Here is a 72,089-nt window from a genome sequence, read left to right on the forward strand (position 1 = left end):
ATCCTCTGCTGAGTTTTCGCTTCTCCCTAACCAAGGCGGCACAGAAGTGGTTCTCAAACCTTCCTTCGGGAAGAATCAACCGTTTCGAGAACCTAGCTCATAAATTCATCGGACGTTTCTAGAGTGGTATCCAGATCAAGAAAACAAAGGAGACACTCTTTACTATCAAGCAAGGAAGGAATGAATCAATCCGGGAATACCTGAAAAGATTCAATAAAGTTACTATGGAAATAGGTAACTTGGATGATCAGGTGGCAAAAACGGCCCTTTTTACATGGTTAACCAACCAAAAGCTATTGGAGTATTTACTTCAAGACATGCCAACCAGTTATGCTGAAGTAGTACAACAGTGGCAAAAGCAGGTAGAGGTGGCCGAAATACTTGACGCCAGACAGGGAGATGGTGCGTGACAAGGGGAACCTAAGGCAACAACCAAAGAAGCAAAAGTCCCTGAAAGAAGTCAGAAGCAGAAGCGGCCTGATCCAAATCGGTATAGAAAGCCACATTCGACCTGGAGAAGGCGATCTCCAGACCAAGATGAGTACAGATTGTTAAATACTCCTCGATCGGAGATACTAATGCAGAAAAAGAATCAAGATATTTTAAGATGGCCATCCAAAATTGTTACAAAGACGGGAGAAAAGAACATGGAGAAATATTGCCGTTTCCACAAAGACTATGGGCACTACACCAATGAATGTAGGCACCTGAAGGCGGATATCGAAAGGCTAATCAATCAGGGACATCTCACAAACTTTCTGAAAGTCAAGGAGGATGAAAAGAGAACGACCAACGAAAAAAGGGGTCGTTCGCTAAGCAAGGAGCGTCGAGTTGAAGAGCCAAAGTCTAAAAAAGGAAAGGAAATGGCGGGACCTAGCAGGTCCCCAATTCTCACGATATTTGAGGGACCCGAACCTGAATCCTTACGAAGTTGAAAGCAAAATCGAAATTCGTAGGATCAGGAGCAGCTCAAAAAAGAAAGAAAACGGAAGAGGTGCATATCGCCTTCAGTGAAGAGGATGAGCGAGGCATTTGCATGCCTCATGACGATGCAATTGTCATCAAAGTAGAAGTCAGACGAAGAGAGGTGTACAGGGTCCTAATTGATACAGGATCTTCGGCTGATCTCTTATCTTATGAAGCTTTTGAGAAGCTGAATCTCGAAGAAGGGCTGATGAAACCCTCCTCAACACATCTCTACGGATTTGCTGGTTCGTCTGTCATTACCGAAGGATCAGTCCTGTTGGATCTTTCGGTAGGAAATTTCCCAAAAGAATCGACCATTCGAGCAAATTTCTTGGTGGTTCGGGATCTTCCTACTTATAACATGATCTTGGGGAGACCCTCATTAACAAAGCTGGGCGCTGTGGTCTCGCCAAAGCACATGAAGATAAAGTTTCCCACTGACACTGGAATCGGGCAAGTAGTTTCGGATCAAAAACTCTCCCGGCAGTGTTATGTGGCATACCTCAAAGATAAGGTAGGACCTAAAAAAGCCACGGCCTTACCTATTGAGGTAAGGGATGATCGGGATGAAGACACCACGCAGAGGCCCGAACCCGTGGAGAGATTGGAACGTATATGCTTGCAACCAAGAGATGAAGTGAAGTCTACTCATATCGGGTCCGAACAACCTGAGCCTTTCAAAGAAGAATTGACAACTTTCCTTCGGGAAAACATAGATGTGTTTGCCTGGTCAGCAAACGACATGCTAGCAATTGATCGAGCTGTGGCCGAACACCAACTATGGATTAATCCTGACTTCAAGCCTGTAATCCAGAGAAGACAAAACTTCTCGATTGAGAAGCACGAAGCTATCAGAGGGGAGGTTGAAAAGCTGGAGAAGTCTGGTTTTATCGAGCCCATTGAGTGTCTAACATGGTTGGCCACCGTGGTAATGGTAAAAAAGTCCAATGAAAAATGGAAAATGTGTACTGACTACACAGACCTCAACAAAGCTTGCCCGAAGGATTGTTATCCCCTACCACGGATAGATCTTTTGATTGATGCTATTGCCGGGTATGAAACGTTAAATTTCATGGACGCTTATTCCAGGTATAACCAAATCCTAATGAATAAGGAAGACAAAGAATTCACGGCATTCATGACCGATCGGGAGAGCTATTTCTATAAGGTCATGCCGTTCGGTTTGAAGAATGCAAGAGCTACATATCAGAGAGTTGTAAACAAGATTTTTGGCAATCTAATCGGGAAGAACATGGAAGCATATGTAGATGATATGCTGGTAAAAAGTCTCCTAAGGACAGCCACATTGAGGATCTTCGGGAAGTATTTTCCGTCTTGAGAAAACACTAGATGAGGTTGAATCCAGAAAAGTGTGCCTTCGGGGTATCGTCAGGGAAATTCTTGGGGTTTATGGTTTCCCAGAGAGGAATCGTGGAAAACCCCGCCAAGATACAAGCATTGATCGGCATGGATCCCCCAAAGACTGTTCAAGACATACAATGCTTGACCGGATTTGCTGCTTTGACCCGATTCATCTCACAGTCGGGGGAAAGATGTTTACCTTTTTTCAAAGCATTGAAGGACCTGAGAGGAAGTAAAGAGGCCTGTTGGACGGAGGAATGTCAAAAAGCATTCGATGAATTAAAAAGAAGACTCGGGCAGCCACCATTACTTTCTCGACCCGAAAAAGGCGAAACTTTACAAATATATCTAGCTACATCATAGTTGGCAGTAAGTGCAGTCCTTGTTTGGGAGAAAGAGAGAAAACAGTGGCCTATTTACTATGTAAGCCATGTACTCTTGGATCCCGAAACAAGATATTCAGCGATCGAGAAGCAGGCATTGGCCCTCATGATAGCAGCCCGAAAGTTAAGACCTTATTTCCAAGCTCATCCGATTGAGGTGCTAACCAATTTCCCCCTGAAGAAGGTACTTTTCAAACCAAATTTATTGGGAAGAATGGTAGCATGGTCAATCGAGTTAGGAGAATTACAGGTGAATTTCAAGCCCAGAACAGCTATAAGGGTGCAAACCTTGGCCGATTTCATAGTAGAATCCGTAATCCCGAGCGAAGGGGGAGAAGAACCTACCTTGTCCAGTATGTGGCACATTTATGTTGATGGTTCTAGCAATAAATTTGGTTCGGGGCAGGTGTTTTGTTAAAGAGTCTGGGAGGATTTTTTTATTCAATATGCTTTGAGATTCGAGTTCCAGGCAAGTAACAATGAAGCCGAGTATGAAGCTCTCATTACAGGGCTCAAATTAGCAAAGGCCTTAGTAGTGGCCGAAGCAACAATATATAGCGACTCCCAACTCATCGTCAATCAGGTAAAAGGGGAATATGGAGTAAAAGAACCACACCTACAGAAATACCAAGAGCTGATCCAAACCCTAAGAAAGGATTTCAAAGATATTCAAATTTGCCAAATACCTCGAAAGGAGAATTCGGTAGCGGACGAACTCTCAAGATTGGCGAACGCTAAAGAAAAAACATTAGAACCATCCGTGAGGAGTTAAGTTTCCCGAGTCGAAGGTCGAAATAATTTCATACATTGAAAGCGAAAGATGTTGGATGGATCCCATCATTGAATATATCTAGGATGATAAACACCCCGAAGATATGAAAGAGGCCCGATCAATCAAGGTTTGTGCGCGAGATTCACCATCCAATACGAAAGATTATATCGGCAATCCTTTGTGGGACCCCTACTTAGGTGTGTTGGACCAAAGGGGGCCAAAACAACATTAGCCGAGGTTCATGAAGGTATTTGCGGCGCACATATGGGTGGACGTGCTCTGGCACATAAAATCCTCCGTCTCGGATTATATTGGCCCAAGTTACAAGAAGATTCCTTAAAATACGTTTGGGCGTGCAACCAATGCCAGATACACTCGAACGTGCCCAAACAACCTGCTACAATCCTTACGTCAATTCTGAACCCTATTCCCTTCGCAATGTGGGGAATTGACTTAATGGGAAAATTTCCGCCAACAGCAAAGCAAAAAGAGTACTTGATCGTGGCGATCGATTATTTCACAAAGTGGGTAGAAGCAGTTCCATTGGTGTCAATCAAAGAAAAAACAAATGGAAAAATTAGTACGGGAGTCGATCATCTACAGATTCAAGATTCCTAAGGTACTAGTTACCAACCATGGAACTCAGTTAGACAATCCTCAGTTCGAACTCTTCTGCAATACCTACATGATTGATCACCGAATGTCATCAGTGGCATATCCTCAAAGTAACGGTCAAGTAGAAGTTACAAACCGAACGTTACTAGATGGAATTAGGAAAAGGCTGGAGACCAAAAAAGCCTTGTGGACTGAAGAACTCCAAAATGTCCTATGGGCATACCGAACAACAATCCGAACTCCCACTGGTGAAACTCCATTCAGGCAAACTTATGGTTCGGAAGCGTTAGCACCAATCGAGGTAATGGCGGGAACCATTCGGGAGCGATAATATAAAGAACAGGCGAACGAAAAAGGTATGTTAGACAGTCTCGAGTTATTAGATGAAGTTCGTGCGCAAGCAATAGCACGAACTCAACAATATCATCGAAGGATAGCCTCTCACTACAATGCTCGAGTCAAATGCCGTTAGTTTCGTGTAGGGGATTTGGTTTAGAGGAACACTCTTGCTTCAGACCCACGTCATCAGAGAAAACTAGACCCCACATGGGAAGGACCATATATGGTCATTAAACAAGTAGGTCCGGGAGCTTACAAGCTAAAGGATCTGGACACCGACAGCGCATTGGACCACTCATGGAACCCAAAGCATCTGAAGAAATATTTTTCTTGAAGTCAAGACAAAATTCCTTTTTGTTTTATCAATTTTGATCTATTTGGATCTATAATAACTTAATGCAGAATACTGGTTTTTTCATCCAAAGCTTTTGATTGGGGGCCATATATAGTAGATTACATTTAGAATCAAAAGGCTTCGGGTAATACAATATGAGACCTTCAAACATCCTGAAATATTCCCCGGAACTTTCGGGTAAAGGCATCGGGTAGCGCCGAATGGGTCCTTCGAAAGCCAAAAAAATCTTTAAGAAAAATTTTCTGGACTAAGGCATTGGGTGAGACCGAATGAGACCTTTAAAAATCATGAAAGTCCTAAAAAAAATTTGGGGGATCGGGTATATCGGATGTACACCGAATATAACTTTTGAATCCTTAGAAAGAATTTCTTAGGGCCTGTTTGGTAACATGAGTTTGGAGATTTCAAATATCTAGAGATTTCAAATCTATAGATTTTCAAATCTATGGAGTCATAATTTATAAAATTAAATGTTTGGTTGTGGAATGAAATATGTGGATTCATCCTAAAAAACTATTTGATCGACGTAATTTTTGTGAATGTGCAAATGTATAGCTTTTTTGAAATCTCTGGATTTCACCATTTACCCATAAATCTACAGATTCACGTTTTTAATGTATAAAGGTGAATTTCTAGATTTCATGAATCTAGAGATTTTTACAACCAAACAGGTATAATTCTCAGATTCATCAATCCAGAGATTTGAATCTGGAGTCATGTAACCAAACAGGCCCTTAGAGACTATTGTGAATCTGATGTTTCGGACTAACCAAACACTACTTACAAAAGCTTAGCGAGCGAATCAGAAACATTTCTATTCGACCGAGCTAAATTCCCGAAAGATAAAAGAATGTGTTATAATCAAACATTGGTTAAACACAAAAGGTCTTTTATTCATACAAAGGCTAGCAGAAGCCAAACTATACAACGTTCGGGATATACACAGTGTAGAAACCAAACTATACAACGTTCGGGATATACACAATGTTACAAAATCTTGGACAAGGAACATTTCAAATTGCAAAACTATGTTCAGGAGATTATACAATATCTTGGACAATGAACATTTCTACAAAGAAAGCAAGAATTCCACCAACAACTGGGAAGAGCAGCCCGAACCCACCGTCCAGCTTTTCCAGGATCCTTACCCTTTGAGTGATGAAGAAACTTCATCTCCGGTCACTGAGATAAGAAGGAGAAAAAAATTTGGCAAAGAAGTTTCAGGCTCGATCCCCTCTTGTTCTTTGGATCGTTGTGGAAGAAAGATTGATGCCTTCCGGATTGACATTTGGAGCGTCAACTTCTTCCTTGTTTTCAGCAATTTCCTCTGTTATGGAGTTGCAGGAGGTGAGTCATCAAGATACAGCGTGATGTCCGGATTAGGAGTCGGCAGATCTTCTACATCTTCGGCCCATTCGGGAGAAGGAAGCCCCAACTTCATGAAGACTTCGGGATGGCAGAGAAATTGATGAGGTGCCGTGTCAAAATTCGGATTTCTCCTCAAGATTGATTTGAACACCTCATTCTAGCCATCCCGATAAGCATGATCATTGAAAATATCCAACAAATTAAGAAAAGGCTTACTGCCTAAGTACTTACGGATGCAAACCTTCCAAGTTTCAGCAAGGATGCAATCAAGATCGGGAGGAAATATTTGCTTCCGTAGCTCTTCCACCTTGGCTTCGGAATTATTCAGTTCCCCCGAGAGATTAACTACCCTTCACTCGAAACCACAGATTTGACCATTGGCAACATCCAGGGCTTGAGAAAGATTTAAAATCTCAGTATTTCTTACCTTTACCTCATCCCAAAGCCTATTCCGAAGGCGTGCAATCTCCTGGTCCTTGGACAAATATTCTGCCCGAAGCCTAGAGAGTTCGGAATGCATCTTTCCAATCCTGTAAGCTGCCTCCGTCTGCTTGTGGAAGTTATCCACGGTACTCCTGTAACAAACAAATGATTTGCAAGATTTAGAAAAATATACAAAAAGCGAAGAGTAATCTCAAAGAAGAGACTCACATCACCAACGATTTTACAAAAACATCGTCAGGAACAGAGTCGAAAGCCTTGCTTTCGGCCGATGTTTGGGTAAGAGTGCACCACTCCAATGCCCGTCCAAAGCTGCCAGTGACACAGTCAGAACGCCGCAGTTTCCAAGGAGACCTGTAAATCTCCTCCGTTGAAGGAGGGGGAGGTCTTGGAACTGAAGAGGTCGCTTCGCCTTCTTCTCCAGACTTTGCTCGTGGAATGTGTTTCATGGACATTGTAGCAGAAACACCGGAGGGATCCATTAACCAGCAAGATGAAGTTTTGCATTGTGGTTTCTAGTTCAAGAAAACGGAAGAGCTTCGCACAACCAAAATGAAAACACAAGGAAAAAAAAGGGAAAGCCAAAGCGTTTAAATAGACGTTGAAACAAGATGGTGAGGTTTCAAGTTTTGGAAATCCAACGTCTCAAGTTTTTTGGAAATTCAATGGCAGCAATATAACGGCGGTTCAAGCTTCTAAATCAATGGTTAAGAACTAGCGACGATTGGAATACAGCAAATGATGAATGGTGGACATTAAGCAACTTTTCGAATTTCAAAAAAGAAAAAATAATGGGTTCGAACACAATGCATCTATCCACGTGGTAGAGAAGGTGCTAGTTATGAAGACGACGAACTCAAGTATGCAACTGTCAATCAGAGCATTAATGTAAAATCCGGCCTTACCCTAACCCTAACCCGGCCCGGATTTTATACTGTTGCAGGTCCGAAGACCCGAAGTGGTGGTAGAAGAGACCTGTGGGCCCTCTTAGTGGATGATTCGATGCTTGATACAGAACCTATGGACATTGACAATGATGCCCCTTACTTGAGCACATTGTCAGTGTTGAGTGAAAATCTGTGCATCAATGAAGATTGAATTAGTTGAAGCACTTCTTGGAACCCCGTGATCAATCTGAAGGTATTTCCTGAAACCAGACTTGTTGATTGACTTGTAGGAGAAAACCCCGCTTGATTTGACCCTGTATAGCCTCCCGAATCCACTCCTGAAGTTGCTGTCATGTCTTGGTCGACTGCTTGGTCGACTGACAGTCGACCAGCAGTAATGGAATCGGAAAATTTACTAAATCACTCCCCATTTTGCCCCTACTTTTTGGAACTCGTGAATGAGGACCTAAACTAATCATTTGCACTCCAGAGCTCGAGGTTGGACACTCTCTTGGGCTTTTTCTTGATGTTTGGGAAGATCTTTGACTCAAATCATTAGTGTTATACATTAATCATCAACTCAAGGTATGATTCCTTCTATTCTTCTTCTAATCTATTCATTTTCTATCAATCTATGATCTTGAGACCATGGTTGAAGTGCTGCAACCTTGCAAACACTTAACCATGAGTTTCCCCCCTTTCAATTCCTTGATCCTCCCCCACTCATGCTATGTTATGATTCCATTAAGATTACTTGCACTTCATTACCTTGATTCTTTTCAATATTAACCTATTCTTGATTCAAAACTGATATGTAAATGCATGTTAAGCTTAGAGTATTATAAAATTAAGTTTCTAACTTGATTCTTAACATTCACTTGATTGATTCCCATCATCCTTTACAATTTCAATCAATTCCAATTTGATTCTTGATAATTATCATATAGAACCTAAGATTTCGAATTGGGCATTTTTGATTGGACCGTTGGATCATCATGGAAATTAGTGTGTAGTATCCTCTTACTGTTATAAACAGGCCCTCCAAATTTCGTGTCGATCGGAGCACCGGAAGGTCAGTTTCGGACCAAGTTTCAATTCTGCCCTGAGGATAACAAGTCTTGGTCGACTGCTTGGTCGACTGAAAATCGACCAGCCAGTCCACCAAGATATGAGATCACCCCTGTACTCAGCCGAATTGATTCATTTGACCTCCGATTCGATTGCTTTCTTCTTTAATGCTACTTGTATGTTGTCTAGGGTACCAGCACTGATTTTTGGGACCATTCTTGGTGATCATTGAATTTATTTACAACTCGATTAAGGTAAGGACGGTTGTTAACTCAAGTATGTTAATTATATCAACATGCTTACATTATGAGAAATTAATGGTTATGTTCCTATATGTATTCCTTTACCATACATGACTATTATATGCTTTCTTATCAGTAGTAAAATGTTACCTATCATTTAGAATATCATGTTCAATTGTACTTTATGATTTTATAGATGATCAATCATGTTATGATGTGTCTTGTTTATATGATGAATCATTGATTTAATATGATATGATGAGATTGAGCTTGTGATTGACTACGTATGACTTGGGATTGGGAAGTGTCCTTTCGACACTTCTGTCCTTGGACATCGGAGGGAGTAGTATGGGATATTCTCCGAAGGTGTCCATCGACGCTTTCCCGGGTTGTTGGATGACATGCATAGGATTGTCTAGGTGTATGGTTAGGATTATCCTGTTGAGACCGAACGACCCGTGGTAGAGTATGGTTGATGGGCGCTCAAGACCGGAATCCACTCCGGGAGAGGACTTAAACCATATTGCGGATACCCGAAAGGGGCCATTTATTGGTAGGGTTGCAAATGGATAGACCTGGGTTCACAGGCTCTCAAGACCGATAACCAACCCGTGAGAGGACGTGAGAGCTTCCCGTTTACCATTTGTGGATGCCCAATAGGGTTGATGAGTCCGTAGTCCGAGTTGGTTGGTGCCATAGGATACGCTGATTCTAGTGTGAAGGATACGGAACCGAGTTGGTCGGTGCCATAGGGAAAGTATCCGGATCTGACATGATACGACTGAGTAGATGACTTGCATCGGGCTAGGCTTCGCCGCGACATGCACCAATACTTATACCAATGGTGATGTGAGAGAGCGGAGACTAAATCCCCAACCATGGCTTGATGAGGACCTTACCCAATTACCACGACAGACCCAAGATATCTTATGATTGAGGGGGAGTGACAAAAGACCCAAAGAAGTATGGTGCTATGGCTTAAAGCATGTCTACCTTAGAGACTAGCATACTTAAGATTAGAATCATATTTTCATCATTGTCTCATATCATATTGCATCATACTGTGACTTGTATAGAATGAACTGTGTATTATGAAACGACTTGCCTTGCTGAGTTCTTTTGAACTCATTCCTTTGTGCAATTTGTTAGATTATCCTGCAGGTATAGAAGATTTTGATGGCGCATCCTACGACCCGAGCTATGATCCCGCATACTACCCTTCGAGTGATGGCTACGCTGAGAGTCAGGATTGCTGTGTCGAGGAGGATTATGGTTGGTACCAGGGTTAGCCCCACCTTAGTGAGGGAGCGGCCACGTTGGGTTCACTTCATCCACACTTATGAAGAAGTAATCATTAGGATAGAAGAAACCTATGTGTAGGCCCCATTTCCCTGGATGACTGTAATCACTTGGATATTTTATCTCTGACTCTTATGGATTTATTCTTGGCACGGATTGTATTTAAGCTTAATTAACCACTTTTCCGCTATTGTTGAAGGAGTGACTTCTAATCACTCTTTCTCTTTGAGATTATCTCTATGTGAAGTTGATACTTGATATTTCCGCACTCTAATTAATTATCTTTTCTTATTCATTTGATCTATTTATTGCTTACTTTATACATTGATTATATTGTTCATGATTATGTTATCGTGTATGTGGGAGGCATGGCTGCTCGATCTGGATCTTCGGGCTGTGGATCACATCCAGGGTATGCCAGATAGAATACCGGCTGGGTGGATGTTGACAATTAATACCTGAGTGACGTTTGCGTTTCCCAATGAAGATAAATTCCAAGAAAAATTGAAGGGTCATCCGCGTTAACCGCTAGATGATAAAACGGACAAACCTTTCCTGAATGAGCAGTATCGTTCGACTACCAAAACTTCAAATATTTTGAATAAGGGGCAGTGGAAGAACAAAATAACACAACGATAAATCCAAAAGACTTTCAGTTTATGTTCGGATTGATGGAAGTATATTCAGTTAAACGAAAGTGCCGGAAAACTATGGAACACGGACAAACGACAGCAAGCAATAAGCTAAGAAAGATTTCATCTTAAAAGTCTAAGACCCGAAAGGGAGGGTCTACCCTTACAATATATATATATACTGATAAGGAATCTACAAATTGGCGGAAGAGTGCAGAACTTCATCATCGGCGGCTTCGGGAGTCTGTTCTTCAATATTTTCAGGGGGAACTTGAGCATTATTTGCCACGACCTCCCCCTCAGCAGGAACTTGAGGCTCATCGTCCAAAAACTACTCAATTTCGGAAGTGCTAGGATCAGCCGGAGGAGGATTGTTCTTCGTTGCAACCCAATCAAGGATAGGTTGATGAAGATCCTCAAAAGTCTCCTCATAAACCAGGTCCCTATACTCTTCAATCGGGAAGGTAGGGTCGACTGATAGGATGTTCTTCCATACTTCATTAACACCTTCCCGAAAAGCAACCACATTGTACCGACTGAGCAATTTGCTAAACGGAATGCTATTCAAATACTTCCGAACACAGGCCTTCCGAACCTCAGGCTGCAGATCTTCGGGATCCTATGGAAGAGTAACAGCTTCAAGCCTCTTTTCTAACTCTTCTTTCTCTCTCGAGAGACAATCAATTTTGGCCTTAGAAATCGAGGCTTTGCCTTCAAGATCTTCCAACCGAGACTTGGCGATGATAAGCTCCCCTGCGGTAAGACGAAGACGCTCTATCTCCTCTTCCCTCTAGGAAATCTCTTTGATTTTCTCCTCAACGGTAGCATTGCTACGCTTCACTTCCTCCCTAAGACGGCCGACTCTCAAATTTGCTTCCATCTCGCGATGAAAGCATTCGGTAAGAACTCTATATCAACAAACAAGAGAACAAGTCGGTAAGCGACAGAAGAATCAACCCAAGGAAGTAAAAAGACAGGACGTACCTGATATTGGAGTTCACAAACTCCTCATCCGGCATGTCACTCAAAACTTCCGATCGCACGGGGTACGGGCGTTGATAGCCCAATCAACAGACGCATCGGTATCTCGCATCATGGAGATTCACCTTCCAGCCAGGAACATAGATCTCCTCTTGATAAATCTTCCTATGTTTAGAAGCTGTGTCATCAATCAGCACTCGTTTTCTTCGGACAAGAGCGGCATCATCATGAGTGGACTCCTCAATCTCCACTGGCCCTTTCCCCATGGCAGCATGGTCTTGCCTAGTTCTCAGGAGGCCCTTCAGGGGGATTACCCCCCTCGGGGAAGGGGCACCTTCGGGAGCGTCTCCTCTCGGCTTATGAGGGACTCTCTCCTCAGCAGCAGCAAACCCTTGTTGGGCCAATGACTTAATGGCATGACGATCGAACCTAGGAGGCACTGCATAACAACGAAAGACTAGTCACTACAATATCGTAAATATGTGTACAAAGGAAAAGAGCAGAAGGTTTTTGAGCGCTCAGCATGGCTCAAACCCTAGTAGCGAAGGACTGCTTCGTACTCCATGGCATGACCATGGGTTTCAGAACGCCAGGGAATGGCTTTGATGGCCCGAATCGCCTCAATATCGCTATCGGAAGGGATCACCAAATGGTTGATTTTGGTATAGGAATCCCTAAGGTTCCATTTCATCGGAAATATGGGATTAGAATCGGGAACCTTACAGAAGACAAAATTTTCTCACCACCCTTATTATTGGAGGGACAGGTACCTTCTGCAAGGATTCCCCCTTTCCATTTTAGATCAACCTCGAGCGCTTAGAAAAAAAACACCCATCCTGGGGGGTTCGACTTGTTTAAAACATGAAAATGGCAAAAAAAGCCCAAGGAAGGGGTCAGCCTGAGATCATGGCAGAGCCCCAGATAACCAATGATGAGTGTCCAGCTGTTAGGGAGAAGCATCCCCGGACCGATACCCCAATGGGTAAGAATTTCAGCAATAAAAGGGGAGTAAAACGGGTTCTGAACCCCACTCTTGAAAGAATCATCATAGAGAGAAAATTCTCCAAGAGGGTTAGAGTCAGCCCTCTCATTATCATTCGGGACGGGAAGAAAACAGGAAACAGGAATCGAATAATCAGAGTAAAGTTTGCTAACGTCTGCTGGACGAACTGAAGACTTATAATCTGAGGGCCTAGTAGAAGAACGCTTGGACGGCCAAGAACTCCCAGCTGTAGGCTTCCTAGTAGCTTTCCTCCTCTTCGAGTAAGTCCCTCGAGTTAAGGGGCATTACCAGGAGGATCTCTAGGGGCAACATGGATAGATTAAGTCCAGTTATTGGTCACTCTATGGCCTTGATCACCAGAAAGCTCAACAGAAACTGTGGGAGATCTCTGTTCAGCAAAATCTCTTCCCGAAACCATACGAGAGACAAAGTCATCGCTTGAAGTTTTACCGTTACCCATATTGAAAAGAAAATACGAAACAAGGAGAAGTTGGAGTGAAAAAGGAAAAAGCAAAAGTAAGAAGAGGAAAAACTTACTTGTGATCCCCAAGAAAGCTAGAGAGATAAAGCTTGGATTACAGTTTGGAATTGGAAAGACACAAGGCGAAAGCTCTGCTAAAGAAACGTGAGGAAGTGAAAAGATGAAATGAGGAAGAAAGAATCTTTTATAGATGCAAAATACAAAAGAATAGACAAGGATGAATTCTATTGGCGGACAGGAGCACGCATCGATTCAAAGGGAGAAAATCTAAAGTCCAATATTGCAAACCATCGACGGCTTGTAACCCTTGACGATTCAAAAACCCTCACCATGATGATAAAAATTCGAGACACAACGGTTTGGACAACAGGATGTAATATGCATGCTTCTTCAATCAACACGTGGCCCATAACGCACAAGCAATGAGGCGTCGGAAAGTTTCGATGGCACCTCACCGGAAAAAAGATGTCGGGGCATTAAATGCAAAGATATTTTGGCTGAAAGAGACGCCCCGTACTCACTTACACTCGGTAAGCATCTCGATCCAGACCAAACATTCCGCAATGTTGCCCGAACGTTTGGCCTGTAGGGCAAATGATACGATATAAATTGCACAGAACCTGTTAGACCGGGATCACTTTATTCGGCCCGGTCAAACCGTGACCAGGGCCTATCAAGACCTAATGAATCAATCATAAGGGCGCCATCTTCTAGTTAATAATCCGGTATGGCTTCCCGAATTTTGTGGTATGTGAACTTGACTTGTAAAAGGCCTCTACTAGCAAAGCGGTGAAAGAATCATGACGAGATTGGAAACTGGTTACGGCCCCGAGTATCTAGGGAAAAACCCTAAGATCGGACGGCCACTAAGGAGGATCAAGAATTCACTCAACGATCGAGGATTAGAGGTAAAATCTATATAAACCAAGGACGTACAATCTATCAGGTATCTGAATCGTTTCCCAATTACGTATTCATTATTCTTATGCTCTGCAATTAGCCAGAGCCTTTGTGATCAGTCCAGTTTCTTGACTTAAGCTTCGGAGGTGGCCTCCCGACCCCACGATCGGGCCACGTTTAACTCTTTTTATAGGATTACATCAAGAAGTCCGGCGGCTTAACAGAATTTGGACGCATCACTATCCATTGTTTTTAATGTTAAAAATTTTCTCCAATCGAAATTTCGGAACTAGTGTTGGTATTTTGCATATTGAGAGAGAATTAAAAGTGTCTTTCTAGAAAAAGTTTAAAAATCCACCATGGTGGCCATTCCAGCTAAAAATAATGCTTGGAATAGAATAAATTTTCTTTTTATTTAGTCAGATAAGTTTCAACCATTAAATCAAAATAATAAGAGTTAGTAAGCAAGGTTCCAGTATCGAATCCTTGTGGATGCAAAAAATCCCCGCTGGGAGACTCACCCACCACCGCCAGGTGTGCGACCCGGGTCGAACCACCGGTTTATAAACAGGGGTAGGCAAAAAAAAAAAAAAAAAAAGTAAGAGGTTGGTGGAGTGGTAGGATTCATATTTTTCAGTGGCGACGTCGTGGGTTCGATTCTACAGATATATAATATCTCCAGTCTCCTCCCAAAAGAAAAAATATATATAGAGTTCCTGTTGAAAAAAAAAATAATAATAATAAGTGTTGCAAATTTGATGTGTATATATATATATATGTGGTTTGCCCAAAAAAAAGAGGGTTACATATGTAATATATCTTATAAAATATACCAAAAAAAGAGGGGCATATAGTAATATCCTATAAAATAACTTAGAAATCCCCAACTTTACCCAGATGCGTTTTTCATGGTTTAATTTGCAGCACATGTCCAGTTGGATTTTACATGGCTTTCGACATTGGAAGGGTTGTGAAAAAAAGAAAAGAAAAAAAGAAGTGAGGGTTATGCGCTTATATAGGACACGTGTAATTCTTTTTTAATTTATATTTTCCGAAATATAAAATTATATAGGGATTAATTCTCATTTCCTTATAAGGAATTTTATTAATAATTCTACCAAAAAAAGTTTTAATTAATAATTTAATTTATTACCTAAAAAACGTCCCTTTTTCATTATATGACACGTGGACCAGATATCTGATGATCTAATGATCAGAAAAGAGATCGCAGCGATCGAAGATCGCGACCCTTCGATCTCCTTAAAAACCTATTTTTGACCTTCTCCTTCCACGTCTCTCTCTCTCTATTTCTCTCTCTTTCTCTCTCTTCTATTCCGATCTTTCTTTTATCTTTTAATTTTTATCTCTCGAGATTTCACTGTGTCTCACTCTCTCTCTTTCTCTCACCTTCTGTGCCAAAAACAACAGATTGATTCGACTATTGTTCTCGACATTCATACTTCCATTGTCGTCTCTTTCTCTTCTTCTTTCTGTGTGGCGTCATGATTCCCGCCAATCTATATCTTCCGTTTTGAAGGGTTTAAACCCTAATTTATTCATTGTGTAGTTCTTTGCTTTGATACTTAAAAAGGTAAATCGATGAAACCCTTTGTTGGTTAAATTTAGAATCAACATTTCAGTTTTCATTTATTATAATCCGAATATTTCCATTCTTGGATTTTGGTTGTTTGCAATGCTGGATTTTTTTTAGTTGGGGATTTGGTTGTGTTAGTTTTATGAGTTTGATCGGTGATCGTCTTGGCTTGGGTTTGTGGTTGTTTGTTGCAGAGAATAGCAGAGGAACAAGGGTTCGGATTTATGTCCTCTAATCAATCTAGGTCTGAGAAGAGCGAGTCCCAGTTCAGAAAATCTGGTCGATCCGGGAGCTCCGGTCAGCAGAGGAATTTCTCAGCAGGAGGCGGGCGAGGCGGCGGTGGAACCGCCCCTCCACCATCGACTCACTCGTCTTTGTCGGGGAACCGAAGGTGCTTGCTTTCCTTTCTCTGTATTCTCTTAGCTATATTTGTAATGGGAACTTAATCGACATATTAGGGCTTTTTACTTTTATATATACTTCATTTCTTCATGGTTGTTGACGCCTAGGCGCTCTTGGTTCTTCTTTCAGCTCTAAGAAGGTTAGTAATAATGCACAAGGAGGACAATCTAGGGTGAGCACCACAAGTGCGAATTCAGAGTTGAATGCTTCTGCTAGAACTGCTGTACAGAATGGTGCCCCTGTACAAACCCCGTTACATGGTACACATGTGCTTTTTTATTTTTTATTTTTCATTTCATTTGGTTGAGTTGGTTTTTTATTGTAAGGTGTGTTGTAATGGTGTTCGTTAGGAGTTTCTGATGCGCCGAACTCCCGAGCTCCCCCTAAGCCAACTGATTCGGCCCCTACAAGAAGTACCAGACCAGTTCCAAAGGCTCCGGCATCTCAAACATCTGTGGCAGCTCTGGGTTCGGCTGTGCCTGCAACACCTGCTAAAGGTAACTCTATTTTTGCTCCTGTATAAAATTAACTGTCGATTGAGTGAGATTGCATCTCCTCATTGTTATAGCATTTTGGTTTTTTTGGTGCAATCTCAATTGCCCCTGAACTTCAAGCAACATTTTTGTTAGAGGTTCTGATTTCCTAAATTTCTATTGTCATAACAACTGCTGGAATGCCGTTTGCAGTTGATGCATTAAATGCATTCTCCCTTCAGTTTGGCAGCTTTGGTCCTGGTTTTGTGAATGGAATGCAGGTAAAGTTTTCTTTTACATTTGCGCTGGGATATGCTGGCTATGAGTTAATTTTCAATGTATTTTGGTTTTTGTGCAGCCATGCACTGCCCCCCCCCCCCCCCCCCCCAATAAGTCTTAGTATTTCTCTTAGTATGGGAGGATTGTATGCCTTTTTTGCTTGTAGATACCTGCAAGGACCAGCTCAGCACCTCCAAATTTGGATGAACAGAAACGTGACCAGGTAAATTCATGATGAGAAGCTATTTGAGTTATTAGTGAGCTTGTGGTGGGAGGTGCTTCTTTTTGAGTAAATGGTTTTCTTTTTGAGAGGAGAGACAAGTTCACTTCATGCTTTATAAAGGAGGTAGAAGTGGACGGGGGGAAATTTTTAGGTTATGCATCCTGACTTCCATGAGCACTTTCCATTGTACTGCTAATATGATTTTATTGAGAATTTGAGTGCCAAAATATCATTTTTGAAAATTTGGTGAATTACTTATTTTAATTGATTAATTTGTACGTGAAGCTGGCATATCTGCATTAGATATGTTGTCGGACTTAGAATATGGTTGGCAACACTAAATGGTGTTGCTATTGGGAAAAAGTGAATGACCATTCCGTAATCATCTTTGCTCAACCGTTGCCGATTGTATATTTCTATTCCTTGCATGATGTTGAATAACAGAATATTTCCCCTGTATATGGTAAACCACCAAAGAGAGTCTTACCATAATTGGAATATTCTTCTATTGTGCAGGCGCGGCATGATTCTTCTAAAGCTGTGCCTACGTTGCCAGTCCCTACACCCCCAAAGCAACAGCAACTGAGGAAGGATTTGGGTACTGTCAACCAAGCAAATTCTGCAGATTCTCAGCCTCCAACGCTGGTAAAAAAGGATATTCATGCACAGCCTCCATCTGGACATGCCACCCCAGCATTGCAGAAGTTGTCTGTTCACACTGTACCTGGGAAGCCGATGCCATTTCAGCAGCCACAAGTCTCTGTTGCATTTGGTGCTCCCAATGCACAGATTCCATCTCAGGCACCCATTTCTCTCCAAATGCCTGTGCAATTGCCAGTGGGAAATGCTTCTCAAGTCCAGCAGCAGGTGTTTGTCTCAAGTCTCCAATCTCATCCATTGCAGCCTCCAGCTTTGATGCATCAGGGCCAGAACCTGAATTTTCCTCAATTGAATCATCAGCTCTCTTCTCCGTTGCAAAACCTTGGAGTTGGGATTGCCCCACAGTTTGCACAACAGCAGGGTGGAAAGTTTGGTGGTACTCGCAAACCTGTCAAAATAACTCACCCTGAGACTCATGAAGAGTTGAGTTTTGATAAAAGAACAGAATCCCATCTGGATGGTGGATCAACAGGCTCAAGATCGCATCCTAGTGTGCCTCCACAATCCCAGCCAATTTCTTTTAATCCTTCTCATCAAATAAACTACTATTCTCCTATACAACCAGGCTCTTTTAATCCTCCTCCCATGTATTTACAGGGTCAAACTTCTCTTCCCTTGACTACTAACCAGATGACTCCTAGTTCTGCTTCAGCTAGATTTAATTATCCAGGCAGCCAAGGCCCGCAGAATCTCTCATTTATGAATGCCTCTTCTCTTGGTGCCTTGCCTACCAAGGTTGGACCTCTGGTCCATGGTGGTGCTGGGATCTCAAATTTGGAACATGTCAATGATGCTCAATTGCTTGTATCTTCTGCTCCATTAACTTCAGCCCAGGTGACACCTAAGCCATCTTCTGGTTCAGTGACAGAAAAAGTTGGTTCCTCTTTGGTGTCAATTGCTTCACCTGTTGTGAGGAAGAGTGATTCATCTGGAATGGTGAGGCCACCTGGGGAAGCTAGCTTGAGTATTGCACAGAAGGACTTGGACGTGGCTGGTGATAGCTCTGTCCAACTGTCAGATTCCGTTGCTTTGCCTGCCTCAACTAGATACTTAGTTACTACGTCTGTCTCATCAGTGAACAGGGCAGCAACCCCTAGTTCTTCCACAAGCACTGTCCCTCCTGAGGAGTTGGTATCTACTGCATCCAACGCTGAAGGCAGAAGGGTAGAATCTGTCAGAAGATTAGATTCTATTAAGGTTAATCAGAAGAAGCCTGGGAACAAAGATCAGCGACATGTGCAACTGCTGAACCAGGTATTATGCTACATGCTTTATCATGCCGTCCAATTTTTCTTGCATTAACTTGTGGACAATGACTTTGTTGCAGGCAGATACATTTGAATCTGCAGCTAGTGTGAAGCCATCTTCATTAAAGACTTCTACAGAAGTTGCTAAACACTCTGATGTCATGCTTTCTCCTCCAGCAGAGGTTGTTGGGTCATCAACCTCTATCTTGAGCTTGCATTCTCAGAGTTTGGAGAATGGTAATTCATTGCAGGATGGAATGTCAGAAACTGTAGAAGGTAAAACAGCTTCTGGTCCAGTAGGAACCTCTGGAAGTGCTGCAGAATCTATCCAGGAACCTGTATCAGATATCAATGCAGGCAGTAAAGATTCTTCTGAAGCGTTGGCAGATAGTGTTTGGATTGGAGAGGTGTCCCCCTCTGAATCACCAGGCTTGTCTGTTGATGGAACTGCCTCTGATAGCTTGGATGCTGCTGATAGTGTGAAACAAGATGCTTGTACTGCACGGGAACAAGGGAAGTCTAAATTATCTGAAGTGCCACACGAAGGTAACAGTAATGTTGAAATGCCTTTAGGATCTACTCTTTCTGGCTCTGTGGAAGTCAGTAAACAATTTCAGGTTGAGTCCTTCAAGGATGAAGAAATAATTGTTGGTGATAAGGATTCTCAATCTGTTGAAAACAAACAGGAGTTGACTCAAGATTTAGGTTCCATTTCTGAGGTTGACAGAACAGTTGATAACTTGGTAAAATCTGCTACCACATCCTCTGATTCTGTTGTTGCTGAAACCACATCTCTCAAAGATAATTCTTCATCCATGAATGTGTCCATTGGAAGGGGTGACAGCACTAATAGTCAAGATCTGGCTTTTATGGGATCTGGTAACTCTCATCAGGATGCAACTACTGGTTCAAGGCCTCTTTCACCTGAAATTACCTGGAAGGGTGAGGGGAGAAACACAGAAAATACTAATGGAGGACCAGTATACAGTAAGGCATTGGCTCCCAAGGATAAGAATTTAGAAGCAAATCGGTCAAAGAACACAGCTGCAAGGGGGAAGAAGAAGAGGAAAGACATTCTCAAGAATGCAGATGCAGCTGGAGCTACTTCTGATCTTTATAATGCATACAAGGGTCCAGAGGGCAAGGAAGATGCTGCAATTTGTCAAGAAAGTGTAGACAGCAATTTCAGTTCTGATGTGAAACAGGCACCTGTGGCTGATACTGAGATGGGTGTTGTAGCCGGTGAGGAGGATGGGCTAGGGAAAGCTGAGCCAGATGATTGGGAAGATGCAGCTGACATTTCTACTCCAAAGCTCAGAATATCAGATGATGGGAAGGATGGAAATGAAGTTACGGGCAAAAAGAAGTATTCTAGAGATTTTCTGCTGACCCTTGCAGAAAAATTCACTGATCTTCCTGCATGTTTTGAAATTGGATTTGACATAGCGGAAGCCCTGATGAGCGGTCCACTCAATTTATCTCATATTGTTGATCGTGAATCACATCCACCTGTTGGTAGAGTCATAGATAGGCCAGGTGGGGGTTCTCGGGCTGACCGCCGTGGGAGTGTTGTATCTGATGATGATAAATGGAAATCACCTGGACCTTTTGCTTCAGGACGAGACCTACGTCTTGATGTTCCTCATGGAGGTGCTGTTGTAGGTTTTCGACCTGGTCAAGGTGGAATTCATGGTGTTCTTAGGGATCCACGAGGACTACCATCTCCCCAATATGGTGGTGGGATTCTTTTGGGGCCATTGCATTCCCTTGCTCCTCAGGGAGGTATACAGAGAAATAACTCTGACGCAGACAGGTGGCAACGTGCTAAAGGTTTGATTCCATCACCTCAGACTCCCTCGCAGATGATGCACAAGGCTGAGAAGAAATATATGATTGGAAAAACTTCTGATGAGGAAGAACGCAAGCAAAGACAGTTGAAAGCTATTCTTAATAAGTTGACTCCTCAGAACTTTGATAAGCTTTTTGAGCAAGTAAAAGAAGTTAACATTGACAATGCTGGCACTCTTAGTGGTGTCATTGCCCAGATCTTTGATAAAGCTCTTACGGAACCACATTTTTGTGAAATGTATGCAAACTTTTGTTTCCATCTTGCCAGTGCATTGCCGGATTTTTTTAATGAGGACAATGAGAAGATCACCTTTAAGAGATTGCTTCTGAATAAGTGCCAGGAGGAATTTGAGAGGGGGGAAAGGGAGCAAGCAGAAGCTGACAGAGATGAAGAAGAAGGTGAAGTTAAAATGTCTGAAGAGGTAAGAGAGGAGAAGAAGGTCCAGGCAAGAAGGCGAATGCTGGGTAATATTCGGTTGATTGGGGAATTATACAAGAAGAAGATGTTGACTGAGAGAATAATGCATGAATGCATAAAGAAACTGTTGGGACAGTATCAGAATCCTGATGAAGAGCATGTTGAAGCTTTATGCAAGCTAATGAGCACTATTGGGGAGATAATTGACCATGCTAAAGCCAAGGAACATATGGATGCTTATTTTGACATGATGATGAAATTATCTAACAACATGAAGTTATCTTCTAGAGTGAGGTTCATGTTGAAAGATGCCATTGATCTTAGAAAAAACAAATGGCAACAAAGAAGAAAAGTTGAGGGGCCAAAAAAGATTGACGAAGTGCACAGAGATGCAGCTCAAGAACGGCAAGCTCAAGCAAGTCGGCTGGCCCGTGGTTCAAGCAATAATTCCTCATCGAGAAGGGGGCAACCAATGGATTTTGGTATGAGAGGGTCAAACGTACTGCCTTCCCCAAGTTCCCAAATGGGTGGTTTCCGTGGGATGCAGCCACCGGCCCGTGGGTTTGGTGGTCAAGACGTACGATTTGAGGATAGACATTATGAGAGGACGTTGTCAGTCCCTTTGCCTCAAAGGCCTGTTGATGATGATTCTATTACTCTTGGTCCTCAAGGTGGTCTTGCTAGGGGTATGTCCATGAGAGGGCAGCCATTGGTTTCCACTATCCCCAGTGCAGATCTTTCTCCTAGCGGTGGAGATTCCAGAAGAATGACAGCTGGCCCAAATGGTTATAATTCTGTATCTGAGTTGGCATCTTATAACTCGAGAGAGGACCTTATGCCAAGATACACCCCGGATAGGTTCATGCGTCCCGCTGCTTATGATCAGTCAAATTCAGAACGAAATTCTTATTTCGGGAACCGGGATTTAAGGAATGCAGATCGTACATTTGATAGGCCAATGGCAACCTCACCTGCCATACGCATGCAGGGATCTTCCATGGCACAAAATGCTCCATCAGAAAAAGTTTTGCCTGAAGAGCATCTGCGAGAGATGTCTATATCTGCAATTAGAGAATACTACAGGTATTACATTGTTTTGTTTATTTTATTGAGTGCATGGCTGCTTATCTTTTGTTTTGAATTTTTGCTTCTTGGTTATGTTTGGGAACTTGCCGTTGATACTGTATTTGAACTGTGACAAGTTTAAGTCCGTGGTATTTCAAATTCTTTTAATTATGTCTACCCCCTATTGTTTTGGCTTGGGATGGTATTTCAAATTCTTTTAATTATGTCTACCCCCTATTGTTTTGGCATGGGATTTCATTTTTGTTTCTCAAAACGGCTGGTTGAAAACTCTCTGGACTTATAATAGGATGAGATCCTTTACACCAAGAATCCTTTTTGAATACCCTAGTGTCTGGTTCATCTGCAACCAAGTCAGTTGATCGCATACTCAAAGACAACAAATGAAGGCTGTAGCCTTCTTGATCGAATGTATCTATCCGTAGTCCATGTAGCTGGATAGGATACCATAAGCCTTCCAAGGGTGAACCTCGCCATCCCTGAGGGCCTGTTGTTTGGTCAGAGGTGTAATGATTTGCGGGCTAAATCAAATCTTTATGGACTATGTAAAACTATGGACTAAAATAGTGAAAAAAACTAACATAAAGTAGGATCGAACATAGAATTGAATCCAGTCTAACTAAAAGACTTAATACTGATTGAAAGAAAAAAGGCATTTACTTAACTAGTCTTTTATGCTTAGTCTGTAGATTCTATAGCCATATTATGTTCCCAAGACATACATAACCCAATCCAATGCTTATTTCTATTAATAGGCTTTAGGTGATTTAACTGCATTCCATGCTTTCCTACTGATCTCCATCCACGTCTACTGGTACTTTAGCCACTGCTTGATCTCTCTTAGTCTTCTTGGGTAACTCTTGTTTGGGGGTGAAAGTTGACATGTGAGCTAAATGTCCGCATAACTGCATCTAATCTGACATGCCACGTGGCAAATCCTAGTGCTGTTTGAGGAGATTCCATCCTTTGTATCCCAGGTCGGGGAACCAGCTACTTTTATCAGTAGGGAAAGTTCAAAAGACTTGCCTCAACACATTGATGTGGATTAGGTAAATATTCATGTCTCACTACATCTTTCACAGCATGCTGTCACCCTGATGTAATCTGGGTCAGAAAGTGTGGGCCACTTCATATTTTGGGCCCAAAACAGCCCCCATTCCATGCAGCACTTAGAGCTGGCCGAATGCCCTAATGGGTATTTTGGTCATTTGATTATCCCTTCTTGGGGTCAAAGTAGAATCTATTATTTTCTTAATTGAGTTAGTTGTGAGAGTCCTGATGTAGTTAGGAGTCTTGGTTGGGATCTAATTTCAAGTACGATTCCTTGTTAAAGTTGATCTTTTCTAGCTTAGAAAGTTAAGAGTAGTTGTACTAGGGAATTCTAATCCAATTTGGATTCCCGAAGTTGAGTCCAAGTAGGTTTCCTAAGTTGAGTTCAAGTTGGTTTTTTTTTTTTTTTTTTTTTTTAATAATTTGAAAATATGTTTTATTTCGATCCCTAGTTACTTTCCTTCAATTTAATAAGGCTATGTATAGCCCCTCATACCTTGTAAACGATTCAGCTTGATTATTGAATAAGAATACAGTTTTGGAGGAAGAGTAGAGTCCTGGGCTCCCTAGAGGAACCCCACGGCTGAGTGTGAGTGTGAGAGTTCTGCAATTATTCATTCCCCCTCCTTGAAGCCTGTGACAGCAACACTAATCCCAGCAATCCTGCAACCCCAAGTCTCCCTGTCCAAGTAAGTACAATCCTAGCGCTTCCCTTACCCCTTCCCACCCTCTTGCACCCCACTCAAGACTCCCCTGTTCTCCTTTCTCCCACCTAAAACCCTAGATCCCAACCCCATTCATCCCCTCCTTCCCTCTGTAGGATCATACCTTTCCCTCCACCTCATTCCTACTTTTAGTTTTATTAGTAAACCTGCATTCCATTAGTTTAGGATTTTTCTGCAATTATCTTTTTCCCCTAGAAACCCTAAACCCTAGTTCCACTTAAACTCTCATTACCATGGTGGGAGATCTCGCGAGATATCTCGTTTTTTCACCTTGGCGAGACGAGATGGAGGTCGAGATCTGCGAGCTGGTATATCTCGCTCGAGATCTCGCCATATCTCGCTATATCTCGCCCTGGATCTCGCTGGAACTCTCAATTTTTGCCTTTTTTTGTGGATTTTGGTTGAATTTTCACTTGCAACTACTCTTAGCACATCTACAACAGGGAAGATCAATCATTCTCTACTTGTCTTATGAATTTATGATTTAATGACTTATATAGAACTTCTAATGGTTGTATAATTATTTATTCTTGAAAATTGAGATTGTGATACTCATATGGATGGAATTTTGATAACATTTAAGTTAGTTGAAGCATTTGATATACTTGCTTTTCATTTATATGCTTTAAAGGTTCTATATTACATGTTGTATAACATTGCATTCCCTAATCCTACTACATTTCGGTTTCACACTATGGGTAGACTTAGAAATCATACATAGGGTTGTTTCTGACAAATCCAAGGCCACCAACGTGTTCAAAAGGCCTTAAATAAGCTAAATACCAAGTTTCAACCCAATTGGGACCCTAAAACCCACCGAGATGGGCCACCGAGTTGACGCCAAAAAATTGTATATCTCGACCGAGATCTCACCGAGATGATCGAGATCTCTCTTTTTCAAGGTGGCGAGATCTCTCTCGAGAGCGAGATCTTCTACCATGCTCATTACTCCCTAACCTCTCGACCAAACTCTAAACTCTTTTAGGATTTCCTTCTCCTGGATTTTCTCTACCTTGCCTCTAAACCCTAACCCTATCCAATACCTTGAAGAGTCCTAAACCATTTCCTAAACCCTTGCACCTTTAAGTTCGTTGGTTTTCCCCTTGGCTGAGCCCTGGCTGAGCCCTGGCTGAACCCTAAACCTAACCCAAAATCCTTTCTTTCAATACCCAAGATTGAAAGACAAACCCAGCCGTAGCTGCAGGGTTTTGCAGGGTATTTTGAGTGTGATGTAGCTACTGTTGTTGAAATTCAGACCTGGGCAGGAAGGAACCAAATCCCTAATTCACCTACTGTGAGTGTAGAACACAGTTTAGTTGTTGTTCTTGAATTCCAGAAAGTTAAGTTGCACTTCTTGAATTCCAGACTTGAACCGCAGGGTTACAAGCCCCAAGTCGCTGCTGTCCTTTAAGATTTTGTCCCAAACAGCAAGGTTTGAGCCCAGACTGCTTGCTGCATTCTTAGAAAAGATCCTCCTACTACCCCTGTAATCCAGGGTTATATTCACCCCCCTCCCTCACACACGCACAGCAAAAAAAAAAAGGGGGGGGGGTTGGTCCGAAAAAGAAGATAGGAACTTTTACCTAACTATTGGAGCACTATTACAAGGGCCCCCTGTTAAAAATATGAATTGATTGAATTTATAGGCGAGCTTTGTGGTGACTTACTCTATCTAGAAGTTCATTTTAAAAATATGTCAAATTGCTTATTGACCATCAGCAGTTTGACCCCACAGTTGACCTTCTGAGCTAAAAAAGTATCAACCATCAGAACCTTGTTTTGGACTGAAGAAACCCACTCTGGGCTCTGTTGCACAAGGGACTTGGATGTAACTCTTAGGAAACCTGACACTTGGTTATTCTTGAGCCCACATTTCGCCAATATAATATTATCAACCAGCAGCTGGGGATCTTTTATTTATTTCTGGAGAGAGTTTGTGGGTCCTATAGGCCTCTGTTGAGAAGATATTCCAGCAGTTGTATGTTCTGCAACATTTTGTGGGGGCCCCGTAAGGAGGAGATTTTGTGGAAATTTTAGTGGCTGTTTGATGTGAACTTGATTTTAGGGTTAGGGTTTCTTGAATGGATTCCCTAAAATTAAAGGTAGACCCAGAATCTTCCACCAAATGATTATTCTAAAATATGATGGGTAGGTTTGGATGTTTGTGGATCTCTAAGAATTTATGGGAGATCCTAGAGACAAGTTAGAATTGATATGGGTTGGTTTTGAGGTAGTTATGATTTGTAGGGAAGGACAAGGAGATAAAATTGGATCCAAATTGGTGGGTAGGGAAAAGTTAGGGTTTTACCATATTCCCTTGGGGTGAACTTTGAGAGGTAAAATTTACTTTAGCGATGTAAAACCCAATTTTAAGGTTAGGGTTTCTTGATTTGATTCCCTAAGATTGAGGGTCTGCCCAGAATGTTCTAGCAATTAATTATCAAATCAGAATGGAATGATGGATAGTATGGTTAAATCTTCTGCATATAATGGGAATTAACAAAACCTAAATGGGTGGCAGGAGTTGTGATGGTAATGGGTTTAGGTTATGTGGGAAAACATACGAATATTTAGGGATGGGTGGCTTTGGGGCCCAACTCGAGGGGTCCAGCCAGGGGCTGAATTTTGGTTCACATCACCTAACGTTGTTAGGAAAACAACAGAGATAATTTGGCTTGTTTTTGGTAAGGTTTAGGGAAGATTTTAGGGTTATGGAAAGGGATTGGATCCCCAAGTCAGAAAAGGGGGTGGGAGGGGGTCAATTGAGAAAAGAGAGGGGAAGGGGAAGCCGCTGGGTAGAAGAGGGGTGGGGGAGGGGATTTAGGGTGCTGGCTGGGGTGGGAGAGGGGATTTAGGGTGCTGGCTGGGGTGGGAAGAGGGGAATAAGGGCTGCAATGGAGGGGTGGGTGGGGTTTCCGAAAGGGATGGGAGGGGCTGCGATTGGGCTGGAGGTGGTGGAAGGGGGCTGGGACTTGCTTTGTATGCTGCTGTTGAGGATGGAAGTTGCTGGATCTTGAAACTTGGCTGCTGCAATTGAATGCAAGAATATCTGAACTCGCTGTGGTCCTCCCAAGAAGGCCACGACCCAATTTCCCACAAGAGGACTCAATTCTTTATTCAATGCAGACTATCTAACTCTAATTGGGAGACTCTACTAAGATTTTTCGAAACTGACTCAACTGTCAATGTTAGACAACATTTAATATTGAATCTTTTAGGCATATAAATGAAAAACAAGTGTATCAAATACATCAAATAACTTAAATATACTCAAAATTCCATCTATACAACCATTAGAAATTCTATATAAGTCATTAACTCATAAGTTCATAAGACAAGCAGAGAATGATTGATCTTCCTTTGGTGGTGTTGATATGCTAAGAGTAGTTGCAAGTGAAAATCCAGCTGAACTCCGCATAAAAAGGGTGAAAACTGAGAGTTCTAGCAAGATATGGCGAGATCTCAAGCGAGATATCTCATTTCCTAGAACTCAACTCCCATCTTGTCTCGGTTAGCCAAAAAACGGAGATCTTGGTGAGATCTCCCACCATGCTTGTTGGAAGGCGAATATTTGAACAACAGCCGTGGCCCTCCTTTGGTGGTCATGACCCAATTTCCCACAAGAGAACTCCATTCTTTATTCAATGCAGACTAACTTTTACAATCATAGAAATGTCTTATTTATAGCCTTACATTAAAAAGAAAGAATCTTTTTAACTCTAATTGAGAGACTCTTAACTAAGACTTTTTGAAACCAACTCAACTAGGGCTTCCTTCACAAGTTAGGATACCCTTTACAACTACATAACAACCACATAAATTGAAAGATCTCTTCTTGAAATAAAGACTTAATTATCTATAAGGGTCCTACTTAAAAGAAACACTCCTTAGGACATGAACTTGACCACTAGTTCAAACTAAGAATTTGAAACAAATTGGACTCCGAAAATTAAAACTAATTTCTGAAATTAATATTCAGCAGCTATTTAGGGCTGAAAATTGACCAAAATGTCCCGTTTAGGGTTCGCCCAACCTTAAGTGCGCCACCTTGGTGGGTCTTGGGACCCACAGCAGGGTTTCAGCCTGACTCTAGTTCACATAACTGTTTCCTTACATTAGTTTCTATGTTTCATCAACTAGTATTTATTAACCAGGTTTCAGTTACGAGATTAAACTCTTTGACATCACTAACAATTAGATTGCAACCTAAGATAGTTCCTAACTTATATGATTTCCTATTTATAAGTGGTAGTTCCTAACTTATATGATTTCCTATTTATAAGTGGTTTCTTCCACGTAAATGGTTGTTCTGAAGGTTATTAGCAGAGGAGATGGTTGTTACAACAAAAAAATTAAGCTGTATCCCATTTAAATGGGATGGCTACATAAATCCTTGCCCTTCAATCACTTCCGTTTGGGGTCATACTTGACAAAGGCTTAGGCTTTGCTTTTCTTATGCACCGAAAATAAAAAGCTATGCATTTCTCTTCTCACCACTTCTTGTAAGGTCATTTTAGGACTGCCTGTCTTTTATATTTCTTTCAGTCTTATTCTAATTAGTCCCTCCACAGGAGCATCCAAAAAGGTCTCTGTTGAGCATGACCTTCTTTCTTATTGAATCCTCAAATGCCTGTATCTGTGATTTATATTGAGATCACATCATTTTCTTAGTTTTATATTGAAATCATAATTTGTGCTTGTGCTGGTTCTAAAATGATCAATTTTTTGCCCCTCTTCCATCTCAACCGCATCATCTCTGCTACATTTAATTCATCTATATGCTGCTTCCTAATTGGCTAACATTCTGCACCAGGCATCCTAGTAATAAAAAGAAAAATATAATTGTTTCGGTTTTTGCTATGGTTTATCTGAGAGGCAGTTGATTGATGGGACACCACACTGCGCCGTGTTTCTGGAAGACAGACAGACCAAGGCTGTAGGTGAGAGGCCTTGGTCATGTGTCCCTTTCCCTTTTCATCCTTTCTTCATCCATCTATTTTCTATTTTATTTTTTAAGTCTACAGAAGCCGCTACAGAGGATAATTGACCACTGTTTTTGTAGTGCAATTGATGTTGACCTTGAAAGATATTCAGCAGTGTTCCTGCAGAACTTGATTTTGAAGGCTCTAAACAAGCCTGGAGCTACTGTGTTGTTGATTTTTCTGCTGCAAAACCTCAAGCCTGGTCCATTTTTTGGCAATACTTTTTACCATCTCTAAGCGGCTTCTTTGATTGTGATTTGAGAATAGTCCAATGTCTGAATGGCTTGTAACATTGAGTTGCTAATTTTTAGTCATACATTGAATTCAGCTGAGATTTTTAAGGAGTTACTGCAGACTAAAAGTCACTTTGTTCGACAAGAAGATCAGTCCCATCGTAGTTGCTGAATTTGTGGCTTTTATTTTTCTTGGCTACTGTGATGCCATCTTTCAAATGCTTAGTTGTCTTCTTTTGTGGTTAGATTTCATTAGAAGCTATTGTGGGTTATTTGAGTCCTCAGTGTTGACTCACGTTGCTATTAGTTTCTCTTTCTGGTTAGAAACTTTACCTGCCCATGTTAATGGAGATTGATCCTTTTGTGGAACTGTTACCTAAATTGTCTAGTTGGGTATTGTTTTATATTATGTTCTTAAAATTCTAAACTTGGGAAACAGTTTTCCATTAGTAGAAGCTAGAACTGTGCTGCTAGAGGATGGGGAAGTTGGTGTCCGTGAAATTAGGTTATGCTTGATTGGGTTAGAGTTTGAACGCTCTGTTGGTTGAAGACTTGAATTTGGGTTGAACTACTTAAAAGAAGCTCCTAATGTAGCTTTTGAGCCAAGTTGGGGAAAATGGAGGTTCTTTCTGCCAGGAAAGTCTTTACAATGGCTGAAAGGAATGATAGGTTGAGGATGTCCTCAGCACTAGGGAACCTGAACTACGTTGTATTTTTTATTTTTCAAACTAGTGTATACGGGTTGACTCTCTGGTAGTTCTGCTTGTCTTCTTTAGACAACTTACAGATGTAGTGGTGAATGATTCTCATGGGGACATTGGCTGGGTGATGGAGCTTCTAGATTAACTCTGACGGAGCTTTTCCGAAGTTTGCTTTCATCTTGCTGTTATGAGAGACACATACACACTACATTGGGACTGTCACATTGCTCTCGCGTTTGAGCTTCTCCTAGTAGTTCTTCTATCTGTAAAGGGTTGCAGTATAGGCAGTCTATCTTCTCACTTCCATGCTGTGATGTAGAGGATTAAAGTGCTTGGGTTGCTGGGTTTAGGAAGCTGGAGATTCAAGTAGCTTCTTCCGATAATAGTTATTATTGGAAGAAAAATTCTTTGCTGGCAGAGTTGTGCATGTACTTATGATGGACAAGTCGGCAATGAGGTGCCTATTAGCTCCCCCATTACTACAGGGCTAAGATGTCACTGTTTTTATGTTTAGCTTCCTTTATACAAACCTTGTGAACGGACCTCTTTACTTGTGTTCTGTTGTGCTGTCCTTTACTGTTATTTTATCTCTGTATTTGACTATTTGGGTTGTTGGATCTACCCACACCAGCAGTGGGAGATCAAAACCCTTTTTATACAGCTAAAATGCTGTCCATGTTGGAGAATCTCACTTACCATGTGGATACTCTCATCCTTGTTTATTCTGAACCCCTACATAGCCCAAAGAGGCAATATTGATGGTAAGAGTCTAATAGAAGGGTTTATCCTTCTCCATTAGCTTAGATTTGCTAGAGATTTTATGCATGGAATGCAGTTTATTTATATGGTTGAAATGGATCTGTAATTTGGGAATGAATATACTGTTAGGTGCATCACTGTCTCTAGGTGGTTTTTGGCATTGTATGTTTTGGCATATACATTTTGACAAAAATGTGAATTTCTGAACATGTGCTTTTTTCTCAGTGCCAAAGATGAGAAAGAGGTTGCTTTATGTATCAAGGACTTGAACTCTCCCAGTTTCCACCCATCAATGGTATCCATATGGGTTACAGATTCTTTCGAGCGAAAGGATATGGACAGGGATTCTTTGGCTAAGCTTCTTGTCAATCTTACCAATTCTCAAGATAACTCATTAAATGAGATGCAGCTCCTGAAAGGGTAAGCTACCAAATTTACTGGAGATAAAAACCCAATTTAAGTGGGCTGGCTTCTGTTGTTTCTTTTAGATTTTTAGGATCTGACATTTCCTTTTATGCCTGTGAATTGTGTGCTTCCAGGTTTGAATCAGTTCTTGCTACTTTGGAGGAGGCTGTAACTGATGCCCCCAAAGCAGCAGTGTTTCTTGGCCGCATGCTTGCCAAAGTTATTGTGGAAAAGGTGGCATCACTGGGGGAGATTGGTCTGCTATTACAGCAGGGTGGAGAAGAACCTGGGCGTCTACTACAAATTGGTCTGGCTTCGGAAGTTTTTGAAAGCATCCTTGAGAGCATTAGATTAGAGAAAGGAGAGTCTTTGTTGGATGAGATTTGTACAAGCTCCAATCTGCGGTTGGAAGATTTTAGAACCCCAGATGCAATTGGTTAAAAAGGAAGCTTGATATTTTCATTTAGTAGGGGAAATTGTTGCTCTCATTGTACCTGGTAAAAGGAAATACATCTGTAGGGCCTGAGTACATAAGTCGGCAGAGAGGAAGTTTCTTTTGGAGTCAGGTACTTCTGGCTTCCTCCAGAATCTTGGTATCTTGCCGTTTTCGTATTGGTATAATCATTATTGTTATTATCAATTATTATTTCTTCAATAGTTTTCACTCTGGCCGCCAGGTTCTAATTGAGCATCTGTCTTCTGCTTTTCATTATTCTGCGTTGCACATATCTGGAACACTTCGGCAATATTCTAGAGGTGGACAGAAACTCTGGCCGTTCTTTCTACTTGCGTTAAATAAAAGGACTTTTTACACAGGATGAACAATTGCATTTCCATTTGAAAAAATGTGGCTGTTCTCGCAATATTTTATGGTTACAAACCTCATATTTCGGTTGGATTTTGCAGCCTGACCATGCCCTGGTCTTGGGTTTTTGTCTCAAGATTTGGAGAACCAATTCAAATCGGAGCGCGATGACAGCTTCTGAATCATAAAACGAGAATTTGTGAGTTTTAGTGTTGCCGTTTCCACATAACTGGATGAAATGGAAATGGTGTTCGAGATGAAGATGTACTTGGTCTAAGATTCTTCAAGACAAAAAGAGTTGCAGTACAAACGCGAGAAAACATTCATTAATAACACTATTGTTACAAGTAAATGAGGCTGCAGGGTCTAGGACCCATATTGCTATAATGTTATTTGAAAAAAAGCGCAGTTTGTAATAAGATGATTGAATTGTCATTTGAAATTTGTAATTTGAGGTTTGGACTTGTGTAATTTATTTTACTGATTTGAACATTCAACTTTGAGCGTTAACGTATGAGCATATGGTGTGATGTGCAAGTATCTGATGTATGCAATTAGCCATTTTAAAATTCCATTCGAGTATAGTGGCTTTTCAATTAGTCCGGATACCCTATCTTGAAGGGTTGTAGATTGTGCTTCTTTCACAGTTTTCTGCCATATATTTATGAGGAAATTTACTTATAAGCATTGATAAAGTGGAGCACAAACGAACATGATATGAGCGGGTAAGGGTGTGAGGGGGAACAAAATCCTCTTTAGCTATAAAAGTAGAAGATCTCAATTCATTTCCAACTGAGGGATTATTAGTGTGTTCATTAGAGCTGAACTAAATGAGTGAATATCCCTTGAATTAAAGCTTTGAGTCGAGGATTAAAATTCCAACAACTTGGGGAGATCTCTGAGATCTCCAATCAAGATCTTGAACTATGCTTTTAACACAGCTAGTTTCTTCTATTTTGTCCAATGTTTGTCCCCGGTAGAATAAAAGGGTGCATGGCCATGCTTTTAATTTATTGTCCGGGGACCTAATTAACTCAGAAAGCCCTAGTGCTTGAGACAACACTGATTTGACATAATTCTACTGTCTGGCTGAAGGAGCCTGTTCCTCAGCCAGAGCCAGAGCTTGTGTCTCCTACTTAATCTATTTTCTACCAAAAAAAAAAAAAAAAAAAAAAACCTAATGACCATAAAATGTCTTCAATATTCTTCTTCTTCTTCTTTTTTTTTTTTTTGTTTTTCCTCTTTAAAATGTTGAGAAACCAATGAGTAGGCTCCTAAATAATGAGATGCACAGAAAAAGTAAACCTCCTCCAGTTCTTTTTTTTTTTTGGGATAAAAATACAGCACATACGATGACTTGCCGAGTTATATGTTAAATTGCCATCCACACAATCAGGAATCTCATTCAACAAGATTGTAATGATTGTTATCTATGTTGGAACAAGATTGCTAATTCTGATTGAATATTCAAAGACCGGAATGGTAGTTACATGTATGTGCTTGTATTTATATTGAATGGAAGTTTAAAATAATTATCAGCAAAGAGTAACTGTGTCACCCTTGGAGCTGTATTTCTCACCCTAATACCGGAATTTGAGCCATCAGTCCCTGCTTTCATCAATAAGGCGCTTAGTGCATGGGAACACAAAATAAATATGACTGGCTATAATGAATCCCCTTGACTAATATCTTTCCTAAGGTGAAACGAACCCCTTGGGGCCACCATCAATAAGCAGATGATAAGAAACCCTCTAAGGTTGACCATAATTAACTTGACGAACTGATTACAAAGCCCATTTTTTTTTATAAGAGATGCTTTATAAAAAAAGCATTCAAGCTTATCATAAACCTTCTTCATATCCAACTTAATAGCAAAAAAAGAAAAAGAAAATAGAGAGAGATAAGATTAGCTTTTGGGAATCAGATATTAAGCTTTGAGTAAGGAGAAAATATTCGTTTAACCTATTCAAATATAGAGATCTTGCGGGTTGGCATTGCGAGTAAGAGAAGCAAGAACAGGAGAGTTGGGGTGGCATCACGAGGTTGGTTTATAAAGAGGGTGTGGTGGTTCATTGCATCAAAGTGGCTGCACCCGGGGAGGAGGGGTTGCAGAGATTTTCCTTCGTGTAAGTCTGCTGGTTTCTTTATTTCCTAACTAGTTGATCCATGCAAATTTCCTGTTGAGTAACTACAGAATATATATGATGAGAGAGCTTGGCAAAGATTGGCTGGCCGGGACAAACCTAAGAAGTGCAGAAAATCTCCCCTCAGCTCTATCCACAATCTGGTTATTCTACAATTTATTGGTTAAGCACAAAATTTTCTACTCAATACAGAAATTCGGGTAAGCAAAGACAAATAATAACTTGAAAGGTAAGCTATACACAATAACTGAACAAGTAGTGAAATTAATCTTAAGACAGGAGACATAGATGGCAATCACAGGGTGAAGGGCTTTGTATAAACATCAAATGTTTCACATGCTGTTAGCTGTGGTTCCTGGAGAGAAGGAAAACAAAACTTGGATTAGTTTATACACCAGATTATTGGCCTCAGAACCAGCGCATATAGAATATAAATGAGAACAGAACTAACAGTGATAGGTACAAAATGAAAACATGCAGCGCATATTGTATTGTTTTATGGAGGTGGGTACTGTATACTTGAAGCTGCAAAAAGTTTTGACATACAGTTTACAAATGTGATTACAGATTAGAGGCATAAATTGAAAATGACAATGCGGAGATTTGTTTACGCATGCAAGTCATTGTGGATATACAGTGTTGAAACTAGAAAGCTTTGCATACGTATGCGCTGTTATAGTGGCAATCTCGTCTCACTTTTTCAATGCTAATTGTACAGATCTCCATTTACTACTCTTGTTCAAAAGTTACTATTGATATGGTAAGGCTAATGAAAGAAAAAAAGCAAAACTTACCGTACTAAAGTTGATGTCATCACAATTTAATCTATAAAGCCAACACAGGAGCAAGATCCTTCAATTTATCCTGTTTCTACTATTAGCTTTCTCAATCTAAGATGAGGCCCATTAACAGAAACAAGTTTAGGCAACATAAGCAATACACTTAGGGTTTGTCAAGATAAATTCTCATTCTATTCCCTTTCCCACAGTGTGCATATTTTGGTTTCCCTACATTTATTCTTCCGACGTATTTTATCGGTTTATGGTGGAAGGTACTGTGTGCTTAAAGCTGCCAAAAGTTTTACATATGATATACAAATACGATTGTAGATTAGAGGCATAATTGAAAATGACAACATGAGCATTTGTTTCTGCATGTCAAAGAATGGATATACAGTGTTGGAACCAGGAAGCTTTGCATAAGTATTTACTGCTACATTGGCAATCTTCATCTCACATTTCAATGTAGATTTTACAAATCTTCATTTACTTTTTCTGTTGTTCACAGGTACTATTGGTAGTATCTTATGGTAATGCTAATGATGATGTCATCACAATTTAAACTGTATAGCCAATATGGGTGCAAGACCCTCCAACTGATCTGTCCTGTTTCTACTTTAGCTTCCCCCATCTAAGTTGAGGCCAACAGAACTAAATTTATGCAACATAGTCAATGTGCCTAGGGGTTATCATGATAAATTCTTATATTGATTCCCTTTCCCACAGTATGCATGTATTCTGGTTACCCTATGTTTATTCTTCTCTCTTTGCCAAGGAAATAATATAGCACCAAAAAGAAACAAAAACTACTACAGCTTTGATTCATAGATTTGGTGCTTATATAAAGAAGACTTTCTAGGAGTTCTGATGAAATTTCAGTTTTCTCAGTAGCAGTGAAGCTCAATAGAGAAATAGATGAAATGCAACTTAAACCATTACCTAATTCCCTGTTTGCTATCTGAGTTTTATTTTGTTGTGGCTTTGTTTTCTGAACTTTTTTTTGTCTTTCCAATTATAGTTGTCAAGGCGTCGCCTAGGTGACGCCAAGGCGTCCTGGCCCATTCTTGGTTTTCATTGCCCTCAATCGCCTTACCTTGCCTTGTCACCTTGACAACCATGTTTCCAATCAAGGAATCAGTTGGTCCTGTGAATCAAGGCTTGCATCAAGACTTTTCCTTCTGCTAACGAGCAAAGCCTCAATGAGTTTGTTGTTAGCTCAAAGAGTCCCCTAGGTATTTTGTTTTAAATATTGCTTAAAAATTATTTCAAATAGTACTAATGGGGTTGAATATTTGACAACAAGAAAACAGTGTGTGAAGAAGGTGCAAGACTACTGTCTCAATTGTTTCAACTAAAAAGGGAAAATTCAAACTATTGCTTGGATTTCAACTTGGTATATAATAAAATATTTGTCTAGTTGAATGATTCTGATTTAGGACCTATGTCTAAGTTGGAAATGTTCGTTCCTCTTCTAATGGCCAGGGTTGGACTAGAACCTCCAGGAAGGTCACAGAAAAGCACACATGCATGCCAACACCCACCTGTGTCTCAATGGACTTCCTTGGTAAGAATCCAGTATGGTGCCTCAGTGCTACATCAATTCACCGTCCAAATTTCATATGTCAAATTAACATGGCAGTGGTGATGGCCATACCTGTCTCAAGCCTCCACTTAGACTGCCTCCCGTAATAAGCATGGTGAGGAGAGACGTCACAGGACCACCACCAAGGTCATTACCTGTCCCACGGATAGTAGTTCGCATTGAATTTAATATACTCCCATACGTAGCTGCCTGTCCACGTTCAATTGCTTGAATGAAACAGAATGTCATAGCACCTGTTGAAGTGATCTTCGATAAAGCCTGCCAACAAAATTATAATATTGACTTCTTATAATATGAGAGATAAATGCAGCCGTAAATTAAAAGGAAATAAACTGTCACTGAGAAAAACCAGAAATGTATTTCATTAACGAGTCCAAACTCACGGAGGTATCAGCAGATGTTTGGTCATCATCACAACCACTGAAGGAAATGACTTCCCCTCCATTCGTCCCCTTCCAAATCCCAGATCGCGGCCGGTGGTCCTCCCATACGTACTGCCCACTCCTACATGTATACAAGAAGAATATGAGAAAGGTCAAACTATTAGCATCCCATGCACATAAAATAGTCTATCAAAAGAATATCATTCCCATTCATTATAGAATAAATAGAAAGGAAACTACAACATATTGGGGTCAAACCTGCTCATTCTGCAGAGGAATGGTAAGTCTAGCACAGTTCCACTGTGGCAAGCATCAATAATTGCATGCAACTTAACCCCATGGGGAAGGGGTCTAACAATTGTCGCATTAATCTCATCATCAACAATCATTCCCTGAGTTTCAAAGTCATAAGGACAGAGAGTCTCATCATATCCATCAACCTCATCTCCATTATAATTTCTCTGTCGTGAACCATGACCAGAATAGTGAAACACTAGAGAATCTCCTGGTTGACAACCTTGTACAAGCCAATACAGTGCCATCCTAATGTTACGTTTACTTGGAAACTTGTTAGGATCAGTTTCTTCCTCTGCAGATCAACTTTCATGAAAAGGTTAAGATTAGAGCCATTTAAGAGAAAGTGATCAAAGAAACAAAAAAAAGGTATTCGAGATATATTCAGTTTTGGGTGGGTGAGAAGAAGTAACACATTTCCATCCCTTACAAAATTTGAGCAGGAAAAAAAAATGAAAAAAGGAGTATCTGCAAGTTGCTTTGTGTGAAATATCAAAAGTTGGGAGCATCTCTAGTTCACCTGATCTAAGCAAACATTAAAGCAAGGCCCAAAAAGAAAAGACAGACAAAGGGTACATCTAAACCCAGGTTGATCTACAACTGCAATGAAGAAAATGGTACAAGTCTATCGGTAGCCTCTCTTCATCATGGTAGGTATTAAAGAAAAAGAAAAGGTATACTAGGACCTGTAAGTTAAGGAACAAGACTATTAAATGAAGAACTTAAGATTAAGGTTAAGTGTCTAGAAACTTCATATAAAGATTCTGCTGCAACTTGTATCTGCATGTCAGTGCATCATACATCTTCAGAATAGCTAGGACACCTAATAACTTATGTGAAAAGAGTCATCCCTTGAAATATAGTGTGTCAACCACAGAGGGGAACACCACCAAATGAGGATTGTGGTAAGAGTTGGACAGCTCCTTTCATCCATAATGCTAAATAAGTTACCAAATTCAAGGTTTGTGAAAATCAACAAGAAAAAACTTCCTTAATCTAAGGTCTTGATGACATGATCGAGCTCAGAGAATACTCAATATCTATGAGACGAAAATGTAGAAGGCAACAATCTCTTCCAAACCCAAATGGACATCATAACTTCAATTATGGAAACAGCAACAGGATTTTTCCATCAAGACCTTATCTTGACTCTAAAACTTGGTACTAACTGTCTCACAGAAGATGCATAAAAATAGTCAGTTACAACAGATGTTCCAACAGATACCATCAGTGTGTCTACACAGAGGTGGAAAACAGTTTGTTAATGTGCTATCCACAATATCCTGAAGCAAGAACAGAAGTTTGAGTAGTGAAAACAATAAAATCCTTCATGGTCGACAATTCGATCTGAATACATACTTAACTGGACTGGGGAAACCAAAAGCCACTCTCATGGATTATGGGAGTCGGGAACATGGACAGAAGTGCACTTTGGGGATCTTTTTTCCATTTTACCATGGAACACCAAAAAACATTAGAATTCCTTAGGTTGTGTGTGATTGTTCACTTGGGTTCTGTATTAATTCACAACCCATACCCAAAACCTCAAAAAGACATCTTGGATAAAAACAATAACAAAAAATAAAATTTCGATCCAGCAATTCACCTACCAATGTAAAGAATGCAAAAGAACCTACACGAGACTTAAGATGACGTACACACCATTAAATTAACATGAGAGAGAAACCCAAATCGAAATTATTGCATCTGGTAATCGTACCGGTGAGCATGATGATGGAGGCTTCGGGGAAATTGAATTTGTTGATAAGAAGGTAGCGCATGCACTTAGCATCATTGATGCAGCCCTTGAGCTCGTGCCTTGAATATCGATACGATATGCCACATATGACCGCCTTCTTACGGCCATGAGGAGAAGGGGGAGGCCCAGGAGGAGCGTGGCTATAAGGAGAGGGAACCGGTGGTGGGGGCATAGGAGGAAGAGAAGGAGAAGAGTGGTAATCAAGGGGAGTGTGGGGAGGAGGAGGCATGCTTCGAGGATCTGCGATGTGGGTTATGGCTTGACACAGTGCGCATCTGATCGATTTCGCTCCCGCCGGGAGTTGCAGAGGTGTGTGGCAATTGGAGCAGTTCACAAGCAAATGCATCTTCACGGCCACGCAGGACCGACGGCCAGAGAGAAAGAGAGAGAGAGATTGTACGGAAGGAAGGAAGGGAAACAAACGACGATCGAATTATCGAAACGAGAGAGACTGCGAACGGGAAGCAGAGGGTCGACAAATCTGTGCAAACAATAATAAATTCTCATCAATAGTCATCAGCCACGTGTATATAGAATTATTAGTTAGAGATGTATCGAATTTGGTATTGTATGATTAATGTATTTTAATGCAGTTTTATAAAAAGATGCATTTACTGTAAGGAAAAAAGAAAAAAAAAAAAAAAAAAAAAAAAAAAAGAGATAAAAGGAATGTAGTTGGGGACCTGGGGTGCGCGTAAGGCGGTCAAATAAAATTCAATATAAAGATCAACACCATTTATCGTAAGTAATTTAATTAAAGAGGCTTTTTTTTTATTAATTATCATTTTCAATTATGATAAATTTTCATTATTTTAAATTGTTTAACAATATTATCAGTTTTGTTTTTATTTAAAATAATAAAAAATATCAAAATTTATAATAGATTTTTTGTCTATTATGAATTATTGTGAGAATTTCATCCTCTTCATTTATGTAAAAATTTAATTGAAATTATATAATTAAAATAAAAATAAAATAATTAATACACATTATTTTATAAAATTCATATTTTTTTTTCTTTCTCTTTTCTGTTTTTTTTTTCACGTGCTCACTATCATTTTCTAACAATTTTTTATTTTGACATATCAAACTTATTTTTTATTTTATAATTTATTTTTAACAAAATTTACCATACTATTTTTCATTCTTAACCAATAATGAATGCTCATACGTATTTATTTTAGATATGTTTAATAGAAAATACAAATTGATTAAAAAAGAGCCAAAAGACTTCTTAGAAATTATTAAAAATGAAAAAGCAGAAGAACGCGTATAGTTAAGAGATGTCCTGGTCAATTCCGTGTTTTATGATTGGTAGGTTTGGTAGATTCTAGCATTTCCTTTTTTCAATTCTTTTTAATAATTCAAGTCCGCGTTGCAAAACGTGAAGCTTGCAGGCCCCATCAAAATTAGTGATCCAATATAAGAACAAGTTAATTTGTGTACGACAAATATATAGATTTATGGAAATTGGCTTTCCTTTTTTTTCTAGAACAAAGTCGAAGTTTCTACTGACGATGTCATCTAAATTGGCTGTTAAGTTTCAATAACCAAAAAATTCCTGCAAGTTGCTCCCACGTGAGACTCCACGTTTGGACGGACCATGTGCTTTCTCTACTGTATTTGTTAATCACTCTTTTTGGATCATTTTTAACAATTAACCCATTTAGTGAAGAGGTCGAGGGTTCGACTGTTGCTGAGGCATATTAATATCCCATCCCCCGGCTTAATAAGTCCCTTTGTACAAAAAAAGGAGAGGATGCCCTTGAGTAACTCGTCAAACTTAGTGAGCATGATTATATATCATCTTTCTAAACTAGGAGAGAGATCGATCATATTCACTGAAGGCTTCTTTCTCTTCCACTTCATCGGAATTTTCTTGTCATCTTATTCTTTTAAGAGCAGCGTCTTCATTACTTCTTTCTCCATTGCATTCTTCCCTATCGGTTTTTGTTTATTGTTGATTTCTTTCATTAATACATGATCCAGACAACATTACATCTGTCCAAGTTTATCTTTTTTTTTTTCTTTTTTGCCACATTGAAGTATCTATTTAAAAATAATGAAATAGATTTTTGTATAATCATGTCTCTTTTAACTAGTCTACTTTGCCCACTGTGTTCATAGCCAAAATGGCAAAAGCTCAATAACCCCACACATTGTCATTCTACCAGCTCCAGGAATGGATCACCTAATTCCACTTGCTGTGTTTGCAAAGGAACTTGTCTTCCGTTACATTTGCTGTACCAATAGATAGTTCTCCTTTGAAAGCCTAAGAGACCGTCCTGGCATCCCTGGCCCAAAGCATAAATTCAATGTTTTTACCTTCGGTTGTCCTTCACAACATTGATGTGGATGAGCCCTTGGAAACTCGCATGTGCCTCACTGTTCTCGATCTCTCGCCGCGCTTTGTGAGCTTTTTAAGGTCTTTATGACTACTACTAGTAGTAGCACTCTTGTTGCCTTGGTCGTGGATCACTTTTGTACCCATGCCTTCGATGTTGCCAAGGAATTCAAGGTTTCACAAACTATTTTGTTATTCGTTTATTTCCATTTGCCCAAGCTTGATTAGATGTACTCTGATGTCTATCGATACTTGCTTGAACCGGTGAAGCTACTTGGGTGTGTACCACTTCATGAAAGAGATATCTTATGGATCCATGTGGTATTCCCAATGCATGGGCCTTTTATCATTCCAAATGTTTCAATTTGGCTGAAGGTATTTTGTTGAGTAGTTTCCGTTGTTGGGTTTTGTGGGTTTAACTAACACTGATCCATTTATCTGGGCCCATATTTATTCAGGAGTATTACTGACGTTTATTATTGTGGGAGTGGTTAAAGGTTAGAGTTTTATATTATAAATAACTTCTTGGGTTCCCGTCATACGCAAGATTTAGGTTTAAGATTGTTTCCACAAACACTCAAACGAAGAATTCCAAAAGGTAAAAGACTATGAAAGATTCAAGGAGAGCAAAAGGAGGATCTACCACAAGAACACATTATAGGTATTTATTCGTAATTATATTCATAACTATGATTTAATTATTATAGGAACCATTTAGAGGATCTACCACAATAACACATTATAGGTATTTATTCGTGATTATATTCATAACTATGATTTAATTATTATATGAACCATTTAGATCCTGGTGGATTCAACAGTTGGCATCAAAGCCATTTTCTATAATAATTTAAGGTTATGAATTCTTGATTTATATTGTGTGATTAGATGGATGTTATGTTGATTTTATTTTGGATTAGATCCATTGGGCCAGGGTTTAATTGAAATCCTAGATCATCTGTTAATTTGATTAATAAAAGGATCATAATGATATCATTTTTGTTGAGAAAATGGGTGCTTAATATATTTTTTTTTAACTACAAGGAAATAGATTAGCTCCGTTACTCTGTTATAGGAGGTGAGGATTACCTCAACGACCCTGCTTATAAGTGGAAATTAGTTTAATCTTTTAATTTGATTCCATATATCCGTTAAAGTGAAAATTAGTTTAATCTGATTAGCTTCTGGATTCTTTATAAGAAGGAAATTAGTTTAATTTAACTAGTTTCTTGATTCCATATAAGAAGGAAATTACTTTAATCGGATTGTTACTTTCATTCAATTTTCTCTTTTCAGTGACGTACTACAAAAAATGAAAATTTCATCCAGACGGGAAAAAGTTCAATTTCTTTTGAATTTTAAAGTATGGGTTGAGTTTCGATCGATTGCGTTAAGGGTTAAGGGTTTCTTGCGTAGAGATTCGGTTTAAATCAATGAATAGATCCAATTATCCTGATGATCACGTCGGGTATAAATTGGTTGGAGAAGTTGATTTAAAAGAAGCAATTAATCCATCACGATTAAATCTAACTTGGTTGGAGAAGTTGATTTAATAAAGATTAGTTGCATGCAAATGGGTTATGTGTCATAAATTTCTTTTGCTTACTCTTATTACTTTATAAAATTGGATTTTGTTCCTACAATTCTAAGTAAAGAGAAATTGCACTTGAGTTCCGTTTTGGTAAATTCTCATGATGAGTTCGTTTTATTATTTTGAACTTCTCGTTTTATTATTATTATATATATATATATATATATATATATATATATATATACTTTTGAAGCTGTGTGGGCACCCCGTGCGCATCTCCCCACGCGCGCAGATGGCTGCGCTAGCAAGCAGCGCCCCACGCGTACAGACAGCTGCACCAGCGCCCGCAAAAAGGTTTTTTTTCAAAAAAAAAAAAAGGGAAAAAATATGAGACGATCAAATCGGGCAGTGTACAAGTTGGGAAGTGAGATTGGATGCATGATCAGTGAAGGCTTCTTGATGAAATTCCAAATGTTGTCAAGCTGTGGAACACCCAAACTGCCTATGATGAGTATGGTCCATCAATGAACCTAGTCTTACCGAACCTGTTGGACAAGTGCATGCTCTTGTTGTTGACAATGGGATGCCTTTTGCTGGAACACATGATGATAATATATTGGCATGGAAATTTGATGCCCAAGCAATTGCTTTCAACCAGCCGCATCACTTCATGGCCATATTATTGGTGTTGTTTGCGTTTTCTTTTCATCTCATCCTTTTAATTTATCGCTTTTATGGTAATTTTACTGGATTACCTATGATACAATTAGAGGATTGAAGCATCTATAATTGTCCAATTTGCGGGCTATTCGACAGAGATGGATTTCTGAAAGCTTCAGGAATCTTATTGTGTGCTTCTGATCTCTTGAAATTCGAGCTTGGACTTGGCATTTGATTTCATCTGTTGAGAAGTGTTCTCATTGAATTGTAATATTTGATTCTGGGTCTAAAGGATGTACCGCAGTGTGCCTTCGGCCACTCCTCAGTGGAGCAATACTTACGGAACAGAGGTCCTCCTTCGAATATGACAAGGAGAATCCTTCTTATCCTAACTCGTACTTTTTGGATCCTTTAACTTCTTCCAAAGTTGAGGAATTGTTGAAGAAAATCCAAGAACTAGAAGCCAACCATGCCCACCTCAGACGAGAGATGTCAAAGGAATTGTTGGGTCCTTGTGACCTCTTCGTCTTTCTGACACTCGTCTCCACTGGGGAGGGAGAGCAGCAATACCGGACCAACTGTTCCTGCAGCTGTGAACTTGACAGATAAACAATACCCAATTATTTTACACTTACAGTGGCAGTCAGTTCATATTTGATCTCACTGGCCGCATAATTTACTGGTGAGCTTTCTTCTTTTCTAATTTGGGTCTCTTGCTAGTTGTTACACCTTCCATTACCCTTTTCTTGCTCTGCCTACATGCAAATAATGCAACGTTCTTGAAAAGCTATCGACTAAACTAAAAATGATGGCTTGGGTTGTTTGGGTAATTTGGTGGTTTTTGTGACTTCAAAGTGGAGATAAAATTAATTAGTGTTTTTGGATTGAATTTGATAATAACCTGCACTTTCTGAAAGTTTGGAATAAATCATGGGCTTAGACAAACTCAAAGTGCCCTTGTTTGAACTATGTTTGCTCAAATTGATTTGGATTCCCTTTAATTATAGATCCTCCTTTTGAATGATATTTGACAATTTGATTTATTTATGTAGTCTGAGCACATGGAATTCATTTCAATGTCTGATATGCATTGTTTTTTGTGTATTTTCTCATTTACTTATTTCATCTAGTGTTAGCCATGCTCTTTGCACATAAGTTCGAAAAGATTGTAACTGAGGGGTTGATTTTCATCTTGAATTGATACAGTTTAGTCTGTTTTTCAGTTCCAAGCATCCCATTTGCTGAATTAGTTGCTTCCTTGTATGATCCGTTTTAGCATGACATGATTTACAAATCTATTGGTTGAAATATTGGTGCACATAACTAATTGATGCGTCCAAAATCTGCTCAGCCCTTAGATCTCCTCGTGATGACTTGCAAAACGAAAGTGTCAGATGTGGCCCGACCGCTGGGGTCGGGAGTCCACCTCCGAAGGCTAAGTCAGTTGATGAACTTAATCACAAACGGCTCTGCTTAAAGCACAGAGCTAAAGAACGAAGAACTGGGAAAGGTGATCTAGATAGCAGAACGCTGATAGTTTAAGTCTATCAGAATGTATCTGAACCTGAGCCTCAGATTGTGTGTTTTCGATCCCCTCACCTCGTATGGTAGTGAGGTTTATATAGTGTACCTTCAAATCTCCTTCGTTGGATGCACTTGAGCCTTCTTCGGGTAGTCGTTGGATCTTAATAGTTAGATCCGTTGAGCAATAGACTTCTACTAGTTTGGACTAGTAGAGGACTCCTGAGATAACCTTTAGGTTATGTGATGATTATCCCTTCGATAATGATTATCCGCAGTTGTCAATTCAAGTCTACCATCATTAGGGTAATTACCCTAATCCATAAGTAGGATTAGGGCAAGCTTGTAGCCGAATAAGCTTTCTTCTTCAGCAAGCCATCTTCCGGATCCGGTTCGCTCGGGAGCGAGTCGGTTCCCTCCGTCTCGACCGGGGTCGAGGGTCGGACCAGGTATGAACCCGGTTTGATCATAATTTCTCCGTATCACGAGCCCCCCAGACCAAGCGTTCGGTCGATCCCGAGGGCTTGGTTTTTAATTGGGTTCTTCGTCAGGCGATAATCTCTGCGTGCTTCATTAAATGTCATATCACATTTAATGCGGTGGTCACTTTTCCTCGAGCGTTGTGAGTGTAAGGGCACGTGTCTCCTTGCAGTCGATCTGTCGTGGCTCACGTCATCCAAGCGACGGTTTCCGAACACTTATTTCGGATTCGTGAGTTCAAACTTTCAAAAAGTCTTTCAATCTTGATCGTTGATTTTGAATCAAATCTTGATCGTTGATTTTGAATCAATCTCGATCGTTCAGATTCCCGAACACTAGTGCGGGGGTTTTAAAAGCGGTTCGTTGTCTTCGTAGGTTTCATTCTTCCTGTCTGGAATTTGAACCTTTGTTGTCTGCTTCGCGCCTTCTTGCTCTCAAGCTTCTGCCTCACTGAATCGGTAAGTTTCTTGGTCTTTTTCTTTTTGTAGTTCTTGAAACAAGTAATGGCGGACGACGGGGCTTCTCTCGGTACCCAAGTGTTGGTAATAGCAAGTGAGGCTTTTGCTTCTCCCCGCTCCCGACCAGTCGGATAGTGATAACAAAACCCTAACTGTCCTCTGGCGCGAGTTTGCTGAAATTTCTCAAAAAGGTTTAGAGAGAAAAACCGAAACTCCTCCTGCCCTCCTCGAGTCTGGATCTTCCAAGATTGTCGAGTCTTCTAGGCAGCCTCAAACTTCCAGGTCCGATGGTGGACCTGGCTCTGTTCCCTCCATTTATACTGAGGAAACCCTTCTTTCAGTCATTCAAGATTTTGATTTTCCTTCCTTTTATCAGGTTAGGGCTCCCCACTGTAAAACCCAGCCCTAACCTTGACCCGGAAACCTTGTTATTTGTAGGTCCAGTGACCCGAAGTAAAGTAAGAAGTCAGCTTTGGGCCATCCCAGTGATGGACTTGGTGTCTGGCTTTGAATCCATGAGAGTTGATGATGAAGTTCTATTTATGGAAACTGAATCTTGATGAAGATCGGATTAGTTGATGGACTTGGAGTGCTCTCTATCATGGTTTGAAGGCATTTCTACCTATTAGGTAAGTCATTTGTAATGTGTGCAAAACCCCTTTAGGATTGGATTTGATCTGGGCCTTCAATTCCCTGTTTTGGAATTGCTGTCAGCATTGGTCGACTGATTGGTCGATTGGACCAGTCGACCAATCCACTCGACCAATGAGTGCTGTCTTTGGCAATTAGGTTTTGCTTGCTCTATTTAAGTCCAATCCCGAGTCTACTTCGTATTTGCTGCCTCCAAACTCTTTGGAACGAACCAAAGACCTCTGCAAGTCATCTCCCTTGCATCCTTGGTGATTTTCTTGACGGATCTTCGTCAAAACTCTTCCTTTTGCATCAAAAGGTATGTCTACACTCTCTTCTTCTCCTCTATCTCTTATTTTCTTTCCTTTTTGAGTTGAGACAGTAGAGGAGATGCTGCATTCTCTATTGCAAACATCTCTGGACTTGTCTCTCATGATCATCCTAAGGATTAAAGGCTAGAACAATGATCTTAACCATGATCACTGCAAGCTTTTGAAGGAATCATGATCAAACCATGATCTAATCTTTGTTAAACTTCTGATTTGAATTCTGATCTCCTTGGATCTTCTATATTGATCATGTTAGTAGTCGATTGCTGTGTTTTCTTTTCATGATCCATGATCTATCAATCTCTAGTGGTTCTCTTCTACCGTACTATGTGTTCTTCATGAATCATGATAGTTACATATATGGTAGGTTTTGTTTCCTTATTTAGATTTATGCTTTTAAGCCTATTTCCTTGAAGATCTAAGTATGCTTTTCATGATACCTTTACCTGAAGCAATGATCCATCCTCCTATTGTTCTTGTCTTTGATTTCTATTTTGAATTCATCAAGATCCATGGTTGATCTAATTATGGTAACTTTTTGTTTCCTAATTTGGATCTTGATGTCTTGTTTGGATTAATGTTTTGAGGTCCCCTATATGTTAGAATACTACTGATGTAGTTTACCCCTTGATTAGTACCCTTTTGAACCACCAAATTCGGATTTCATATCTTAAAACTCTGTTTTTTTTAGGCTACTGTCTGCATTGGTCGACTGGACTAGTCGACCAATCCACTCGACCAATGAGTACAGCAACTCCAGAATTGGTCTGTGTTGGATGTTTTGGTATCTTTTCTGTTAGGGATCTTTCCTAATATGTTGTATACACTTGTTTAGGACCTTCTTCTCAAGTTTGCCAAGATCTTACTTGATTTCTTAGGATTCCTTTGCGAGTTATAAAAGGTAAGGATGGTTATTTCCTTAATTACATAGACAGCATGAATCTAGTTTCTATATTTGAATATCATTGATATGTTTCCTTAATTAGATTCTTACAATGATATACTACTGTTGCATAACCTTGATTACAGTAGCATTGCTTATATTGATTCATGTATGATTTACTTACCAATTATATACAAAGTGATTGTAATTATTGATTTCTTTCCATATATGAAGTTACCATATATGTGATGATCTGAATTGATGCATGTGTATGCTTAAGTATGGTTTGGAAAGGAGAGGTGTCCTTTTGACACTTCTGTCCTTGGACTACTACGGGAATATTATGGGATGTTTCCGGAGATGCCCTATGGACACCTTCCTAAACTGTTGGATGAAATATCTAGGACTGTCTAGTAGTGTTTGGCTAGGATGTCCCATTATGTCAGACCCTAATCGGAGGGGTATTGAGACCGAACGACCCGTGGTAGCAATGGGGATTCATGGGCGCTCAAGACCGGTAACCAACCCGTGAGAGGACAGGAATCACATTGTGGGGGCCATTTATTGGTAGGGTTGCATATGGATAGACTTGGGCTCACGGGCGCTCAAGACTGGTAACCAACCCGTGAGAGGACGTGAGAGCTTCCCGTTTACCATATGTGGATAACCAATAGGGTTGATGAGTCCGTAGTCAGGGACTATGAGGACTCTAGTGTGAAGGATACCGGAAAGGATCGTCAGGGACGAGGAATGAACGTATCTGGATCTGACTTGATGTAACTAAGTAGAAGACTTGCATTTGGCTAGGCTTAACCCTGACATGCGCCGGTACTTAGACCAATGGTGATGTGAGAGAGTGGTGACCTATACCCCCAGCCATGGAATGTCCCGAGGGATGCCGGACCCATTACCAACTGATGATGAGTGATTGAGACCTTCATAAAGAAGTACGGTGCTATGACTTAAAGCATGTCTGCCAATAGAGACCAGCATACATAGAATTAGATTCATTCATTCATTGCTTGTCTCATATCATATTGCATTTATGTTTGTTCTGAAATCCCGCCATTTATGTTATTATGGATTTAATCGCCTTATCGAGTTTCTTTGAAACTCATTCCTTTATTGTACAATGTCCGTTAGACTATTCTCCGCAGTCTTGAATATTATGACGGTCCCTATGAAGAAGCGCAAGGCGAAGAGGCATATCTCCAGGAAGGTGATTGCGGTTACCACAATTACACTGAAGATCCCGCGAGTGGTTATGCTCCGTACGATGCTTAGTCCGACCATTGAGTGGAAGCGTCCTTGTGCCATTTATGAGATTTACACTTATAAGGATGTTGTCTATAAAGTGGAGAACAATTTAGTTACCCATTGTACTTGCTACTGGGATTAGATTTTGTCTAGTTTATTCTCTTTTAGAGCTACTTTTCCGCTGGTTGTAGAGTGGGATTTTTGCCTCACTTTACTTATCTGTTTTGACACTCTGATTATATCTAGTATTCTGATTTATTTATGATTCATTCTTTCCTTATTGGATCTATGGTTTATCTTCCGCACTTTTATTATGATTGTTCATGATTATGTTATTGTTTATGTGGGATGTTGATTACTCGATACCTGATCTTCGGGCTGTGGATCACACTCTCGGGTATGCCAGATAGGGTACCGGCTGGGAGGATGTGACAGATTGGTATCAGAGCCCAAGGTTCGAGGAGATCCTAACCACAAAAGACAATAACTCGAACATTCCCGAGTCATTGATCCGAAATGACTCTTCTACTCTTAGAAGTGAATAATAGAACACCGAATTAGAAACTTAACCTTTGAGGCATAACAAAACATTTCCGAATAACATACCATAATTATACTTGAACAAATGTCACTAATGCAAGGAAAAGAAAGGTGCATAATATACAATAATTAAGTGAAACAAAATGAACGTCATTAATTTCAAAAGTTTTTACAACGATTACATCTGAAATGCATAAACGGAAATCCTAGGGTACAGTCTATCTAGGTGATCTTCTCTCGATCTCTCGTATGCTTTGAACTCCTCCGCTAGCTGAGTCACCCGATGCTCTATCCTATCCCGTCGTGACTCCATCCTCTCATACATCTGCCTCCGTCTCGACCTCCATCCTCTCTAGCATGGAAGTCATCGATTTCATCCGTGCCCCAAGATCCGAAGTCTCCGGAACCGCATGTGAAGGGCCACCGCCTCGAAGTGTGATGAAGGAAACTCGTGATGCACCGGCTCAGCCTCGTGTATATCTGCATCATCTCCGGCCCGATCATCACTATCGGGACCGATATCCTCTCCTCCATCCTCCGACCCCCGATCCTCATCCTCCGACTCCTCATCATCCTCACCCTCCGGACCAGAGATCTCTCCGACCGCCGTAGTCTCATCCGACGAATGGTCCGAGTCCCAATAGAGTATCCCTGTGAACCAGTGTCCACTGGTGTATCCTCGAAGCTCACCCCGAAATGCCTAAAGATCAAGGTCAGTAGCCTCCTGTAGCAAAGGTTCCGCATGCTAGGCCGCAGAACTAAGTCCAGCATGACCTGCTGAATGATGTAGGAGAGATCGATCTCGAAGCCCATGTAGATGCGGTAGATGACTAAGGCCTCCATCACTGTGACCCGATGGTGATGTCCGGCTTTCGGCATAATGTTTCGGCTGACTATGCGACCGATAATCCGTGCAGAATCCGTCATCCGTCCGCTGGTCCACGGAGTGTAGCATCGACGACTATCCCATAGCGTAGAGCATAACGACTTTCCTGGTCAACTTAGTCATAGGAGCAGCCAACCGAGAAAAGTTCTCAATAAACCTTCTGTAGTAACCCGCCAATCCAAGAAAACTTCTTATTTCCGTTACTGACTTCGGTCTTTCCCAATCAGCCACAGCTTGAACCTTTTCAGGATCGACACGAATACCTTCGGCTGAAACTACATGACCAAGGAATACCACTCTCTTAAGCCAGAAATCACACTTGCTAAACTTAGCGAACAACTTCTTTTCTCGCAACCTTTGCAAAGTGAAGCTTAGATGACTCGCATGCTCTTCTTCGCTCTTCAAATAGATCAAGATGTCATCAATGAAAACAATCACAAACTTATCAAGCACATCGTGAAATACTCGGTTCATGAGGTCCATGAACACCGCAGGAGCATTGGTCAATCCGAAGGGCATGACTCTAAACTCGTAGTGACCATACCACGTTCGGAAAGCTGTCTTGAAGATATCACTAGACTTCACTTTCAATTGGTGATATCCGGACCTTAAGTCAATCTTTGAGAACACAACTGCACCCTTCAACTGATCGAAGAGATCATCAATTCTGGGCAGCGGGTATCTATTCTTGATAGTCAGCTTATTCAACTCACGGTAGTCGATGCACAAGCGCATACTACCGTCTTTCTTCTTGACAAACAAGACCGGAGCTCCCCAAGGTGACACACTAGGCTGTACAAAACCTCTATCAATGAGCTCATTCAACTGATTTTGCAACTCTTTCAACTCAGTAGGAGCCATCCTATACGGAGCTTTAGATACCGGAGCGGCACCAGGGACGAGATCAATAGAAAACTCGACATCCTTGTCTGGAGGCACTCCCGATAGATCATCAGGGAAGACATCAACAAAGTCACAGACAACCCTGACTTCATCGACTCTTTTCTCCACTTTACCCTTGCCTTCAGATGAAGCATCATCCACTAGGGCATAGACTTGCATCAGTGCGGACAACACCTTCTTACAAACCCTTCTCTTTTCCCCCTGAAATTCCAAGACCGAACTTCCACAAATATGGAACTGAATCTTCTTTGAGGAACAAAGGAACACAGCTTTGTGGGCTGTTAACCAATCGATTCCCAAAATAATATCGAAGTCCTTCATGTCAAGAATTACAAAATTGGCTTCCAAGTTCTTCTCACCAATCAACACAGGACATTTAGATAACCCCTTATCTAGTTTCACAACAGGACCAGTAGGTGTACTAATCAATAAACAACTAGACAACTTCTCAGGGATTAGGTTAGTCTTCTTGATGAATGCAGATGACATGAACGAATGAGATGCACCCGTATCAAATAAGACAAATGCAGAAATAGAAGCAACTAACAATGTACCTATAATCACTTCATGGCTTGGATCCTGTTCAGCATTGGAAATACTGAAAACTCTACCAGAGGGAGGAGCAGGAGCACTCTTCACCACTGGAGCAGGCTGCTGGGCAGGCCGCTTCGGACAGCACGAGCGAAATGACCAGCTTGCTTGCGGTAGAAGCAAACAGATTGCCGGATCCAACAGGGGGTGGCTGCAACAGAGGGCTTCCGAACAAAAGGCCTTGCACTTGCACTTGCACTTGCTGGTGGTCGGTATCCGCCATACTGTCTAAACTGGCCGGGCTGCTGAAAACCCGTGTTCTGACCTACACTCTTAGGCTGAAAGGTAGGAGTGGGGTAGGGTGTAGGTCTCACAAAACGACGGTCATTACGATCCACCAAACCAGAATTCCTTGATCGCAGTGGCTTTTGCACACGAGCACTTTCCTTCTCTGTTTCTTCCAACTTCTTCGAGTTCTCGCACCACTTGAGCATAGCTCACTATAGGCTGGACCGTGAGGTAAGCTTTAATGGCGGGGCGCAGTCCTTTGAAGAACTTCTTTGCTTTGGCGAGGTCATCCTTCGAGAATCTGGAGCAAAGAAATGAAGCTCCTCGAACTTCGTTGGTACTCCAACACAGACAGAGATCCTTGTGTAAGAATCATGAACTCAGCTTCCTTCGCATCTTTTACCGCCTCGGGAAAGTAATTCATACAAAAAGCCTCTTTGAACAACTCCCAAGTTACAACTCCCGCATGCAAACCTTCCAAAAAAAGCCGAGTGGAGATCCACCATGCATCAGCTTCTTGTTGCAACTTCGTTCGGCAAACAAAATCTTCCGAGCTTCCGAGCATTGCAGATGTCGGAAAGCCTTCTCCAACTCACGAAGCCACTTGTTAGGAAACAAGGGGTCCTTGGTAACTCCAGTGAAAGTGGGTACTTGCATCTTGGGAAAACTCTCCATCAAAGTAGTATGAGGAGTTCCAGCTAAACCTCCCGCATTCAGGATGCGGCATGAGGATTCACATTAGCACCAGCTCGGGTCTCATTATGCAGAGTCATGAAACCCACCAACATCTGGTTGAACCGAGCCGCTTGTCGCTGCATCATATTGCCCATAATATTGGCAATATCTCGGAAACTTCCAACATTCGGGGCACCAGGTATCTCATGGGTACCCTGATCAACATTAGGTATCTCACCACCTCCATGAGGTATTTCACCACCTCCTTGAGGTATTTCACCACCTCCTTGACCACTGGATTCACCACGCTCACTTCTCAGAGTAACCATTCTGCAAAACCGAGAACATCAAAATACCGAATTTCAAGTTTCAACATAAACCACAAGTCCAAATGATTTGAAAACTTAAATCATGCTTAAATATATCCATATAGTCATCAAACAATAATCCATAAGGCAAAAATCACATTTTCCAAAAATTCAACAGCAAAAGAGGTCTCTGTGACCATTGGTCGAGTGATTGGTCGACTGACCCAGTCGACCAATGAGTCGACCAATGCGTGCATGTAATGCGAAAATTCGCATTATAAGCCTCATTTCCACATTCCAACCTCATTCTAACTTCTTCCAAAGGTGAGAGAGCTCTAGGGAAAGTCTCCAAAAGTTCTCACAAGTGTTCTTGAGGTGTTTTGGTGCTTCAACAACAACACAACAACACACAATCATCACAAACAAGGTAAATCTCTTATTCTTTCTTCCATTTTCATCTTCTCATGCTTGCATTTCAATCAAAACCATGCTTTGCTTGTATCCAATGCTAGAAATCATGCTTAGGAATGCTTAGAAACATATTCCCTAGGTTTTAAACACAATGCCATGCATAGACAACAAGTTTTAACATATTGGTGTTCATCTCGCAACGTTTTCATACCGAAATCGTTATCTTTAGAAAAATTTTGTTTTCTCTCAAACCGCTTGAAATTTTCGCACGAGATCAAATGCTACATGCTCAAGATGACATTGTAGATAGGTCCATACAATTTGATTTAACCAATTTCAACTTTTCAAAAATCCAATTTTGACCTAAATTGCAAAATCCCCAAATTTCCTTCTTGCTGAATTTTTCGCTTTAATCCAAGTTTTCGATCGATTTTCATCAAACAAACTTCATAGACATGAAATTCCAAGTATTGCGCACATGCTAGTATGTTCAAATCAAATTTCCCCCAAATTTGAAATTTTCCGAAAAATTACGAAAATACCCTTTTTGGCTCAAATCTTAGGGTAGCACTAACTTGAATTGTCTCTTGTCTCTTTCACAGATACACACTATGCAGAGGGGAGGGCGAGGAGGAGGTAGAGGTCGTGGTCGCATTGTAGGTGCTCTTAGGGGCAGAGGTCAGGTTCCTTCAGAGCCTAGACAGGAGGTTAGGAGACCAGACATGTTTGACACACCTCAGGCCGAGCTCCTGTACGAGGCCTACTTCGAGTCATCTGCAATATCGAGATGGGACGTCTACTTCACTTACGCCAGCTCGAGCCTTTAGGATTCGGCAGAGATTCGACACATTGCAGTGGACTCATCTCTTCACCGAGGATCTGCCGGTATACCCGGAACTAGTGAGGTTGTTCTTCAGCAACCTTACCTGCACAGAGGAGGCTCGAGGCCAAGGACATCCACTTAGACTTGTCCTAAGGAGCAGGGTCTTCCGGACTCAGATTCGCTTTTCCATCCGAGCACTGGCTGAGATCTTGCAGGTTCCTTACTATCCACAGCAGTACCCTATCGGGTGAATTTTCTTTGTATATAGATGCACTGGAAAGCGGGGTTTGCTTTCCCTTTTTTAATCCTTTGTTCTCCGCAGTTCTGAATCATTGGGACATTTGTCCCGGAATGCTCCTTCCCAATAGCTGGCGTCTCATCGTCGGCTTCTTGGGTTTGTGTTTTGAACTTGGCATTACGCCATCTCTTTCTCTCTTTGTACATTTTCATGTTCTTTCTATCTCCCATCCTCCCGGATGGGTTTTTCTGTCCAAACGCAATAAGGTTGAGCTTGATTGGAGGGGCAGCATCCTTGTTAAAGGAACTTGCCCTTCTAACCACAAAAGATGGCGCGAACGATACTTTTTCTGTCGAGCGCCTCCATCAGATCTTGACTTCCCAACCGTCTGGAGGAGGTGTACTTCTTCTTCCGAGAATAACCAAGGTCTTCCCTTATCCAGAGAAGACGAGGCGGCCGTCAGGAAGATCAAATCCATTCCATGGTATCAAGAGATACATGGACTTGAAGTGGAGTATAACTCCATCCTTCAGTACTGGGGCTTGGCTCATTGTGAGCTTCTAACCACCATCCTTTAACTTTACTGAAGTGATATGTCTTTAATTCTGACTCTTGTCATTCTTCTTTGCGGTGCCTCCAAGAATGAACCCCGAGAACTTGCGAGTGAAGGCCGCTAGGGCCGTTGTGACAGCCGAGCAACGATCACCCAGAGCCTTGACCGTAGATCAAGAGGCTTCTATTCCCTCTCCCGACCCCTCCTATAGGGGTATTAGGAATATCAGGCCCATGGCTGATGCTTCGGGTAAAGGGAAGAAACCGATGGTGGAGAGGTCTAATGTCTCTTCCTCCGTCCGAACCAAAAGGAGGCATGACACAATTGATGCTTCCTCCCACAAAAAATCCAAAGCTTCAACGGATTGTGAGGAGGTCTTCACCCCCCAGTGGACCCTGAAGCTGACCGACAGGGTGACTCGGGATCCTGAGAAAGCTGCAGAGTGGAGCTCTCTGAGTCTTGCTCCTTCTGACCGCTAGGAATTTGAAGCCCTGGATGACATTTCCCTTGTTAGTCAATCCACAAGGTACCAGTCTTCTTGCTTACTTATTTTTCCATAATTTCTTATGACTTCTTCTGATATTTTCCGCCTTCCCAGGAATGCTGTGTTGAGATTTTATCAACACATGGAAGCATTGAGCCGGGTTGGTCGCACCAGCTCCTTGCTGCAAACCTGTGAAGAGAATTTGGCCAAGGCCAATTCTGAAATAGACCGGCTGACTGCAGCTGCAGAAAAAGCATGAGGAAGAAGTGATCTCCCTCAAGGAAACCCTTGATGCGTCGAAGATTCGTGCCGCTGCTGCCGAGCGCGAGGCCAGGAAGCAAAAAGCAGCTGCCACGTTGTTTGGTGACAGGCTTGAATTCCGATGTAGGGAAAACGAAGAATATCTGAAGTTGGCCATCCCTAGCAAGCCAGAGCATATAAAGCCAGAGCTTCGGAAGGAGTGTGTTCGGAAATACCTAAACAACGTACCTTTCTCCGAGCTGCTAGGTGCCTACAACATTCAAGCTTATCGCTTAGGGCAGAACGACGTTTGGGAGCGAATTCTCTCATCAATCCCTTCCTTCGATACTGCTCCCTTTCGTGAGGTGTGCTATAAAGAGGTCTTCGGGAAAGTTGGCATGGATCTCCCAGACTGGGCTCGGGAAGAAGATGATCCTTTTCCAGCTGACCCTCAATATGAGGCATACCTGGTTGATGAGCCGGCGCTTCCAGAGGAGAAACCACAAGCCGAGGCTCAAGATGCTGCTGTAGAGGACTCAGCTGATGCCATTCTTGAGGAAGGCTCTTCTCAAGATCCTGAGAAAAGTCCTCCCAAACAGGGTCCCTCGGGCAACAATGAAGAAGAGACTTAGGGAGTTATCTTTTATTGTAAAGATTTACCCTCTTATTAATGAATAGACATTTCTTTTTCATGTTGGCCTTTACATTTCCCCGTCTCCTGCCAAAATCTTGCCTTGAATATCAAAGTATAAATGATAAAACTTATCACTTAACTTTACATTCCTCACCGAATAATAATCTTGTAGAAATATTGTGAAGATGTGTTTCGGAAAGATGCATTAATCTTCCCCACTACTTCATTTATTGCAAAGTCCGCACGTTTCCCTCTTGCGAAGTTCAAACGTTTTCTTGCTTTTGTATACCATTCACTATTTCCAATGAATCGGAAATACATCCATTATTTTAATGGCTGTGCGACGATTGGAGGTATCTCCGCATCAGGTGCTCATTTCCACATGTTTCCATGTGGCATTCCTCCGACCGTTGATCTTGCTTTCTGCGGATTTCGAAGCGTCATTTCGATCTGGGTCGTTGGTTGTCCAGCACCTTCAACCGTCGTCTTAATACCTGAGGCTATTTAAAGCCTTCGTGGGTACTCTCCATCTATCCTGCTATCTGCAAGTTAGATTTTCTAAAGTGCTCAAGCGACATTCCGTCCTTCTGCCTGCTCCCGTATTCCTCGTACTCCAACAACAGCTCTATCAGCTTCTGAACAAGTGAGTTTTTTGATTACTCATATCTTTCCCCACTTCCCCCCCTTGAGTAAACTGCACAGTAGTAGTACTTGGGGTTTAGTTAATCAGGTTTTTCTGAAGTGATAGAGAACTAGGGTTTTCCCTCTTTTTGTCGTCGTCGTTGGATTTCTGTACTGATACGGCTTTTCTTTTTGCATAGTGGCTCCCAAGATCAACCCGAACTTTATCAGAGTGAAATCTAGCAAGAAAATCGTTCCGTCGGCGGTGGTTGGGGCCAGTGAGGTGGTTTCAGCTAGTGAATCCTCCAAGCGTAAGGCGACTGCTGTTGGTGAATCTTCAAGTCAGATTCCCCCAGTTTCTATTGATGCCGTCCCTGCGCCTCTTTTGCCCGAAGTGATCGCTCGTCTTTCCCAGGAAGATCTTGATCACTCCGTTGTTGATGGCGCTGCCGACACCCCTGCTGGTGAGACTGTTGGTGCACCCCCGAAGGAGACTCTTCGGGCATCTGAGGCAACTATGTTGGCGTCTGATGAAGGTGTGGTCCCAGCAGGCGCCGCTCCTGTTTCCAATTCTAGTGCTTGTTTGGCATCCTCCTCCTCTCCTTCCAAGTTGGAGGATTTTGCCACCAGGAAGCACCGTAGGGTGACAAGTGATGCAGCTCATCTTTCTCTTGATGTAGCTCATCCTTCTCATCCTTCGCCTAAATTAGTGTCAAACGAGTTTGACAGAGCGTTGGAATGGTGTACTGCTGCTCGAATGACTTCTGAGAGCCCAGTTCTTTCCAAACTTCCAGATGAAGTCTTTACGAAGTCACTGTTGATGTAAGTCTTTCTTCATTATCTTTCGATTCTGAAAAATTACTCTTTTGCTCCTTTTTAACTCGGAAGTTGTTTGCAGGAGTCTTACTGGTAACTTCCACAACCAAGTGGAAGCAGTTTCTAGGCTCAGTAGGTTGAGCAATGAAGTTTCTAGGCTCCGGGTAATCTCTGAAGCTAAAGATGCTGAGATTGCTCACCTTCGGAAACTAGCTTGGGAGGTGGTAGGAGAAAAGAATTCGATGATCGGTCGTCTTCAGTCGGACTTGGATGATGCCAGGGAGAAGATCCGGCGACTGGAGCGAACAGTTGGAAAGTCAGGAGCCAAAGGATCTGAGACATTACCTCCAAGGCAAGCTGTCGTTCCTTTGCCCGAATCCCTTCCAACTGATGTTCGCAGAGCCTGCGTCTTCAAGTATTTACACAGTAAGCCCTTTGTTGATATGCTGAATGCTAATAACTTGCAGGCGTACCGGGATGGTGAGAACGAAGTATGTGAATCAATATTAAGGAAGGATCCTCATTTTGATACAACTCCCTACAGTGCTGTTTGCCATCCTGAAGTATTTACTGACCTGGGTATTCCTCCTCCTGACTGGACCAAAGATAAGATTGATCCTCCACCTTCCGATCCAGATATTATGCATTATCTGGAAGATTCTCCAACTTATTCTCCCCTGGAAGAAGTCAATTATGACGAGCTTGTCTTGAATGCAAGTTTGGTCGAGGACCATACTTCTCCTGAACAAGCTGGACAAAGAGTATGAAATTGCGGAGGATTTTATGCATACCGAAATATTTTTTGTAATCCTCATTTCTTCTCTTCTTTTCCTTGAATCCACACCAATGGTTGACTCATATGTTTGTTCTAGCAAAGTCGCGTCGATCTTGTAGAACTTCTTAACAGTCACCTATGATGACTTTCTTTTTTGACCGAAGATTGTATCAAGCTTTTGTAATTGTTTTGATACTGGCCTCTTTCGATCTTTTGAAGAAATAAGAAACTAACTTCATCTTGAACTTTGCTAGCCCCTTAAATCGCTGTTGAATTAGGTCTTAGTTGTTTGAAACAATGCTTTTACTTAAAGATTTCCGGAGAAATACAATAAGTCTGAGAAGGAACTCACTCGGGTTTTAAACCGATGCCTTTACCTAAGGATTTCCGGAGAAATACAATAAGTCTGAGAAGGAACTCACTCGGGTTTTAAACCAATGCCTTTACTTAAGGATTTCCGGAGAAATACAATAAGTCTGAGAAGGAACTCACTCGGGTTTTAAACCGATGCCTTTACTTAAGGATTTCCGGAGAAATACAATAAATCTGAGAAGGAATTCACTCGGGTTTTAAACCGATGCCTTTACTTAAGGATTTCCGGAGAAATACAATAAGTCTGAGAAGGAACTCACTCGGGTTTTCATCCGATGCCTTATAGTTGGATCTTGTTCTTGAATGTGGTGTATGATGCCCCCCCAATCAAAAGATAGTTTGTTGAAAGCCAAAAATTGCATTGATTGAGTTGAAAATGATTACATCGCGAACAAAATTGAAATCATCATCAAGGATAAAACTTTTTGAGATGCCTAGCATTCCACGAACGATCCAACTCTTTCTGGGTGTTGATGTTCTTCAGCCTGTAAGCTCCTGAACCGACCGGTTTCACAACCATATAAGGTCTTTCCCAGGAAGGGTCCAATTTTCTTTGGTGACTTGGGTCGGAAGCTAGGGTGTTTCTCAACACCAAATCTCCGGCTAAGTACTGACGATTCTTCACTCGAGTATTATAATGAGACGCTATCCTTCTTTGATAATGTTGAGTTCTTGCTATTGCTTTTGCCCGAACTTCGTCCAACAGATCAAGACTATCAAGCAGTCCTTGTTCATTTGCTTTTTCCTCGAACTCACGATCCCGTAATGTCCCCGCCATTATCTCCACTGGTGCCAATGCTTCGGATCCATATGCCAACCTGAATGGAGTTTCTCCTGTGGGCATTCGAACCGTAGTTCTATAAGCCCACAGTACATTATGAAGTTCTTCGACCCAAGAAGCTTTGTCAGCTTCGAGTCTTCTCTTTATTCCTTCCAGTAGCGTTCAGTTAGTAACCTCTACCTGTCCATTGCTCTGTGGGTATGCCACTGAGGACATACGATGCTCGATCATATATGTTCCACAAAATTGCTCAAATTGCGGACAGTCGAACTGAGTACCATGGTCAGTGACGATAATCTTTGGAATCCCAAAGCGATATACGATTGATTCAAGCACGAATTTCTCCACTTTTTCAGTAATTGCTGCCAGTGCACTGGCTTCAACCCATTTTGTGAAGTAATCAATTGCTACTATCAGATATTCCCGTCCTTTTGAGGCCTTGGTGAATTTGCCCATGATATCAATTCCCCACATCGCAAAAGGAATGGGATCTAGAATTGAAGTCATGGTTTCCGCCGGGCACTTCGATACTGTAGCGTGAATTTGACAGTTACCACACCGACGAACATATTCCATAGCAGCTTCTTGGACCTTAGGCCAATATAGCCCAAGTCTCAGAATTTTGTGAGCCAGGGCTCGTCCACCCATGTGAGCTCCACAAATTCCTTCATGAACCTCAGCCAAAGCTGATTTTGCTCCTTCGGGGCCTATACATCTCATAAGGGGTCCAGAATAAGATCTTTTGTATAGTCTCCCATTCTGAATGACAAATCTAGCTGATCGAATCTTGATCAACTTTGCCTCTTTAGGATCCTCAGGTAATTTGTCATCTCTTAGATACTCGATTATCGGATCCATCCAAAGAACGTTCTGCTTCAATATAAGAAATTTCTTTCTCATGATAACTTGGAAAAGTTATCTCTTCAATATAGACCGAAGGGTCTAAATTCTTTTCTTTGGCATTGGCTAGTTGGGATAGCTCATCTGCCACTGAATTTTCATTCCTCGAAATCTGAGATATCTTCAAATTCGAAATTGGTTTTGAAATGCCTGCACTATCTCTTGATATTTCTGCAAGCGTGGTTCTATAATACCATACTCCCCCTGGACTTGGTTGACTATAAGTTGAGAGTCACTATAAATAGTAACATCTGTAATAGACAATGCTTTTGACAACTGAAGTCCAGCTATCAGAGCCTCATATTCTGCTTCGTTATTACTTGCTTTAAATGCAAATCTCAAAGCATATCGAATAATAAATCCTGCTGGGCTCTTTAATAGAATTCCAGCTCCGGCTCCATCTTTATTACTCGAACCATCCACATATACCTCCCAAGCGATTGGTATAATGGGATCCTCAATGGTGGATTCCACCGGTGCAGTAGTTTCTACTACAAAATCGGCTAATGCCTGAGCCTTAATTGCAGTTCTGGGTTTAAAGCTTACTTGGAACTCACTGAGTTCAACTGACCAGGACACCATCCTTCCAGACAAATCAGGTTTATTAAGAACTTTACTAAGAGGAAAAGTTGTAAATACCTCAATTGGATGAGCCTGAAAATACGGCTTAGCTTCCTGGCGGGCATCATGAGAGCCGAGCCCTGCTTCTCAATCTGTGAATATCTTGTCTCCGCATCTAGCAACACGTGGCTTACATAGTAAATCGGCCACTATTTTTTATCCTTTTCACGAACAAGTACTGCACTGACCGCTGAAAGGGACGTCGCTAGATATAGCTGTAATATTTCCCCCTTCTCTGGTCTGGACAAAATCGGCGGTTGTCCAAGTGCTTCTTTTAACTCCTCGAAAGCTTTCTGGCACTCTTCAGTCCATTTTGCTTACTTGCTGCCCTTTAGATCTTTAAGTGCCTTGAAGAAAGACAAACATTTTTCTCCAGACTTGGAGATGAATCGATTCAAAGCAGCAACTCTCCCTGTTAAACACTGCACATCACAAACAGTTTTGGGAGCCTCCATATCAACCAGAGCTTGTATTTTGGCAGGATTAGCCTCAATTCCCCTCTGTGATACCATGAAGCCTAAAAATTTGCCCGAGGAGACTCCAAAGGCACACTTTTCTGGGTTTAGCTTCATTTGATATTTTCGCAGTACTGAGAATACCTCAGTCAAATCCGCAATATGATTTGCATTTGTAAAGCTTTTCACTAGCATGTCGTCAACATAAGCTTCAACATTCTTTCCTATCAGCTCTTTGAAGATCTTGTTGACGGCCCTCTGATATGTTGCTCCTGCGTTCTTCAGGCCAAAAGGCATGACCTTATAATAATAGCTTTCACGATCAATCATGAAAGCCGTAAACTTCTCATCCTCCTTATTCATAAGGATCTAATTATACCCTGAGTAGGCATCCATGAAACTTAAAGTTTCATATCCTGCAATCGCATCTATCAAGAGGTCAATCCGAGGCAAAGGATAGCAATCTTTGGGGCAAGCCTTGTTAAGTCTGTACACATCCTCCACTTCCCATTCGCCTTTTTTACCATTACCACGTTGGCCAACCAAGTTGGGCATTCAATTGGTTCTATGAAACCAGAATTCTTGAGTTTTTCAACTTCGCTACGAACGGCTTCATATTTTTCAATGGAGAAATTTCTTCTTTTTTGTATCACTGGTTTCGCCTTAGGATCTATCCAGAGTTTGTGCTCCGCGACTGCCCGATCGATTCCTGGCATGTCCTCAGCAGACCATGCAAATACATCTTTATTCCGTTGAAGAAATAACTTCAACTTATCTTTAAATTCCTCCAGCTGTTAAGACCCGATATAAGTAATCTTTTTCTCATCCTCGGTACACAGCTGGATTTGTTCTAGCTTCTCCACTGGTTCGGGTCTTTGCATCTCTGCCTCTTCCCGATCGTCTCGAACTTCTATAGGTAGGGTAGTTACCTTCCTCGGGCCCTCCTTGTCTTTTAAATAGGCAACGTAACACTGCCGAGAAATCTTCTGGTCAGAAGAGACTTGACCAATTCCCATATCAGTTGGGAATTTTATCTTCAGGTGCTTTGTCGAAACAATAGCACCTATCTTGGATAAAGATGGTCGCCCGAGGATCATATTATAAGCTGGCAGTTCCCGAACCACCAAAAAATTGATTCGGACGGTTGTTTCCTTAGGAAAACTTCCAATAGATAAGTCCAACTGGACCGATCTTCCGCCACTGTAGATGACCCTGCAAAACCATATAGATGTGTGGATGAAGGTTTCATCAAGTCCTGATCCCTTCAATTTTTGATACACTTCGTAAGAAATTAGGTCAGCTGCAGACCCTGTATCAATCAAAACTCTATGCACTTCCCGACATGCAATCTCTACCTTGATGACTATGGCATCATCATGAGGTAAACAAACGTCTCTTTTGTCTTCCTCGCTAAAGGTGATAGAATCTTCACCATTCAGCTTCTTCCGCTTCAGCGTCTCTCCGGTTCCAACAAATTTGGATTTTGTTTTCAGACTCCGGAGTGACTCGGGCTCTGGTCCCCCGAAGATGGTAAGGATCGGTGACCGAGTAGCTTCAATCACCTCCTTTCCCTTCTTAGACTTCGGGGCCTCCCTTGATCGTTCCGAACTAACCGAACGATCCCTTTTAGGAGCAGCCGTACGTGGCTCACGTGGCTCCTCCCTCCTTTTGCTAACAAAACTGGACAGATGTCCCTGAGATATTAATCTCTCAATATCAGCTTTCAAATGATGACAATCATTGGTATAATGACCATAGTCCTTGTGGAATCGGCAATACTTTTCTCGATCCTGCTGCTCTTCGGGTTTCAAAAGAATTTTAGGCGGCCACTTCAAAATATTTTTTCTTTTGAGGATATTTAAAATATCAGCCCGAGGAACATTCAATGGAGTGTACTCACTTTTACCGGGGGACCTTTGGCGCCAAGCCTGAGATTTTCCAACCCGATCACGGACATTTTTCTTTGGCTTCTACTTTTGCTCAGGAGCCTTCTGTTCCTTATTGGAGACTTTATTATCTCCTTGGCGCGCGTCTAGAATCTCCATGACTTCAGCCTGCTTCTGGCATCTCTGTACCAACTCAGCATAAGTCGCAGGCATATCCTGTAGTAATAACTCCAGGAGTTTCCGATTAGTGAGTCCCGTGAATAGAGCAGTTTTGGCTACTTGCTCATCCAAATTTTCTATCTCCATCGTTACTTTGTTGAATCTTTTCAGAAACTCTTTGATTGATTTGTTCTTTCCTTGTTTGACAGTAAACAAGGTTTCTTCCGTTTTCTTGACCTGTATTCCACTCTGGAATCGCCCTATGAATTGGCGCGCCAATTCGTCAAAGTTTACAATCCTTCCAGAGGGGAGGTTTGAAAACCACTTTTGTGCTGCTCCAGTTAGAGATGAACCAAAAACCCTGCATAAAATTTCATCAGAATTACCTAAAACTGCCATGGTCTGTTGGTAATAGCCGATGTGAGCTGTTGGATCTCCGGAGCCATCGAATGTTGAAAAGGTAGGTAAACGGAAGTTACGGGGAAACTGATATCCAGCAATTGGCTCGGCAAAGGGAGTTTTCCGAATGACTGAGTAAATATCCTCAGTTATTCTTCCCTTAGCCAACTGCCCTAATTTCTCATTGATGTTGGCCAATTCCTGACCAATCTGGGTCGGGTGATCTTCAACAATATGATCACGACCTCGATTAACACGATCATCCTGTGCTACTCGATCATCACTAACGGTTCTTCTGACGGTGGGTGAGTGAGTTCTTACCCTTGTATCCAACCTTGTATTTGAATCAGTTGTACTCTCTTGCGGTCTGTCGAACCGATCGTCTCGCCTAGGTTGATCATCAATCCTCCTAAGTCCTCGGTCTCCTTCTCGAAAATTCTGATCGATATTCCGATCTTCAGCCAATCTCTGATCACGTGGCAATGCACGTCTCCCTGAATCGCGCTGATCAGGCTCTTGTGGTAAAACCACTCGTCTGGTGAGCAGGCGGAGTGCTTGACTCACCTCCAAGAGTTGAATCTTTACCTGATCCAATTGATCTTGGAGTGTATCAGGAGGAGGATTACGTCCTCCTAGGCCACCATCTACCTCGATAGGATTTTGGCTTCCCTGGGGAATATCTGGATTATTCGCTCCAGGGATCTGAACACTGGAATTGCACTGTGCAGTGGCTGCTGATCTAGTCACCATGGCTTTTCAAGTCGTTTCCCACAGACGGCGCCAAATGATGCGTCCAAAATCTGCTCAGCCCTTAGATCTCCTCGTGATGACCTGCAAAACGAAAGTGTCAGATGTGGCCCGACCGATGGGGTCGGGAGTCCACCTCCGAAGGCTAAGTCAGCTGATGAACTTAATCACAAACGGCTCTGCTAGAAGCACATAGCTAAAGAACGAAGAACTGGGAAAGGTGATCTAGATAGCAGAACGCTGATAGTTTAAGTCTATCAGAATGTATTTGAACCTGAGTCTCAGATTGTGTGTTTTCGATCCCCTCACCTCGTATGGTAGTGAGGTTTATATAGAGTGTACCTTCAAATCTCCTTCGTTGGATGCACTTGAGCCTTCTTCGAGTAGTCGTTGGATCTTAATAGTTAGATCCGTTGAGCAATAGACTTCTACTAGTTTGGACTAGTAGAGGACTCCTGAGATAACCTTTAGGTTATGTGATGATTATCCCTTCGATAATGATTATCCGCAGCCGTCAATTCAAGTCTGCCATCATTAGGGTAATTACCCTAATCCATAAGTAGGATTAGGGCACGCTTGTAGCCGAATAAGCTTTCTTCTTCAGCAAGCCATCTTCCGGATCCGGTTCGCTCGGGAGCGAGTCGGTTCCCTCCGTCTCGACAGGGGTCGAGGGTCGGACCAGGTATGAACCCGGTTTGATCATAATTTCTCTGTATCACTAATACATGGTAAAAGAATATTAGTGGTTTTTGTTATGAGACTTAGTGTATGCCTGAACCATGTTGCCTGTCTATCTAACATCAGAATGACCAGATAAGTGGCTGGAAGTACAAAGAAGAATTATTGGTACATGCTTGGGTCATGTATTAGATGGGCCATGGATTTTGCATGCAGCTTATCAAAGGGCAAAGAGGGTAAAGAGATGTTCTGGCTACTTAATGGTTGTATTGACTAAGAGAACCAATTTTCAACCCATGAAATAGCACCGCAGATTAAAATAAAATTGGGTAAGCATGCATGTTTTCTTTAAGGTATCATTACATTAGAACTTGAATTGGTTTGAGTAATCGATCAACTGTTTCTAAATTTGAATTAAATATTTGTTTTAGTTTTTATTTATGGTAATGGTGAAAAATTATAGTTTTATCAATAATTGATAACTGAGGTTATATATGTATTAATATATTGTGCGCATTTTTGTTTTTTAACTACAAATCTTTGATGGAGATAATAAGAGGAGGAGTGTAATCCACTAAAGTAGCATCACTCCACTTTCCTATTGTCTGTCATAGTAGTCAAAGTTTGGTGACATTTGCTTAAATGTGATATCATCTATGTAATGATAGAATATGCACACAAGTGAGAGTGAATAATAATTTAAGGAATATCATTTACCCAAAGATAGTGAGATTTTCAGGGATTATTGTTGCACTCATTTTTAATGTGGGTTAATATATTTGTTTTGTGCCAAAGAAATATTTCTGTAAAATATTTTTGCTTTATAAAAGTCTTTAGAATATGGAAATAATTTACATTGGATGTGCATAGTTGTTTTCTCATCGAAAGAATCTCATTATAAATTATCTGCAAATATGATTACATAATATTATGATAGAATTATATGAAACCCTAAAGTAGTAAAATATAATTTTATTATAGTATTTGTGATCCAATATATAATTACTGCAGAAAATTGATGATGTTCGCCCAAAGATGTTATCATTAAAGTATGTTTATGCACATGTTTTTAAAGGAATATGATGACTTAGAAGTACCATTAACCTAAAGGTGTTGGCACTTTCAAAGTCATATATCCCGCAGTAATTGCAAATTGTAAGGGGACTAGTGCATTCTCAACCCAAAGGTTGGAAATGTAGGAACAGTTGGCAACTTTTACTAGCATGATGGTAATTTTTCCTTCTTTGGCAATATATATATATAAGAATACCTAAGATTGACTTTAATAAGTTATATATGTCATTTAAAGTACCATCAAAATGTCTTTCGTTTACTAAGGCACTTTCAATGGGAGTTGTTAAAAATCATGTTTCCAGTATAAGTGTCTTATAATATTTTGATACTTTCATTTAGTGGGAGTTGTTGTTTGTTTTTATTCAACATTCTTTGACTTCATTATGAAATTTATTCATTAATAAGATGGTTTTTCCGTTTTCATCTTTTGTAATGATTAATAGTAAATAATGTAGACTTATATTTGCTATATTTCAATGTTTTAATGACAATGGCGGTACTTAGCCAAAGTTCTGATTTATGACGGTATTTATTCAAGGTTCAGATTTATGGCGGTATTTAGCCTAAATCCTGGTCAGGTTTTGATTTTTGGTGGTATTTAGCCAATGTTTTGATTTATGGCGGTATTTAGCCTAAATCCTGGTTATCAATTTTGCCACAGGCGATTATGCCAATAGGCGGTTTTGCTAATGGGCGGTTTTGCCAATAAGCGTTTTGGCTATAGGCACTTATACCAATGGGCGGTTTTGCTAAAGTCAGATATTAATGCTAGATCAATCAATGACGGTTCGCCAAATTATAATATCTGAGTATTCTACATATGAGGTAATTCAAGGTAGGCTGATCATTGATCAGGAAATGACCCACAAGAGGGAATGCTTTTGTGATCACATAAGGTTTTGCATTCTTTACCTCTTGTATGCACCTCAATGATTCATATCAGCAAGTTGTTAATGACTATAATGGCATATAGTTGTGTTCCGCATATTGAGGAGCATCTCCTACTGTCCTTCACATTAATTGTTTGTTGGTTGAATCAAGGTTTTCTAAGTGATGAAGGATTATGGGCATTATGGCCAAATACTTAGGTAAAGGTATTTGTGTTAGTGTAGCCCAAGTGGGAGATTGTTGGGTTTTGTGGGCTTAACTAACACTGGTCCATTTATCTGGGCCCATATTCATTTAGGGGTATTACTGACCTTTACTATTGTGGGAGTGGTTAAAGGTTAGGGTTTTATATTATAAATAACTTCTTGGGTCCCCGTAGCCATCACACGCAAGATTTAGGTTTGAGATTGTTTCCACAAACACTCAAACGAAGGATTCCAAAAGGTGAAAGGCTATGGAAGATTCAAGGAGAGCAAAAGGAGGATCTACCACAAGAACGCACTACAGGTATTTATTTCTACGCTTCCGTGATTATATTCATAACTATGATTTAATTATTATAGGAACCATTTAGATCCTGGTGGATCCAACATCCTTGACCTCGAACCCAAAGTTATTAAGGCCATTGTTGGGAAAATGCCATGTTAGCATTGCCACATCCACCTCCAGTAGTTTTGTTGATAATAAGCACACAATACTAATATTTAAATTGAATTGTGTATGTTTAGATCAAGCCAAGAAAATCAACTAGAGAACATGAATAATGGCAAAATTGATCAATATACCAAGAAGGACCCAACTCAGTCAAAGTCCTAAGTAATGGCCCAGTCAAGATGGACATAAAGACTAAGTAAAGCTGAGCATAAATAATGAATCATAAAAAGATTCAAAAGCAAAGATAAAGCTCAAATCAAGCTCAAGGAGAAGACTTAGTACACCTAGGACCTAGGACATCTCCGACATAAAAATGTAATTGCATCTATTTCTTTAAAAATGACCACATGTTAGAAGAGTGTGTGGACATAGGGTTGGTTGAGAAGACCAAAACCCCCCAAAAAATCCACATGTGTATTATCCCAAAAGGTACACTTGTCTCCTCTGAATTACACACCTTTGGAAACGGTGCAATATGAGAACTAAGGTGCATCATAGTGGCTTAATTGATTGGTCTGTCTGGCCAAACAGTGTACTGTCTAGACCAAAGGGTGTACCATTTGAATTACTTAAACTCCAATGGCTACATTAGCCCAAACGGTGCATTGTCTTCCAAAACAAAAAATTGTTTCAATCAGAATGTGACTATTATTTCTATTTGTTAAGACTTAGGCTAGGGGACCTGAAGGCCATATTTATAAGCCTAACTAACCAACCCCATTTGAGATCCTTTACCTTGTACATTGATTACACACGCCATATACTCTATTAAGCTCTCAAATCTCTCATTTTCGTTTGTGTTCTTCCCTCTCGCCATCACTCAACCCCTGAACTGTACTCTAAGATAACAAAGCAAGCTCATTGTAGCCAAGTTGGAGGTGATTGCATGAAGACATTTGGGTAAGTCAATAGTGGTGCATCCATTTAATTCTGAACATTCACTCATATTTATATCACATTCACACAAGGGGTAAAGTGTCACACCCCTTGTTAGGTACTATCTTACCATTCTTGTACTTATTGTGTTCAATCCTAGTATAGGTGGATTAGAATTTGAAAGGGTGCTCTTACCCTATTAGTGTCACATCCCTCCAGTAGGTACCTTATCTGAAATACTCAAAGGTGTGATCCACAGCCCCAAAGATCAAGTTTAGGAACGATCATATCCATTTAGCACAACAACATAAAGCAAGAACAAATCATTGTATTCCAATAAATTAATAATAAAAAAATCTAGAAAAGAACTCAGAAGGATCATAAAAAATATCAGAGTGCGGAACAACAAGATACCAATCAAAGACAACTGTAGAGTATAGCAGAAATATACCCCACAAACATATGTGGAAGGTAGATCGAAATCCAAAGCAAAGCTCTAAGCTAAAACAAGTAAAAGGAATAGTCTAGAAGAAACAAGAGAAATTTAATCCACATCTTCAGTTGGCTCTTCTTCTTCTTTAGTCTTCATCTTCTTCACCTTTGGGTCATGCTCTTGCAGCTTCAAATCAGCTTCTAGCTCACGATCCCATCGGCGAACAAGACAATGCCGGCTGCCATGTAGTCCAAACCTGAGTATTGGCTGCCCCGGTGGTCATAACCTTCTCCAGAGACTTTCGGAGCTGCATCATATATGGAAGGGTCCTCCGTACCGTGGCACGGGTTCTCTTCCGGACCTGCAATGTCATCTAGAAACAAGTCTCCCGAAGGGTAAGTTCAAAAGAACTTAGCAAGTATATCCAATCACAATAAACATCTTCACATGCAATCACAGGCAAACATATATGTAATGATATGAAACAATATATGCAAGTATGCTTCTGACTCTATATATGTATGCTGGTCTCTATTGGCAGACATGCTTTAAATCATAGCACCATACTCCTTTAGGTGGGTCTCAAATCACTCTCCCTCAACCATTTCGGTATCTTGGGTTCTTCAGTGGTAATTGGTTTTTGCATCCCTCTAGGACATTCCTTGGCTGGGTTTTAGGTCACCGCTTTCTCACATCACCATTGGTCTGAGTATTGGCGTGTGTACAAGGATAATCTTAGCCCAATGCAAGCCATCTACTTAGTTATATCAACTTAGGGTTGGATACTTCCATTCCTCGCCCCGGGCGACCCTTTCCGGTATCTTTCCCCCTAGAGTCATCGTATCCTATGGCTATAACAAACTCGGACTACAGACTCATTAACCCTATTGGTCATCCATAAATAGCAAACGGGAAGCTTTCATGTCCTCTTATAGATATAACTCACCGATCTTGAGCGCCCATGAGCCCAAGTCTACTACTTGCGACCCTACCAATGAATGGCCCCCACAATGTGATTCATGTCTTCTCATGGATATAACTCACCTGTCTTGAGCGTCCACAAACCCACATTGCTACCATGGGTTACTTGGTCTCAACACCCTTCCGAATCGGGTATGATATAATAGGGACATCATAATGAAACACTTCTAGACACGGCCTAAGTATGTCAACCAGTAGTCAGGGAAAGCGCCAAAGGGCACCATAGGAGAGCGTCCCATACCACCTCCACTGGTGTCCAAAGACAGAAATGCCAAAAGGGCATCCCCATTCCACAACTATAACCTAGGCATTCACATCACATCATGATTCCATATATATCACATTCACACTGACATTCACATCATAGTCCAATCACATCCTCACAATTTAAATCATCAATTCTAGTATGTAAATAACAATGTGAACATGCTACCGCAGTTGCAGAAGTATTATGATGTAAACGAAATAAAACAACAGTATTTAGATCATGCAATCATGTCATTTACAATAAGGCATGTAAATTGGCATATTGTGAGTTGGAGTACTCACCTCGTATTCCGAATATATAATCTTCAATTGAGAGATCAGAGATCAAGACCAAAGTTAGCAAATAAACCCTAGACAAGCATAGATACATCATTAGGAAAAAGCCCTAGAAGATTGGAGGTCAAACGGATCAAATCGGACGAAAAAAATCAATGTTGTTCATGCTTGGCAGCCTGGCTGGCTGACTAGTCCAGTTGACCAGGTGAATAGTACGCAGCTACAAAACCCCAAATCGGTCATAACTTCTTCATTTGAAGTCCGATTGCTCCGAAATTAGAAGGGGAACTCCACATAAACATACTAAGACTATCTAGCATGGACTAAACACCATCCATGATCAAAATCAATGACTTTCTAATTTGAAAACATGACTTTCTAATTTGGTCAAAACATGGTTTTCAATGAAAACAACCATGGATGCAAGGGAGAATTAAAGATTCACTCAAGAGGATCATCAACAATAGATCAGAGATGAATACTAACATGAGAATGGATCTAACATGCTAGAGAATTAAGATTAAACATGCATTCATGAAGATATCAATGATCTCTTTTAGAAAATCAAATATGGAGATCATATCATCATTGGAATGAATGTAGATTCCTTCAAAGAGATAGAATACATAGATCAGCAATAGAAACTAAGAATAAACATGTCTAACACTGATTAGAAAGGAAAACTACAGTAAGAAAGGATCATGCTATCAAAACCAAATTAGAAACAAGGAGAATCACCATATGACTTCAAAGAATGCATAGAGTGGATGGAGTTTACTCTAAGACACAAGGAGATCAGAGGTTGGGTCATTGCAGAAGTGCAATACCTTCCTCACAATCAAAACAATAAGAAACAAGGATGGGGAGAAGAGATTACAGC

At 41.0% G+C, this 72,089-nt stretch overlaps 2 protein-coding genes across 5 annotated transcripts; one reads left to right on the top strand and one right to left on the bottom strand.

Annotated features, from left to right (window-relative positions):
• Positions 1 to 15,411: 15,411 nt before the first annotated feature.
• LOC149029168 (eukaryotic translation initiation factor 4G-like) lies at positions 15,412 to 32,683 on the top strand. Of its 4 annotated transcripts, none has more exons than XR_016170838.1 (11): positions 15,412 to 15,685; positions 15,883 to 16,079; positions 16,220 to 16,350; positions 16,441 to 16,587; positions 16,777 to 16,844; positions 17,009 to 17,065; positions 17,582 to 18,979; positions 19,053 to 22,321; positions 30,997 to 31,191; positions 31,311 to 31,932; positions 32,083 to 32,683. XR_016170838.1 is itself a non-coding variant. In XM_089140851.1 (10 exons), exons 2-10 carry the CDS (start codon positions 15,913 to 15,915, stop codon positions 31,615 to 31,617), a joined length of 5,739 nt encoding a protein of 1,912 aa, XP_088996977.1. In that variant the 5' UTR covers positions 15,412 to 15,685; positions 15,883 to 15,912; the 3' UTR covers positions 31,618 to 32,061. The 4 variants fall into 4 exon arrangements, 1 of the variants encoding a protein (XP_088996977.1); XR_016170840.1 differs by having other exon boundaries at positions 31,311 to 31,742; positions 32,083 to 32,682; XR_016170839.1 differs by lacking the exon at positions 32,083 to 32,683 and having other exon boundaries at positions 31,311 to 31,742; positions 31,854 to 32,061.
• A 615-nt stretch (positions 32,684 to 33,298) lies between these two features.
• Positions 33,299 to 39,421, bottom strand: MC1 (metacaspase 1). The gene is made up of 5 exons (XM_089140869.1): positions 38,905 to 39,421; positions 37,149 to 37,479; positions 36,891 to 37,011; positions 36,559 to 36,765; positions 33,299 to 34,480 (listed from the first exon to the last, which is right to left on the bottom strand). Exons 1-5 carry the CDS (start codon positions 39,287 to 39,289, stop codon positions 34,421 to 34,423), a joined length of 1,104 nt encoding a protein of 367 aa, XP_088996995.1. The 5' UTR covers positions 39,290 to 39,421; the 3' UTR covers positions 33,299 to 34,420.
• Positions 39,422 to 72,089: the final 32,668 nt, after the last annotated feature.

This window comes from Hakea prostrata, chromosome 1, assembly GCF_041222555.1.
Source record: "Hakea prostrata isolate BN-2017 chromosome 1, UWA_Hpros_2, whole genome shotgun sequence".
In the NCBI taxonomy this organism is placed as follows: Eukaryota; Viridiplantae; Streptophyta; class Magnoliopsida; order Proteales; family Proteaceae; genus Hakea; species Hakea prostrata.

Bases quoted from the DNA above. Each gene is read 5' to 3' on its own strand.
- LOC149029168 (XM_089140851.1), top strand. From the start codon at position 15,913: ATGTCCTCTAATCAATCTAGGTCTGAGAAGAGCGAGTCCCAGTTCAGA. The intron at 16,080-16,219 runs GTGCTTGCTTTC...TTCTTCTTTCAG, and splicing joins TCTTTGTCGGGGAACCGAAG to CTCTAAGAAGGTTAGTAATA. The intron at 31,192-31,310 runs GTAAGCTACCAA...GTGTGCTTCCAG, and splicing joins GAGATGCAGCTCCTGAAAGG to GTTTGAATCAGTTCTTGCTA.
- MC1 (XM_089140869.1), bottom strand. From the start codon at position 39,289: ATGCATTTGCTTGTGAACTGCTCCAATTGCCACACACCTCTGCAACTC. The intron at 37,012-37,148 runs GTTTGACCCCAA...GTATACATGTAG, and splicing joins TTCCTCTGCAGAATGAGCAG to GAGTGGGCAGTACGTATGGG. The intron at 34,481-36,558 runs GTATGGCCATCA...CCTTCTCTCCAG, and splicing joins TAAGTGGAGGCTTGAGACAG to GAACCACAGCTAACAGCATG.